Source organism: Prinia subflava, chromosome 11 (genome assembly GCF_021018805.1).
Source record: "Prinia subflava isolate CZ2003 ecotype Zambia chromosome 11, Cam_Psub_1.2, whole genome shotgun sequence".
Classification (NCBI taxonomy): domain Eukaryota; kingdom Metazoa; phylum Chordata; class Aves; order Passeriformes; family Cisticolidae; genus Prinia; species Prinia subflava.
Window position 1 is genome coordinate 17387966 of NC_086257.1, and position 72089 is coordinate 17460054.

Genomic DNA, 72089 nt, shown 5'->3' on the forward strand with positions numbered 1-72089 from the left:
TCACTCCCCAAAGTGACAGCAGTGAGCAGGAGCCTGGTGCAGTGGGGGAATAACGCTCACAGCCTGTCACACACACAGGAACCTCTCAACTCCTATGCCAGCCTCTTACTAATCAAAATATCATGCTAGGCTGGAGTGGATCTGGCTTCTTTGAACGTGAGTCACATCATTTGCTGATTGCCAGGAGAGTTCCCAGGAACTGGGGGCAGCAAGACAGAAATTGCAGCTGTCCTCAGAGCACTGTAATTTGTGCTGGAGCTGGATGGCTCTCCCAACCACCCTGAGACAGGGCAATTAAGGCTGGCTTCAAGCCAGATGCAGGTCGCTGGGATCAGGTCATGGAGCCCCAAATTAAAGCACTGTGAGAACAGAGCCAGGAGACTGTACAGGAGACTGTACAGAAGAAGTTAGTGAAGTAGTGAAGTCCCTGGAACAGCCATCGTGCCTTTCAAATGCAAATGCCATCTCAAGGAAAGTGTTTTGTTCTGCAGCCTCAGAGTGCTCACTTCTAATCACAGAGCAGAGAAAATTTACCCAGGAATGCCAGCATGGAGAAAAGGGTCTGGGGGTGGCTCAGAGCAGGTCAGTGGTACAGGGAAACACCTTCCCACAGCTGAGTCAATCCAAGGGCACACACGTTCAGTAAAGCCCTGCTCTGTGCCCCCCGAGGGTCAGAGTTAATTCATGCTGCATAAAATAACCCTCAGCTAATGCAGCCCTGACACTTTCCAAAATGCAGTCTAAACTTCCCAAAAGCAGTTGAGGTATCTGGTACCTGTTGTCCTTTCAGTATCATGTATAAAAATTGTACAACAGCAGGCAGCTCCTCCACTTCCCAAATGTCCGAAATGGACAAAGTTGGATGGATACCCACAATCCAATTATAAACTGAAGTTAATAGATGTGAAACACCAACAGGGCTCTAGGAAAAGGAACAGCTCTGTAATAACCTCCATCAGGGTGAGGGTGCTGCTAAATTCCCAAACAATTTTTAGTTTCCAAAGCTTCCTTTCAATCTTATGGGATCAGCATCAGCCAGGGGTCCTTCTGCCCTAGGATGGCACCTTTGTCCCATCCCCTGCAGATTTTCACATGGGAGCTGTGGCTGTGGTGGAGCTGGAGGTTGTATCTGGCTGCACCTACGTGAGCCTGTCCTCCTACATCAGCAGCAGGCAGGTGGATGCCACCAGACCCTGGAGCCTGAGCAGGTGAGACCCACCACAAGTTCAGGAGCACCTGGTGGGGACTGGAGCTGCCTTGGTGGAGCCCTGAGCAGGGAACAATGTTCCAGGGTGCCACATACTTAGCTCTGAAGGGCAGAGGACTCTTTTGGAGAAGCCCTGCTGTGCCCAAACCCTAATGATGGTCAGCAGACAAGCAAGTTCTCATTTAAGGCTCAGTGTGGTCTGAAGGTCTCCTTCACACAGGTATTGGTAGCTCTGGTGTGATGAGGGCCAGTGGCAGAGCAGTAGCTGAGCTTCTGTTCCCAAGCTCTGTAGCTGCAGCTACAGCCATCCATTGACATTTTTAACACTTTTCTCTAAAGATTTTTTTTTTTGCCTCTACACATAGGAATGCATCGAGCTTAGATGTGCCCGTATGGGACCTGAGTGGGATTTACTGGCCATAATACTTTGCAAACATGTATGTATTTTAAAATCCGTTATTTTATTTTGTTAATTGACTGGAAAAAAGTGATGCATTAAAGCAAAACTAAGATCTGAACAATGTGAGATGACCCTAGATACTCACAGTGCCAGCAGGGCTTGAAGCTGGACTTGGTGGAGGCTCAGCCCTCTGGCTGCTGAGCTGAAGGCTCTCCAGGTGGACTCATTCTCACACTGCCCACTGCAGCAGCTAAACAGGGAGGAACAGAAGCCTCCTCAGTGGGAAATAGCCCAAGAGGGTCCGTCCCATGTCCTTTGCTGTGTTCTTTATGAGCAGTGTCTCAGGCAGTGTGAGATTTTGCCATTGCTGGGGTTTCCTGAAGTCATGAGACCCTTGGCCAGTGATGGGCTCCAGCTCCCTCTATACCCACGAGTGCCCTGACTTTTTCAGGAGCAGGAAAGGTCTGAGAAGAGACCCTCTCCCCTTTCATCTCAGGATCACAGGCAGCAGTGCTCACTTTCTGAGGAACAGAGGTCCTTTTTAAAAGCACTCCTTAGGTTTAACTCCCACGACATTCGCAAACTCTTTAAAGGCAGGAATTAACCTGGGTTTCTAGAAAGAGCCTCTGATGCTTTTAAGCAGCTTTTCAGAGGCAGAAATGATATTCAAAATCTTCTGACTTCCAGTTTTCAGAGAAACACTTTTTTTCTTTGAAATTAGTCTAATTAGAAGATCACAAAATTAATTAAAATGCAAAACGAAATGCAACATTTTGCATCAGGTCAAATTAAACATTTTCACAAGTTATAAAATGAAATCAGAGCTGGTTTTCACTTTGATTAAAGAAACCTCCCTCTCCCTCCCCAAGTTCTGGAAATCATCGATCCAAAGAAAATCCTCCTGTCCCAAACCTGCCCATTCCAGCAGGCAGAGGGGTAAAGCTCTCCCTGCCCTGAAATATCAGCGACCACAGATTCCACTTCACACTCAACCCTCGGCTCTCACCACGGGCACTTTGGCTGGATGATATTTTAAGTGCTCCTGCTTGGTGGCAGCAGCTCGTTTAAAATTAGCAGCACCCCTAATTGGGAAGGGGGAGCTCTGCCTGGCAGAAATGGCACTGCTGGCCCCCGGCACAGCGGGGGCAGCCAGTGCCACCCTCAATAGCCATCACTGTCAGGGGTGGGTTCCTGGCCAGGGCTAAACTGTCTGCCCGTTTAAATATAGCAAATCCCCAAATGTCAGGAGTTTTGTAGGCGGCCGCAGAGCAGGGGCAGGGGGAGGAAGGGCTCAGTGCTGGGTGCTGGCTCAGAACCTGTCCCTGCCATGGGCTGGGTCACTCCCCTGTGCTGGTGAAACACCTGAGCTTCAATTGCCTCTGCTGTGGCCCTGTCCTGCTCCCGGTGGAGCTGCTGACACAGCCCACTGTAGCTCTTGGCACCAGGAAATACATTCTCCTCCGAGACCAAAAATATCAGTTCACTCTAAACATCAAGAGAGCGGCTTGTGATTAAGCAGTTGGGGTTTTACAGCATCCCGAGGATGTAAAGTGCTATTTAAGTGATAGCTATTTTTACTGTGGTTATTTATGATGTGGGGCTGGTCAGTGCTGGGGTCCAGCCCCCTCTGCACAGCAGGTGTTCCAGCACAAAATGCTGGTGTAAGGTGGGCCAGCCCCAGGCAAGCACCACAACAGCAGGTGGCCACGGTCCTTCTGCTCCTTCAGCAGGCTCCCAAAGGCAGGAATCACAAGGGAAAGACCCTTTTGGCCCTAAGGAGGGTGGTTAAGCCCAGACCCCTGGAAGCATTCATGTTGCTGAACCCATGGGAGAACCACGGCTGCTTCCCCAGAGCAAAGCACTGTAATGTGGCAGCAACGGGTGCATCCCTTGGGTTTGGTCAGGTTTGATGAACTTGGAGGTTTTCTCCAGCCTGAATTATATGAATTTATGGTTCTAACCCTACAGAGTGGGGTGAGGCACAAGCAGGCATTTCTTTTGAGGGAAATGCCCCATTTTTTCCCCCCTGCTCTGTGATCTGGCCAAGCGCAGCCAGTTCTGCTTGTCCCACTGGGATGACAGCAGGACCACAATCCCCAGCTCAGGCTCACAGCAGCTGCAGAAGGTTTGGGTTTTACAGCTCCCTGCTGGCTCCCCTGCTCAGCTACCAGACATGAGCTCCCAGGGCAGACTGATGGACACATCCAGAGGGGCTCTGCGTGGAGGGACTGAGGAGCCAGGGCATGCATCACTCTCCTGCAGCCATGGCACTTGTGGCACATCCTTATTTGTGCCCTGGCATTGCAGAGTATCACTCGTGTGTTGCTGCAGCCCTTGGGGTTGTCAGGCCTGGAGGAGCCGAGGCTCTCCTCCACCAGGCATGGTGCCACTGCAAATCCCACATGGACACTGCAGCATCATGGCACAGCCCTGCCCCTCACTGTGGCCATTCAACCTCCCCCCAAATCGGATGCTGTGCTGCAAAGGCCCAGGGATGAGCTAAGCCAAAGCAAACCCCCAGGCACCTTCCACGGGGTTAAGCACACCCACTCTCCCCTCTGCCTTTCCAACCTCCTCCTGCAAAAGGCAAACAAAGAGGCTCTCCTACGAGTACCTTGGCCTGCCATAATGGCATTAGGGGAAGGGCGGAAAGAGATCCGAACTCTCAGCTCACATTTAAGCATACAAAAACAAACAACCAAAAAAAGGGAAAAGTTAAAGCCATCTGAAAGTGCCTCCCTCTCTCCCAGAAGAGTGATAAAGGCTTTTTGGCAGAGTGAGGTGGTGTTTATTTTGGTTTGTGTTGTGTTGCTGCTCTGACCCCCTCAGCTGTTAGCCGGCAAACTTGACAGCCTGATTGTTTTTACTGGACCGCTCCGGAGTTTTTCGCTTTGCGAAAGTGATCTGGGAGCAGTTTGCACTGATTGCACAGAGGGCTCTGACCAGGGCCCGCTGCCATGTCCTGCTCCGTGCCCCCCATCCCAGCCGGGACTGAGCTGGGCCCGGCCCACAGCTGGTTTAAATCATCACTTTCTTCCCATTTCACTGCACAAGGCAGTGCTTGAAGATTTTCCTTTCTATTCTGCTGAAATGTGACTCTAATTAGATGATAACAAGGCTCTGACATTTTCTAATCGTAATCCTATCCGTGCGAGGGGACATTATTAAAACGATTAAAATTATTGATAAAGGGCAGGAGGGGTGCTCAGTCAGAGAATTTAGTATTTGGCCTATGGCACAGAGGGGTGCACAGGTCTGGGTGTGTCCCCTGGGATAAAGGCACCACTGTCCCCAAGGACATGGCACTCTCTGAACGCTTGCTTGAGTAACACAGCACTGCCCACGGAGCTGGAGCTTCCTGTCATGACCAGGACCTAAAGGAAAGCTGGCTCTGGAGACAAAAGGTGGCTTTCATGTAGAGCTGAGGAAGCACAGCTTCACCAGACCCTAAGTTACCAAGGATGTGTCTGGACCCAGTATTTTCCACACCCATATGTGCTCATGTGGAAGACACAGTGCAACATCAGCACTGTACATGTGGCTTTTAGTCCCTCTTTTTGGAAAGGTTTTTGCTCCATGGGATTGGCATGAGGGAGAAGCAATTGTACTCTCATCTGTTCAGGGGAAATCAGAGGGCACCATGTCCCTGTCCACAAGGTGAGCTGTTTTTTAAAGCTATGCACCTCTCTACAGGCAAGGGTCAGAATCAGAGATGGAAAAGTCCTGAGGGCTGAAGTTTCCACAAAGTGATGGTGAACAGAGCAAGATTTTACTTTCACTACCTGTGAACCCCTCAAGGCAATGCATCGAGCATCTTCTCTCTGACAGGGGACAGGCACGTGGTATCCCACACCCCCTGCCCCGTACCAGCCATGGGCCCTACACACAGTGCCATGGGAGGGCCATGCCAGCTGTCCCGAGGGAGCCTGCTGGGCCATACAAGGGATGTGGATCCCAGCTGGAGCCTCCTGAGCACGCCACAAGCACAGGGCCAGGCCCTCCAGCACCCTTCTTGCTGGTCCCTGAGCCTGCATCGCTCCTGCAGGATCCCATTGATTTGTCAATCAAACACCCTTTCCTGTGGGGCTCCGCGCCCAGCTCTACGTCATCCCCGCCTGGCATGGAGGCAGGCAGTTCTGAGCCAGTTTTCTGCTCTGGAAACCTCGGGAATCTCCCTCAGTGTTTCCCAGAATAGCCCCAAGGCTCCTCTAATTTCCCACAGCTGCTGCGTGGCAGCGAGCCGGCGGCTGCACCGGAGCATCCCCCTCGGTGTGGCAGGAATGTCGGTGGAACAGCCCCCGGAGCTGGGGATTCCTCATCCCTGGGGAAGTCCCCACACCTGCAGAGAACAAGGCTCGTTTTTTAACACCACAACAAACAACAGCACCCAAAGGGGACAGGGACACGCAGGCAGCTCAGTCCCTGCACCGGCACTGCGGATGCTCCCAAGCTCCAACATCAGCGCCCCTCACTCCCACGGCCCCATCCACCCCGATCAGCACACACGAGGATAAAACAGAGCACGAATCTTCCCAGCAGCATCCGCAGCCCTGCTCAACGTGGTGATCTCCAGCTGAGGGGGAAAGTGCCCAGAGAGCAGGAGCCAGAGGCAGAGCGGGATGGGTCAGTCCAGCCAGAACACGCCAAAGCTTGAGGTGTTTCAGAAGCCTCCCCCAGCTCTGGTTTGTATGCAGGGTCAAACCCCCAACCCACAGAGGACCAAAGACCCCAGCACTTCTCAAAGAGAAAAGCCCTCTGGAGCCAGCAAACCGTTTGCAAAGAACAATTTATTAATCCAATTTACATCTTATTTCTCTTCACAAGCAGATCATAGCCTTCATGAAATTGCCTGTTGCTAGAAATTATGCAGCAAATATTTTAGGATATGAATCTCCAGTGAACTGCCTGCTGCCAGGGCTGTTTCCCCATCCAGGGCTGGAAATCTGAGCTGTGTTGATGGGACATGCAGCTCCCACAGCACTGTGCATTCCCCACAACAGAGGCGTGGTGCTCTCCCAGCCAGGCACCAACAGGCAGCACTTCTTAGCTTATAAATAAAAAGCTACAACAGAATCAACCTTACAGTGAAAATATTCATGATTCTGAATTTGAAAATCACTTCCTATGAATAAGCCTGCATAGTTTGCATTAAAATATGCTGCTTCAGCACCATTCCTGACAGTGTACATGTTTGCTAGAACAGCCACATAGAGCAAACCTGAAAAGGTCAGGAAGGGAAAGGGAACAAATTTATTGAGGAATTGAAACATATGTTTGGTGCTGGTTTAAAAAAAAATCTGCTGCAAGTACATAGATGGTGTCTATGTCAGGCAAAGTGCACAATGCAGAGCTTGCTACACAGGGACAGAGGTCTCAGCTAATTGAAAGACTGATTAATTTTTACACCTATGAACTTTGGTATTTGGAAGATTTTAATTTCTCTTTAAAACGCTGAAGATTCCTTTGAAAAAGATTTAGAATTCATATTAGAAACCCACAAAGGAATTTTTAAGACTCTACCTTCTTATTTTAATAAAATGTAGTTTAGATTTTTTTTCTTGGAAATATCTTCATTAAAAAGAAGAAGAACTAAAGGGCATGGTAATGTAATTCACAGATGATACTAAATTAGGATATATTGTACACGGCAGTGCGGACTGAGAAATAATACAAAGGGCCCCAGAGAGATTGGAAACCTGGGTAGAAAATAAATGAGATTCAATTTGGAAAAATGCTGTCGATGCCTCTGGGGAAAATAATCTGAAACACGCGGAAACCTGGGAAGCAGGAAGGGCTAACATGGAGTTTAAAACAATAACAGAGAGAAAATTGTCTGCAAAGCATTACGGAGCCCCTCGAACGCCCGCTGGTGTCAGCAAAGAGGTTCCTGCCCTGCCGCGGTGCCCTGGGGGCGGCAGAGGGCAGGGAGGGGCTCAGCAGCGCTGCCCGGCGACAAAACCGCCCCGAGGGGACCAGGGACAGGATCAGGGCAGGGGAGTTCGGGTGTGGGGAATGACCAGGGCTGGGAGCTGGGACTAGCCCCTGACGGGCTGGCCTGGAGGCACAGGAGGGTGAGGATGCTCCACGGGACCCTGATAAAGGTGTGGGGGAGTGGGACAGGAGACACAAGCTAAATTTTGAACCACCACCTCAGAGGATCTCCCAGCAGTACAGACTAAAGGCACAAAGAGATTTTGAGAGCACAAAACTGTAGATATATGTGTTCCTGCATGCAACCCTCTCCAAGAAGATGGGCTGGGACACAGGTGGTCCCTTCCTACCTCAAGTGTTTCCTCTCCTTTTTCCTTCAGACTGGTGTTTATCAGAGCTGGATAAAAGGGAGAAATGAGGAGCACAGAGCAAGTGAGATCATGGATCACACGGATCCATCGTGGGAGGGATCACGACCTTGCTCAAATCCCCTTTGCCCCCTGCCCCCACAAACACGTGCTTGCCCATCTCTGGGGACCACAGTTCCAGGAAAATGAAGTGGGGAGGATGAGGCTCCTCAGCTGCTCTCGCCTCTGCTGCAAGGGCTGGGAGAAAGGGCTCTGGCCCTGCAGGACCTGGTCTGTGTCCAGGGCACGGGGGCAGCTCCACCACACACCCAGGTACACCCTGGCTGTGCCAGGGCACACAGAATGGCACCAGGTCAGTCTGCTGCAGGATAACAACTACTTATTTATTTTTTATTATTATTTTATTTTTAAAGAGTTGGGCACTATTTCTCCAGGGCATTTAGAGCTCTGCTCACCTGTCTTCTGTATTTCAAGAAACCATCTAAGCCTATATATTTCAGATGATAAACTCCACCTAGCAATTTTCTCCTTTTCATTAAAATTATTTACACCAGAAGAACTTAAAACAAAAATCGATTTCAGGAGAAACAAGGAGGGACAGACCAAGGACTCTGTCTTTACACTGCTATTTTTTAGCTTCTGAAAGGCACACACTTCGCTTATGAACTTGAGCATCACATATATATTTTAAAAGGCAACAGTAGAAACACTTGTTACTGTATCCATCATTTTTTCTTGACCTTACAAAAAATAGAGCTCATCAGGTAACAGCATTTCTGACATTTTGAAGTTGTTTTCTTTCACCTTTGGGATAGAAATAAAACCTTTAAGCATTCTGTTGAATGAGCTTTCAGAAGTGTGGCTTTGGAGACATCTAACCAAAAATCAATATTTTTGTTTAGATAAAGTTGAAAATATCCAAACCTTTCTATCAAGTCTAAAAAAATTCTGATTTTAACTCTAATTCTAAAAAAAGTTATCATTTCCTAAGAGCATTTCAAATTAAATGCAGTTGTTCATTTCCCCCAGATGAAAACTGGCATGGGAGTGGGGCTGAGTTTGGTTTAGATGATCCTCCCCAGAGACATCATCTCAAATCACAGGGAAGTTGTTTACTTTTTTCCAGGACTATTGATTTTTAAAGACATCTCTGAAGCAGTTAGTATCTGGCTCTCACGAGAGGGGTACTTAGGAATGAAAGGTGTGGATATACAACTGGCTCTTGGATTCCCTGGGAAACAGCTGAGAGGAGGCTTGAAAAGGCATTTTCCTCCACACCATGACTGACAACAGATCCTCTTTCCAGTCAACACTGAGCTTGAGTCAGCAAATATTTAAACCTATTGAGGGCAAGAGAGAAATGAGGAGGCCTTGGGACCCCAGCTCTCACATCACCCACAACCAGGTATGTTAGAAAGGCCAGCTTCAGGTGATGGATGTGAGATTTTCAGCAGGTTACAAATTCGGAAAGGAGCATCCCTGCCTTCAGAAGACAGGCAATCCTTTGGTTACTCTTTGGTTACTTAAGTGCATTGGGTCCCACACTAGAACACCATGTCAGTCCTTAGACTGGAACAAAGGATGGATTTATTTACTGTTACAATTTACTACAGTGTAAATATCTGCACATTTTGACACACAGAGAGCTCATCTCCTCATGCCACCAGTTTCCAGTCCAGGTACTAAGTGTAGGGCAAGGTGGTCTTCACTCAGCCCAGCTCCGATGGAACTGGGAAAACAGGGAATGGATCTTCCCATCCTTGCTCACCCAACAAATCTGAACCCACAATGGAAGGGTGAGAGCTAGAAATTCTAGAATTTCAGAGGAAAAAAGCCACACAAACCATTTCAAAGAGCTGTAGGTACTAAACCAGTAAATGTAAGCCCTTGCTCTCTCATAAATGGCTTCTGGAAATGCTTTCCATGGCTGCAGAGGCCCTGGACAATGAAAGGCATCGTCCTGTTATGACCAGAATCTGTCACATTCATTATCTTGTACTCAATCACTGCAAAATGCAAAACATGGTTTGACAAGTTTAATTTCTGTATATAACCAGTTTTGAAAGTATATTGTTTATTTTAATTGCATACCATTCTTCATTCAAGTGCAGTCCAACAAAATTCAAGCTAAAAACCATCTCAAGGTTATGTTCACTTTTAAAAAAGTGAAAAAGCTGAGGTTTTGAATACAAAAATTGAACTATGTAATTGTTTAAATGAGCATTCCTTTACCATATCATCCTCCCTAGTAAGAAGTAATGCCATTTTTAATGCAAGCAGCTATATTTGGTTACAAATCATGTTTTAGCAATTATACTACACAGCAAGAATGAACAACTCTGTAGTCTTTAATAAAATACATGAGAAACAGGATCTTCAATTTACATTTATTTTTATCTTGCTTATTCACTAAAAGTCTTGCTCAAAAACTACTTTGTCTTGTCCTTTCATGAGAGCAAAGCAAGGATGGTCTTGAGCCCAGTGCGGGACTCACCTGTCCTGACCAGCTCAGGACAGAGCTGTTTCTGCAGAACTTAACTCGGCTGTGGCACCTCCATGGTTTGCAGAGGGAAAGGGGCAGCAGTACTGCGGGCTGGGAAGCACTGCTGGAATTCAGGGCTGGGAAGTGGCAGGACCCTGCTCTGAGCTGCATCAGCCTCCAGGGGTTTGGTCACTCTCAGCCTCGCAGGTTCCTGTGATCTCATACACCCAGGAGCTGACACCTACGGAGGTGAGAGCTGCACCTCACCTTGCCACCTTGCCTTCCTGATGTGTCTCATGGACAAACCAATACTCCTGCTACTAAAAGGAGCATGTAAAAGCAAAATTCAGCTCATTTTAAAGCCTACAAAAGGCAGCAATTAATTCCCACTGGCAACAGACAGAATTCTTAAATGTAGTATCTTTCAGCCCTTAATTAAGACTTGGGGTAAGGGAAGGAGGAAGACAAAGAAGGGCATAAGAATGTAAAATAAAGTAATAGGGCTATATGGAAAACAGATGAACACATCTACCTCAAAACACCCAAGTGCCGAGTGGCAGCTCACTATCCTCCAGAGCAGCTTGTTCTCCTGCTGCCCCCACGGCTGGTCTGATGTCAGAAAGGATTCCCACATCAGCACACTTTACTCCCACTCGAGCACAGGCAAGGCTTCACCATCCCTGCCCCAGCAAGTACAATGACATTTTTTTATTAAAGGTGATAACCCAGGTCAGTAACTTGAGGAGAACAATTACTTTGGTGGACTTGGCACCACAGAGCTGGCTACCAAGTGCCGGGGCAGTACCCTCAGAGTGTTCCCAACAGGCTCGCTCAAGTTTTCCAAGCCAAAGCCTTCCCTGGACCCAGAACTTCAACAACTGGGATGAGGATGCTGCAGGTCACTCAACCCAAGAAATCCCATCAGCAAAGGAGAATAAAAGGACACAAGAGTGAAGCCATGGCAGTGCAGTTCACTTTCGGTCCACCACGGGGATTAGCATAATTAATGAAGTATTTAGAAGCTTTTAGACTGGGAAGCAATGCCACCTAGTGAACAGGATGGCGTGTGACAGACAGGGGACACCTCTCTGAAGGGTGGCCCCTGGGTGAGGTGTCGATGCAGCAGGTCCCACTGCTGCCGTGGGGTGAGCAGTGCTCTGGATGTGGCATCTGTGCAAGGACCATCCAAGAATCCCAACAGCTGCCCCCGACTCACCAGCTACACAAACACAAGTTCAAAGACATTTCACCAATGAATAATTTAAAGAAAAATGCATTTTCAGTAGGCCATGAATTTAAATTTTCCTTCAACAAGACCTTTCAAAGCTGGAAAATATACAGCTCAAAAATGACAGATGGCTTTAAAATTAGAGATCAGATTATATGGGAATTTATAAAGGTATTGCAGAGAAAAGTGAGCACTGAATGTTACTAAATTTAGGATAAAGCCTGGGCAGACACCGGCAATTAAATAAAAATTCAAGAAAATGCATGGCCCAGAGGCTGTCACAGTGTTTGGCAGTGGTTGACAGCCACAGCACAGACCCAGCTCACTAACAGAGGGCAACCAGTTCCCATTCCTGTGCTGAACCATTTTCCATTAAAAGATCCAAACTGTGAGCCATTCAGACTCTTCACACAAGATATTTGATGCAGCCGGGTTTTTTTTCATTTTTGGGTAGGGTTTTTTTTCTCCCCCTAAACGAATTCCTGGTTTTGTTTAGTTATTTGCAAAACCATGTCAAGTTATAAGCATATGACCACAAATCAGACAGAAGTTGCTACTGATGTGGTTTCTCCCCCCTCCCAACATTTGCCACGGTAATACAGAGTTATAAAAATAACAGCCATGATCTATGGTAGGGCAGCAGTTTGATCAGACTAAAGACCTCTGGTATGCAAGGCTTCTCTACCAAAAAATGTTTCGGCCAATTTGTAAAATTGATGGGACTCTGGAGTAATCGCCCTGGAGCCGAACACTTACAAGTTTGATACAGAGGGATTTTCAGTGGATTTGGTGGTGGGTGGAAGGTGGTGCTGGGAAGGTTGGTTTAACCCACACATTCTTTCTGCAAGTGCAGCACAGACGTTGCTGAGGAACGTGTGAGAAGACAACCACCGACGTGGCAGTGACACGCAACCAGGAGACACCATGGCTTGGTCAACCCATGAGCTGGGAGCTGGAGCAAGCAGCACACGCTGTTCTGGTGGTCCTTGCGTGACATCTGGTGGCCAAAGAGTACCCTGGGAAGATCCATGTGACTCAGGCTGCACCCAGGGAACCCTCATGGCCCCAGGAAAGGCCATGAACTACAGCCCTGCTAAGAACTGCACCAGGAGTTAAATGCTGTTCGATGCTCATTCAGGTAAAATGAGCAAAGGGTGAATTTTGGAGCTGGACCTTTATGCTCCCTGTTTTCCAAATAGCACTGATCCCCTCAAAATATTTCCCAGTCCCTTCTAAAGACTAGGACATCCCATCTGGGGACAATCAACTGCTTACAAGAATCTTAAATGGCCATTATTTCAAGGCATTACATTTCATTATTTAAGAATATTTTAGCTATATTCATGTTCTAAAGGAAAAAAACCATTCACCTGAAGAGCCATTCACCAGAGGACAAAACCCAAAACGCTGCCAAAAATTCTGCCCTGAAGACTTTTCTGCCCATTAATAGTGAAACAGAAGCATTTCAGTATGCAAAACTGAGAGCAGATCTCCTAAGCCAAGTTTCCTGAATGAAAAAGGAATACACTAATTGAAAAATTACCCTAAAACTCTCTGTACTTCAGACTTCTTTAAAAACAAAACAAAGAACACCAGTGCCCCCCAACCCTGAAACCCCAAAGCAGCCAGACCTGAAAGGTGAGCTGGAATCTGTTGGATTTGTGAGCGCCTTCCCTGGGAGCAGCCCATGTTTGCCTGGAGCAGCAACGCCTGCCAGCTCCTCAATGGGCTGGAGTTGTCAAGAGATGCTGAGGATAAATTGTCAAGCCCCAACTGCCCTAAACAAACGTGATGTTCAGCTGAACCTTCAGAGGGAATTTCTTCCTTTGCTGCAGTTGCTGCCTGCATTAAGCTGATGTAAAATGCACAGGCTTGAAGCAAGACAGAGTGTCCCTTTGAGCAGAGCAATGATCCCTGCAGAAGGCATCTCTTCCCTGCATTTCTCTCCCACTCATCTCAAAGGTTTCCATAAACAAGATGGTTCCTTGTCTGCATCAATTTCTGTACGTACCATAAACATGACCTGACCCACATTATCCAGTTAAATACATCGTTTTAAAGCTGTCTCCCCTGCCCTTCCTCCCACAAAACGTTCATCACAAGGTGGTGCAAACAGATTCCCCAATGGATTTTTGATCCCTCCTCCTCTCAGCCACTTCCCAAAGTTGCCTGTGAAGAGCCCCAGGTAACCTTAGTGTTTAGGTAAGGTCTGGAACCTCAAAGTGCCAGGTTAAGGGAGATGAGTTACCAGCAATGCTGAAATCAAACCCAAGAATTAAGAACTCATCAGAATTTCAGGCAGGAGCTGGAGCTGCTTCGCACATGTTCTGCTTACTTGTGTTGAGAGAAAACAAACCAGTTGATTTCTCAGGATATTTCACTCCGTTTACAACAGTTTTTAGCTCTATAGTTTGTAATATTACATACTCTGAAATGAAATTCAATCCCCAAATCCTTCTAGCTGGTTACTCATAAAACCCATTAAGTTCAGGCATAAGCAAACCAGACTCATCTTTTTCCCTCCCAGTGCCTATTACATATAAATAGTAATTATTGTTCCTGGCAAGGCTCTAGTGTCTCTTATGATTCTGTACTTTAATGATCTGATTTCTTAGTACTTTCCACTGAAGAATATATTTAACAAACATCCATGTTTCCTCCTCCATGATAGGATTTTTAAATTATGAATGTAATAAAGACAATGATGTTGCCAGTCTCATGATTAATAGCTTAAAGAGTCATTTGCTAAGCCTTCATTCTCACCATTATCACAAATTCACAAGCTGTATAGCTTTGTAACACGTGGCAAAGACAAGACTTAACTCTATAGTTACACAGCTAAATCCACAAGCAATACAAGAAGGGCATTAGTGTAGTTTGATCTAGAAAAGCAATTTAAGTCCTACATGTTCTGTTGACAGATTTGTGTTTTTTAAATGCCACCTTAGAAGAAAGTGTCTAATGCAAGATTTCCACCCTTATTTATGCAATGGGTGACATCTCCAATCTTGTATGTTGTCAGAACTTAAACCACAGCAAGTTGCATCACTGTGAGAGAGAGCATCATTAGTGTTCAGCTCAGAGTTATTGAAGTAATCAACTGGAGAGGCTTCTCCCAATAACACAGATCCCAAAACAAGCTGCTACAAACATTCCCTCAAACATCACATTGGTTGCTTTTAAAATTAAAATGAAACCAAACCACTGAAAGAAAATAGGGTTTATGGTAAAACTCAATTTTATTACTTCACAGGAACATGGGCTTCATTCAATGCAACAGCACAGTCACTGCTCAGTGGAGTTAACTCTGCAGCACTTTCCAAGGTTTAAATTTTCACGTTGAATTGAGTAAATGCTACAGTAGATAACGCCAATCAAAACTCTGAAAAAGTAAAGGTAGGTTAAGCATTACGCTGGAGATTCAACACAAGCCAGCAGCTCTGTGCAAGCCTATCAGGCTTGGTGATCAGTGCATGTGAAACATTCAAAATATCACCTTCACACTCAAGAGAGCCAGGTAAGAGCAGAACAACTGCATGTTAGACAGCACAAAGGTGCAGCCTCCATTCTGCAAGTACCAGCAGCTCAGCAATGGGCATCTCTCCGCTCACCTTGCAGAATCAAGGCCGCACTCTGCATTTATTGATTTGTATCAGGGACACAGTCATTTAAAACTATAGATTAAAGCAAACGAAATGGAAACTGATAATTCATTTTCAATTCTGTTTAAGGTTTATTACAGCTCAGGTAGCCTAAATTTGTCACGCACAAGGCAGAGGCTTCACCAGTTCTGGGACTATTTGTATAAATCAGCACAGCGAGACAATCTCTTTGGAACAAGTCGTGAAATTTAAGCATCCGCCAAACCAGTTCAGAGTGATTTATGAAAATCTGAAGATCACATTAATGGAATTGCTAACAGCCATAACTACATCCACATAAATGTGCCTCTCATAATAAAAACACTCTACATAGTTCTGAATGTTTTAAGAACTAGTAAAATGACTACAGATTATGAAGTCCATCTCCTTTAAGGCATCAAAGACATTCTCAAGGAGGAGTTAATTAGTCCAGTTTCACAGGATACACCATTACAGAGCCTGAGATTCCGACTGCCTGTGATTAATTTCAACACTGCACCAACATACTTTGCTTACATTAGATCTGTTTTCAATTTCCCCTCCTTTTTTTTTCAGAGGCCCCTCACTGGTGTGTTCACAGCTGGAGACTCAAGTGCAACTCCTCTGTGCTGCCCCATAACCAACTGGAACACTTGTCAGGAAACCTCTAGATGACAAGAAAGCACATAAGAAGTACTTTCCAACATGCATGTTTCCCCACCCTGCTCCCCAGTTCACAAGGCAGCAGATTCAAATGCAAACCCCCTCCCCTCAAATGATCTGGGACACACATGCACTTGCCTCAAACACACAGCTCACAGAAATCCTGTGCTTTGGCTGATGCTGCTGATAAGGGGATCGTGATTAAAGACTCCTCATGATCTCTCATATAGAGCAAGATGGATGCCTACCAATCTGCAGTAGGCACCAAGCCTTAGGAAACAACTGTCTGTAGTGCAGTGTTCCAGCACATTCCCATGCAATGAAAAATATCCATCAACAAGGCAACTTGCACAAAAAAATAAGGGTCTTTCTTTGAGGCATTGAGCCTCCCAGGCTGGTAGTCTCACAAGACACCTTTCAAACTTCCTTACCAAATTGCCCGTGTTCTGAAAAATAAAAGCAATTTACTCATGCAGTTCTGTTTTTGTTCCTCTCCCTTTCTGCCAGGAGTCTTACTTGAAAATAAAGCCTCACTTGCACGCACCCAAAGTGGCACCACCTCCCCATCTCTTCCTGGCCACCCAATTTTGTGTATTTATTCATACCAGGATATACATTTAGTAGCAAGTTATACTGAGGTAAGAACTGTCCTTGCGTTAGCTGTGGCCTGGATCAGTTGTCCCATCACCTCAGCATTGGAACCCTTCATGTGACACCAGTGCAGAGCAGATGAGAATGGCAGCACTGGCTTGTATGTGCTACCTCAGAGGAGAAACCACATTCCAAGTTTCAATTTTCATGGACGTCACCCTCCACTGCTCACCAACACTGACTTCAGGACTGACTCACCTGTCAGTCACACCTCAGGAAACACAAATAAACCATGGGCTGTGGGGTGCTCTGCACCATACAACGGGCAGATGTATCTTGCCTGTCTGGGTCTTAGGTTCTTTCTGATTCATTAAGTTCCTCGTTTCAATTATCTAACCAAGTGCTTAAGGCTTTCCTTATCTTGCTAAATTAAGCCAGTCCTTGCCAGCTGCCAACAAGGGGAAGTGGGAACATGCAAGGATACTGCAGGAACTCCTTCTCCAGCACAGCACAGAGCACACGTGCTTCCACTTCCTGGCCTGCCTGTGCTTGGCACTCCCTCCCCTCTCCCTCCCATCATCTAGGAGGGATTTGCACCTGGCTTAGCTCAAGTCTGGATTAATTTGCAAGACAGGGAAGTCAAAGTGGTTTTCCTCCATCAGAAGCCAGGGCTATGGACGGACACAAAGTGAAGCTGTGCAGCAGATGATGTTTAGCAATGAAAATACTTTTCCTCTGGGCTCATTCCTGTATCTGCCAGAAAAACACAGCAAAGACATTTGCTGGTGTAGCAGTGCCAGACAACAATCTCTTCGAACAGACGCAGCTCTCTTCAGCAAGGAGCACACCACAGTTCACAGAGCAAGGTGAAAGCCCAGCAGACCCACCACCCTCACTCATCCTTTGCCCAGCACAACAACCTTACAGGGTCCAGGGGGGGACCTCCCAGCCCTCTGCAGGGGATGACATCACCCGGCTGTGCTTGCACTGCACCCACCACAAGTGCTGGAACTCCCACCCCACCCATCGGCGCTACCGAACGCACTGAACCAGGGATGCTCGAGACAATCAAACAGCAGATGCAGCAGAAATGAATTAATTTACATTTGAACAAAAGCAAAAGCCAACGGCAGGTTAAAGACAACAAGCTTTGAAGACAGCTGAAGGAAGAAATGGTACATTTTCACTGCATATCATGTATCTGAGAAATGACTCAAAGCCATCTGAGATGTAAACAGTTACAGCCAAGGAGTTTATCTTACTATCTAAGCTGTGGCTCTTCAGGGCCAGCTTTATGATTCTCCTTAATACACACATCATGGAGACTTCTGCAGCATCTAGGAACTTACCATCCATCTGCCTGACTGAACACTTCTGTACTTTCTATTATACAGACAAGTGCTGAAGCTTTATTTGTGCAAAGGCTGCTTTTTATCTATAGGGACAGGCTGATAATGACAGCCAGAGAAATGCTAACAGAACAAACTTTATTAGCAACTTGAACTATTTGAAAAAGGGGTCTTTGCAAATTAAAATTGTGGATGAGTTTAGCCACCCTAAAATGTGGTATTCAGTATTACACAGCCACAACAGGGACAATGGAACTATCAAATAGGTTCTAGCTGTTCTTTTTATGGCATTGATTTTTTTTGATACATTCAAAGCATTATTGCATCAGAAAACATATCATGCATCTTTATTTTTCCAGACAAATTCACCTGTATTTGTCATTTCTAGCTACACCTCAAAGGTGCCCCAAATCTACTGTTTCATGGTTTTAGTTGCATGCTTTGCCTATATGCATGCTGAAATAATAAATATTAAATACAGGAAAGAACATAAGAGAACCAAACTGACATTAGGAATAGTCTATGGCAGCTCTGTTATGTTCTGCCAATTAAAGAACTTTGCAAAAGATTGAGGTAACAACAGTGGCCACACCACTCAGCTGAAAATCGCTCAAAATTCATGGAAGTTTTCAGAAATTCAAGTACACAAACACCAGCTGCAACTTGTCAGAAATGCCAGAGAAATTAGGTTGGCTGCATTTTATTAGTCTATTAGCTGGCGTTCACACAGCTCCTTGTAAATCCTTTTTCTCACTCGGGGCATATCTTCCTGGGAGAACTGAAAAGGCTGGTCTAAGGCGAGGCACTTGCAGTACTGGGGAAAAGGAAAAGGCTTGGTTGAAAAAAAGGACATTTACTACATGAACAATATAGGCCACTGATTTTAAAAAGGAATGCTCTTACCTGGAGCACAAAAACCCCACAGTCACTGTCATTTTTCTGTTGTGGAATGCACTGAAAGGAGAAGAAACAACCAGAGACGTGTCAGATCCTTATCCTTTCACTTATCCTTTTATTCTCTAACTCCTGCTTTAAGTCCAAACAGAGATTCAGCATAAGGATCAATTGTCTCATGCTCAGAGCTAGCTGTTCTGCAGCACCAGAAACTGGAGTTGTAATTACTTGTTCTCACACAAACTTTGCAAGGTGACACTCAACACCTTGTTAGAATAACACCTAATATTTAGAAAAATATATAGTGTAGGACAGAAAATAAATTACAAGTCTTTCTTTCAAGTTTATTTTCTTTTAGTGACCTACACAGAACAGCTTCTCAATTAGTTTAAATAAATGTTTGTACAGCATTATCTACTTTACACAGGACAAAACTATATCAGCAAAGTCACACAGGCCTAGAGGAAGATTACTCTCAGCATCCTTGCTACCAGCAGTGGCTTTCCTCCCCCAGCCACACCAAAGGGTTTCAGAGAACATGACAAATGGTTCATCACTAGGCAACAGGACTGAGCAAGGCAGTCTCAAATGATAACTTTCAACCTTCATTATTTCCTCAAACATGCTCAATTTTGATATGCAGACTGAAAAGTCCCAATCACTAGTGCTATTATGTCTCTGGCACTTGAAAAGGCAAAGTAATTGTTTTTTCTCAACTCCCAGATCTTCTGCCTCACAGAATGCAGGAGGATGAACTGACTGCACAGGTTGTGCATGAGTGTAGAGAGGAATCATTTCATCATTGTATCAGCAGCTAAAAATAAACCAGTGCAAGAAGGGAGCTGTTGGAGGTATGTCTAGTGTGCAATGACCTGTTTTATATCTTTGGAGCCATTATGGGATGGCTACACAAATTACATATTCCCTCATTTACACTACACACAAGTTATTGCCTTTTATTGTTGCCAGACTTTGTTTACTCGCGATCAAACGCAACGTGCCACAAACAGCCCTGGAGACCAAAGGCCTCTATCCATAGCTAACATAAAATAGCAGCAGCAGCAGCACCAGCCTGTTCCCTCCCTCACCAAGGCCCTTCCATTCAAACAGCCCTTTCAGGAGAACGGGGGGCAGCTGAGGTCCAGCTCATTCAGTCCTTGACCTTGTGTCAATGTGGACACCAGCTGCAGGTTTTGCTGTGCACACAGTTAATTGTCCAGAGAAAGGCTCAGATCACCAAGTCACCTGCAGGAAGTGCTAAAGCCCTGGTGGGAGCTGAATGAGTAACAAAGCTGGAATTCCCATCCCATCTCTCCCAGCAACCTCCATGTGGGCAGCATAAACCCATTTACTGCTTGTACAAATATATGAATTTAGAAGCAGCTTCATGAAATCTCCCACATTCAGACCCCAGGGCTCAAAGTGCTGTCATTTACCTTTGTCACAGCAGTCTGCCAACCCTGAAGGAACTCGGGGCGATTCTTCTCTTTTGCTTCAGTCAGCAAATACTTTCGAATGTTCTTTAAAAGAAAAGGAGAAAAAAAGCAACATTATTCACCCACTAAAGAACAGGAGAGACACTGTACTTAGTTGGTATCCTTTTGACAATGAGCTCAAATCTAGAGGTAAAGAAATGAACTCTGGTGGGTACTGTGCCTTCTACCATCAAGGCTCATTTTAGTCTGTCAAGGGGAGCTCTAACACCCCTCAGCCACACTGTACCCTGCTCTACTTCACACCAGACTAGCTGTGGCACCCAGGCACAAGGTCAGAGTGCTCCCAGACATCCAGAGGAAACACAGAGCATCCTGGCATGTGTTCTTTCCTGGCTTACTGGCTGACACCAAGGCCCTCATGTTAAATATGACCGAATTTTCCTGCTGGAGTCTCAATACAAAATGCTCGAGTTCTGCAGCTAATCAACAAAGCTCCAGGGAAAGTTTTAGTGACATAAAGGAAAAAAAATAGGCTGACACAAGCGAAGAGAAGGAAGCAAGATAAATGAGACTGTGGTCTTGGGTTAAGCAAATCCTACTTCTCTGTAAACAGGCTGGGCATTTACAGCACAATTTAAACACTGCAGCACACAAATATTCACCTTAGTGTGGATCAGTGAATTCTGGGGTATTGCTCCCCTCCTGCCCCTGGAACAGGCACAAATAAAAGTTCCTCATGTCTGTGAGACATTCAGGTGCAAATGTCTTGGCTGGAATGGGATGGGACAGACCATGAGGCAAGGCAGCAGGAGAGACCGTAGGGCTGCTGAGAGGGATGGTTCATGCTGCACATTCACAAGCTAGAGAGCATGAGATCTCTTGCTCCCAGGACAAACATTAGCTTCATCCTCAGCAAATGCCAGCAGGCATACTATCTTCATTCAGAAGTCCTACCTGGGAACTCTCCTGAGTACAATAATTACTACTCTTCTGTAAGCCAACAACTACACACAGTTAAAAGTAGAAGGCTGCTGCATCAAGCAAGCAATTAAGTTGACAAAATTAGCTTTTGTAAGAAGGTCATTACAATTTGCTAAGCCCAGCAAAAAATTTCCTGGCTGCTCTTTATCAGGAAGACTGATAATTTAACTCCAGTGTTCAGGTTGCAGGGTTATAACCAGAGGCAAACACCCTGTTTCAATGCAGGGCAAGGAAAAAGGCAACACGCTGTTAATAGCACAGTAACACATAAACCCCACTGGGCAACACTACGGCATCTTCAGTCCTGTGCTCTCACCCAGGCAACCCATCCCCTCAAGGACCACAATTTATCATTTATCCTAAACACAAGTCCCTTAACAGATAAAAGAAATGCCCTCACTCTCCTTGGGGTTCTTCTGCTTCCCCATGGCACTGGGCATTGAGCTCCTGCTTTTTCTGGGAGTGCCAAGGCAGAGTCACCAGAGCTGTGCTGATTACACGGTCAGGCTAATTGGGCAACAGGCAATCTGACCTCAGGCCCCAGCTCTGGTGTGACCCTCGAGCTCTGTGCTTCAGACTCCTCAGCAGGACAGGCTGATTCTCATTTCATACACAGCAAGACAACAACAGACATACCACAGTTAAAGTTTATGGCTGGACAGAAACAAAGGGGGAACAAAAATTGTTTTGTTTAAGAAAACAGTTCAGACTTTGCAAACACAGCTGTCACTCTTACCTCTACACAAAACTTAAAATGAATGCCTTGGGAATCGTAAAATGAAATAATTCGACTGGGGATGTTCACAGTAATGAGGGACCAGTGGACTTCCAGGTGAATAGGAATTAACAAGAGAGTCTTTTTAAACAAGTCCACCTGGCAAAAAGAACAACATATATTAGAGAGAGTTCCACAGGTAGAATACAGCAAAGCAAGAGATTCATTGTATCCAAATTTGCTCTCTGTCACTCCATAACTGAAATCTTCTTTTGTCCCCTCCACTCTTTCACCATATTCTGCATGTTTACCTAATGCACAACTTAGCAGCAGGCACAAAAATACAGTTACAGTCCAGAAAGTGGCTGAGGAACCTTGTACAGTATCAGAATTGATCACTACTGTGACAAAATCCTGTTCATGTTGCACTGCAACATCTGTGTTGAAAGTGGGATTTCTCAGGTAATGATGGCAATACAATCAAGCCTCAGTTTAGGTTAGTTCTATCTCCTCAGTAATGGCACTTGTCCAGTTGAGCACCACTCATTTCTATCAGAGCTGCTTTGTGAGTAGGTGACAGACCTTGGGGTTGTTGATGAGAAGCTCAACACAATGCAGCAACGTGCATTGACAGCCCAGAAAGCCAACTGCATGCTGGAATGCATCACAAGCAGTGAGGCCAGGAGTCAGGGAGGAGACTCTGCCCTTCTGCTGCTCTCACAGGAGACCAAACCTGCGGTTCTGTGCCCAGATCTGAGGGCACCAGGATAAGAAAGAGAAGGACCTGTTGGAGCAGGTCCAGAGCAAGCAAAAAAGATGTTCAGAGGCCTGGGGTACCTCTGCAATGAAGACAGACTGAGGGAGCTGGGGCTGTCCAGTCTGGAGAAGAGCAGGCTCTGTAGAGACTTCATAGCACCCTTCTAGTACCTAAAGGGCTACAACAAAGCTGGAGATAGACTTTGGACAAGGGCATGGAATGAAAGAACAGCAAGAGGGAATGGCTTTAAACTGACAGAGGACAGGTTTAGATGAGATGTAAGAAAGAAATTCTTCCCTGTGAGGATGGTGAGACATAGGCACAGGGTGCCCAGAGAAGATTTGGCTGCCTCACCCTTGGGAGTGTCCAAGGCCAGACTGGACAGGGCTTGGAGCAACCTGGGATGGTGGAAAGTGTCCCTGCCCATGGCAGGGGGCAGAACTGGATGATCTGTAAGGTCCCTTCCAAGCCAAACTATTCCATGATTCTATGAAGAAGCTGTAATTACTAACACCCCACAAAACTAGCAAGTTTGCAGTTTGACCCCTTCTGCTCTAACACAGGCTCTGGGACTTGCCAGAGGAAGGCAGAGGAGTGCAGGATGCTTTGGTGAGGAGAGGAAAGGAGGGGAAGAAGGTAGAGCAGATTCATCCCTTCTCAAAGCTAACTTTGTAGCAGATGCACAGTGGTCACAGGCAAGCAAACAAGGGAAAAGGTCCTGAAGAACAGTACAAGTAGATCAGATGCAACACCCCCGGTGTCTGTATGGCAGATGAGCCTTTATGCTTTTGGAAGCCAGCCAAGCTGAGGCCTTTCATGATCTTCCTTCTTCTAGCTCCTCTTGAAATGAGTGTCTAATTACTGGGGTTTTGGTGGCACAGTCCAGAAAATAAGCAAAAATAGAAAACTGAACTAAATGAACTCATCCTGTGGGAAGATTTCTAAGCTTTTTCCTGTTTTTTGAAGCACTGTGCAATTTGAACAGTACATAATTGCAACACTACTGGCAAGGGCAGGTCTTTTGTAGGAAAGAAAAGTCTATTTCTTGAGTAACAATGGGAAATTGAAGAGACGAAAAGGTCTGGGCATTCACAGCAGTTATCAGGAGAGCCTGGCTCAAGCAGTGCTTTGATTGTGACAAGCACCGACCCCGCTCCCACCTGCAGAAACTCCTCCTGACCGGATTCCAGCGCGCTGGCTGCACACCGATCCATCATCCTGAGAGAGCGGAGGGATGGCAGCCAGCGAGCTGAGACCACAAAGGAAAACTGGAGTAAGATAAATGAACTACATCTTCTGTGATGGCCAGAAACAGCAGAACCACAAGGGTCCTCATGTGGCCCTGGCTGTGGGATTGCAGGTGTGCAATCCTGCAGCAGAAGAATAGAAACAGGCAGCCAAAAGTGGGGGCTTTAGCTAAGAACTGATGTGCAGGAAGAGTGGTGGCAACACAGATTCACTCCACCAAGAGGGCAGAGTCAGCTCTGTGTTATGACAGTGATCAGGAGTGCCAGTGGGATGGGGGATCAGAAAGAACACACAAACAGGAGCTCTGAAACAACTGCAGCCAGAGCCAGCATAGGACATCCTGTATCCCAGGAGAGAATATTTATAAAACATGGTGCAACACTCTGGTGTGTTTAAAGAGCAGAAACAAATTCCCCTTAACTGCACATTGCAGGATGAAGGAGTCTACGGAATCCTTCCCATAGAAACTGCTTAGTTCTCATTCTTGCTTGAGAGATTCCTAAGGAATTCAAAGTGTCTAAAAATTGTCCTGTCTCATCAGACACCTCTCAGCAGCAACAACAATACAGATCCTGCTTCCAGAATCTACCTTAATTTTGGGAGTTTTACAAAACTTGGGTTTCTAGAGAAAAAGAATGTTTAAAAAATAATATGTGGGAATATTAAGCACCGATATTCCATCACCCTTTAAAGAGATTTTTAATAAATTATATGAATAGATTTTATATTTGGATAATGAGTTCATCTCTAGCATTTCACAGATGTGTGCTATTTAAGTACTTCTGCAGAAAGATCATACATTCAAACACGGCCTTTGATTAGTCTTGCCTCATCTCCCATATTAGAAAGGACAAATGTTCATAGAAAAAAAAAGAAAAAAAGAGAGTATTTCTTTTTGCATTAGCTACCCCTGAAAATATCACACATGATCTGGTGTGGGTTCTGGAAAGCAAAGTGAATTCTGTTCTTGTCATGAGAACAACAGTCTGGCTTATTAACCATGGGTCTCTTTTCTGCTTTCTAGTACCTGGTATGTGTTACTTGGAGTAACAATTTGATTTTGTCAAAGAATGCCAGTTTGAGATAAAAGGAAAAAGCAGAATTAAGTCTGCTCTCCTGCAGATTAGTGTACCTAGCACTGTCAGGAGCAGTAAGAGACATTTCTTGCAGTTAAATTAACAACTTGCATGAACATACACAAAGAGATAACCTCCCACTGAAGATTTAGCCATTCCAAGTACAACATACCTGCACTAACTTGAATAGTGCCACGCTCCACACTACTGTTTTCATCAAGCCTTTCCTGCTTTGTACAGCTCCTTTGCTAACCCATCCTTTGCAAATAACACACTGTAACCCAGCTTCAAGCCAGTGACTGAGCCCAGCCCAGCAGAACCCCAGCACTGATGACACAGTGTTAAAGGTACCTTTTTAGTCCATCGTTTTACCCCATTATATCCTTTGGTTACAAGCTGTCTATGAAAAAAGCTGTTAAAGAAATGAACCTAAAAAGAGAGAGAGAGAGAGAGGAGGAATGAGCACAGAAATTTTCATGCACAGTCATTCCCCTTCCCAGGATAATTTATACAAAACAACTTGTAATGAGGCAATATTTAATGCAGGTTTAGAAACAGAACCCCAGTAGGGACAAACAGAGGCTTTGCCAAGCCTCAACTATTACTGTTCTTCAGCAAGCTAATAAAATAAGCCTTATTTCCCTATAATATATCATGTGAGCCACTGCAGCATTTATATTTACATTTTTGTATCTCCAGGCATATCATGTTTAATTGTTTTGTTGGGGACGGACATGGGAGAAAAACACCAGGACAAGAAATTAGTTTTTGCTGTTCTTGACAGGGATCAAGGAAGAGAACCCTGGACTGGAAAAGCAGGGCTGATGGAGAAGGGAGTAACTTCTGGCTTTAGTTGCTGGAAGCTGAGACTCAGAAAATTGATTGAAACAGTTATGAGATTTAGTCCAATAACATTGTCTTTGGTATTCACCTCTTATGACCAGCTCCCAACAAGAACAATATTCTGCTGCTGAGAAGTATTTTTAAGGTATGACCGATCCATTTGGTAAGTGAAAACTGACATTTATGACAAAAAAAAAAGTAGGCTTATGCAAAAAAAAAATTAGCTCCAGGTTAACACTATTATTCCTTGTGTTTAGCTTCTTTCTATTATAGGAACCGATTAACACAAATAGAAATCTGCAACATCTGTTTTTAATAATTCTGCTAGTGTAGAGGTGGTAGAAGGCTTGAGTTGTTACTTGGAAAAAAAGTTATAAAAATCAGCATCTGAGAACAGTCTAACATCCATTAGCTATGCCAACAGACTTCAAAACCACATTCTGAGGTACCAGCACAAAATCTCCCATGAGGATTTCAATTATGCACTAGGAAGAAAAAGCAGACACAAGCAAACAGATACAATCTCCAATACCCCAAGCCTAGCATACTCAGGAAATACAGAGAATACTAATGAAGAATCACCATCACCTCCAATCAAAGCAACAACACCCTTTCCTCAGAGCTTGAAGATTTTAATAGTTACATTGTGCAGAGCTCATCTAAGAACGGCTTTGTTTGGTTCTTCCTTTGTGGTCTCACCTGAAAACTGTTCTGCCCTACTAGTAAACAGATGGGTTTTTATAATTGTCACTGCAGCAAATTTAGTCACAAAATGGGGTGGGGGGGGTGGTATTATCTTGATTACTTTTTGCTTTCTTTCTCTCAACTGCCACCAATAGTCAGGCACTGCAGCTGCAAAGCTGTAAGCATTCTGAGGAGGATGCACAAAACAAGAGTCCTGCAGAGTCAATACTGCCAAGGAACCGAGCAGCTCCTCACAAATTCACATTCACCAGGCAGGCAGCTGACACAGCTTGAGCTGTTACAGCCCCCACAGCTATGAGGTGGGTGGGAGGGTGAGTGCAAGCAGCACATGTGCATGGTTCAGATGCTAACACTCATGGTTTGTCATCTCAGCAGAAATCCATCTTCATCAGAAATTTCAGCTGAAACACCGGGCTGGTGAGCAAAAGCATGAATACAGCACTTTAGAAGCAGATAAGCTGGAAACAAAAACCTCTAGGGAAGTAAGGAGAGTGGGATGGGCCAAAACAGGGCACATCTTCTACAGGTACCTCAGTGACATTAGGCTACCTCAGAGACCACCTGCAGAGCTAATACAGTCAGTTCCTGAAACAAGAGCAACAGCACTGAAAAGGGAAAAGGAAAAGTAGAAAATCTGAGCAGCACACAGCAACAAATTATAATGGAACCATTTAGACCACCATTGAGTTGAATCCTGATTCTGTATTTGAAGTGTGCAAAGTTTTGCCCTCCCCTCTCCCTCTCTCATTAGGTACATTTGCATAACAACAAAACTCCCTCACCTTTTCAGGGACTGCATCCATTACGAGTTCACCATACATGTTAATTATCTGGAAGAGTTAGTAAATAGTTAATTACATCACAATTTTTTAAGACCCAAATTCACAAATGCCCATAAAACTTAGGAGCCTACCCACTTAAACCAGCAATATGGAGAGGAGCCTTTAGAGCCACTGTCTAAAGGACAAGCACTCTGCAACTAATAGTGGTCATCCTGGAGAGAGACTGTAACAGGCTGCTTCAAGTCTGCCTCAATCTTAAATGCAGTTTAATTCAATTTAAATCTACTGGTGCATGCCCTGGGCTCTGCAGCCTTCCTGGTTTTTTGGCTGTGGGCCACAGTTTGCTGTTTCACTCTGTCATTCTTGTAATCTGCTCAAGCTGCAGATGGGGAAAGTTACTAAAACTTATATGGGTAGCCACTATTTTATCAAAATAGTACAACATAATTTCTTCAAAAGGAAACAGTCTAACTGTGACACCTCTCAGCTTCCAGACTTACTACACCTGTCACTATAAAAGCTGCCCACCACTCCTTTTACTGGTGAAGTGTAAAGTAAGGATACTCCACCTGTAATGTCAGCAGAAGGTGTACAACTGGTATTCTAATATAAATGGGCTAAAAGGGGTTAGGGAAGAACAAACACCAAGCATCTCTGACCTGGTCATTCAGCCAGTTCTGGCCTTCCAGTGTAGCCAAATCATCCATATCTAGCATGTGCTTATTATAGAAGACCCGGAAATTGCAAGTGGAGGTTTTTGGATGTTTTTCCCGATACTTCATGATTTCCCTGGTGATAAAAGGTTTTCTAAAACAGGATTGAAAGGGTAGAGAAAAATCAAGTCAAGGTCATGTCAAATGAATTCTGTTCTGCTAGTTGTTAGAGGCAAAGCATGCAGTAGCAATGCAAGTGATTTGTTCTTTACCAGGTGTACAATGTGATACTGCTACACACCTATGGGAGAAATCTTCATTAAAGACTTCTTTTAATCTTCCCATGACATCTTTTTCACAGAGTGGTACTAAACTGCCATATTTCTTCATAACTTCATCTAGGAATCCTTTAAATATACCAGAAAAATGAAAGTGCAAACATATAAAAACCTTCTGAGTTCACCAATCCAGTAAAGCTCTCAGTTCTTACAGGTACAAGCAGCAGTTATTCTGCACCCAGCCAACACACAGCACCACACATGGCAAGGAGATATTTAAAAAAGCTAAGCTCAAATTGGCAACATTAAATAAAAGCGGGGGTAGGGGAAGAAGGACAAAAATAAAAATGCATTAATCTGATCACTCAGCTTCACAGGAAAAGATCAGACCCTGTTCCTGCCATACACATTCATATCTACAGCAAACTAATTATACCAGTGCTAGAGAAGAACCCATCCCCTTCCCTACTTCAATTAGCATTTTAAATCATTTTACTGCAACGTGAAAAGCCATCAGTTCCTGCAACAGGTTTCACTGAAAAGCCAGTATCCTGTCCTTATGGCAGGCAGAATGACTCTCCTCACACGCAGGCAGCTGGAGCTGGCAGCCTTTGCAGCCTGCTCAGTTCCGCTGCCGCACCGCAGCGAGCGGAAGACGCCAGACAGCTCCCAGCAAGTTTAACTCCTTTACCCTTGGATCCTAGGGGTGGCATTTCCAGTGACACAGACAGCCGTGCCAGCCTGTGACTGCCCAGCAAAACACTGAGCAACCACACCAGAGAAAGGTATTAACTTGGAAATGATGAAGAGATGAATGGTGGAGGAACTGAAAAACCTAGGAAATAGGCTTCTTTCTTTCTCAAACACAAGACTGGAACACTGGAGATATAAATTCCACACAAGCATCCAAAACCACTCTGAGAATGAAAGAGAATGGAGAATAAGATTTCAACACTTGCCAGTAAACAAGAGAAAAAAGACCAAGTTGTTCAGCTCCCTGAAAATGAATTTTCAGATGCAGCAGAAAACATGTGTTCTGTGTACAGAAAGCTGGATCTGAGATCAGAGCCCAGGAAAATTGCATAAATCCTAAGTCCAGGACTCTTCTGTGGCTGGGGTGTGATGGCAGAGCATCACTGGATAGGGCAGTGTGTGCTTTCTAAGGGTTTAAAAACATTTCCTGGAAACTTTCAAGATCAGGATAGGAAAAAGCAAGATAAGAGAAACATTGAACAGAAAAAGTGCCAGAACAGCAGTAAGAATAAAAACCAAAGGAGAGAAACTAAGAAAAAACTCAAAACACAAGGAGCTGAGAATAGCTGTGAAGATATAACAAGAAGTGTGACAGAAGGAAGGGAGGAAGGATTGAAGAGCAAGATCAAATGAAAACATTCTTCATGGGAAAAGAACCTTCCTTGCAACTCTGCCACACTTTTGCCTAACAACTTTTATCCCTTATCTCAGTAAACTGTGACAGAGAAGATGTTTCTCACTCTGGCTAGAAGTCTAGCTAGACAATGCATGGGGCTTATGAATGTACCTTATTCTGTTTTTACAGATTAAAATTTTAAAGGCTTTTTATTAATACACAGAAGAAAAACTGTTCTTGTCATTACAATTAAGAGCAGCAGAGCTCCAGACCTCCAGCAATACTGACCTCACTTGGGCTGGTGTAACTCAAGGAAGAGAATACAGAGTTCAGCCCTGGGGTAAAATCAGGTACCTATCATGAACTGGAATTACCATGGGGCTGTTTGATACCTAATAGCACTTGTGAATGCACTAAGCATTGCAGCCATTAACGTCCCAGTTCAGCTGCTGCAGAGAAATTCAAAACCCACAAGCAGCCCTAACACTTGCACCTACTTCATGTTCCTACCTCAGGAACTCTTGCCAGTTTAGCACTGTCTTTTAGGGTGCAGTTAATAATTAACAACACCCCTAAACATGCAAGAGCTCCTGCACGCAGCTATACCACTACTAAAATTCTTCTTTACAGCTTCTCAGCTGAGAAAACTATACCATCAGACCACAAAACTTTAACCTTTGCCACCCTGATACAACCTTGGCTCTTGCCTGTTATAGGACTACATCTCTTTTTCTGATGCACAAACTTTAAAACTCCATTGCAGAAGTGATCTCTTCACTGGGTTATCACAGTTTCTCTCAGTTTCTCACACAGCATCTGGTCCTTGCTGGATCACACAAAGCCAGTCAGAGAGATACACATCCCCACACTAACTTACAGATAAGGATGTGGAGAGCTAGCTCCTCTCTTGAGGTTCCCTGTCTCCTTCTTCACATTTTGCTTTAGAGAAATCAATTGCAAAATTGAAGGACAAATAGGTAGGCAGAAAAATCAGAGCATGTCAAACTTCAAACAATTCCTTTAACACTCACTGACACCAGCTTAAAGTTTGTGGGACTCTAAAAAGTCAATTTCTCCAAAGGAAGTTATCAGAATATCTCTGAAGTTACACTGATGGTACAAGATGGCACAACATGTTAGCTTACTGCTCCTTACCCTGTGTGTAGAAGCTGCTACACATAAATAAGACACCAATTACTATTTTTATCATGCTCCTCTTTAGACAGACTATCGTATACTGCATGCTCAGCATAGCACAAAAAACCACAAAGCCTTTTTGCTGAACCTTTGCTAAGATTAGTCTGTTTGAAAAATATTCTCATAATATTCATTAGGCTTACTCGATGAACAACTGGAGAGAAAACTAAGGGACAATGAAGAGTATTTGGCTATTAAAATCTGAGTTTAAGTGATTTAGTTTAAGAGCAAGAGAAGAGAGTATAAGGGTAGAAGGAACCATTAGAATACCTAGGATTTTCAAAAACCAAATTAAGAATAACAATTGTCAACCAGTTAAAAACCTGAACCTTTTGATTCCACGTGATAAGACATTTAAATTTCTATGAACAATTTTCTGCATATTCCAATTAAACAACATTGTAGTCTCTAAAATAAAATAATCCTAAAATAGCTTGTAAGTTAAACATTCATTTGTCCCTCCTTCATGCAGCTCTTCTCCATGCAGCTCTCTTTGCAGCCTCATTTAATCAAATGTTATGCTAAGTGACCTTTACAATCCAGAGTAAGAAACCATTTTTATACAGGAATTAACACAATATATAAACCCCACAATACACGCAGCAGCTTTCAGGAACTCCTGGATGCCCTAAGACATTTAAAAGGTATACCACAAAGCCACGTTGCCAACTGCTCATCAGCCACCCGGGAAGTTTTCTGACTGTTCCTTTTGCCTCCCTTCCGAGCTCCTGATTTCAGTCCTGTGCTTTCTGGTGAAGGCTCCTCAAGAGGACTTTTACAGTAAGGGTGATCTAGTAATTTTGAACTAAAAATGTCCAAGTTTAAGGAGCCTTCTACTTCCATTTGGCTAGAGCTGTCCTCATTCTGTGTCAGCTCCATGGATAAAGGTCCATTTGCAAAATTATCACTGACATCAGAATCCTGCAAGGAGGATTGCAACAGTGTCATTCCATCTACACCCACAACCTCCTTGGATTCTGCACCATCTTGATCTGAAGCAGCAATTTCTTTTCCTGTCACAGAGATGACAATGTCAGAGCAATGATCCTCTGCCAGAGCCCCGTTGGTCTCCACTTGGTGCAAGGTTTGTGCCTCTGGAGAAGCTCTAACATGCAGTTCTGGTGGGACAGCATCCACACTGCCACCCTGCCCTCCAGACTCTGGATCCTCAGAGCACGGCTCAGCAGACACATCCTGCGTGTGGCAGATCTCAGGTGCACATATTTCATTCTCCGCTCCTGAAGATTTGGGTGGATTATTGTTCATATCTGATAAGCTGTACCGCTTCCAAAGACGCTTACTTTTTGATTTCCAGGAGGAAAACAAATTACACAATCTGTTTTCAAAATCCCGCTGAAGCGTTCCTTGATGGTCCCTTGTAACTTTCTGCACCCACCTTTGCTTGATTTTTCTTAATTTGCAAGTCTTGTCTCTTGCTCGAAGTTTTGGGAATTTTATGATTCTATACCGAAACCTAACCATAGAAAGTTTCTTATGCATCATAAATAAAAATCTCTTTTTTACAGAATGATGGTTAAATTTGGACCTCTTTAGAGCTGTCAAGGGGCCACAAGTTCCATTCCACTCCCTTTGCAACAGCATTTCCTTTTAAAGTTGTTTAAAACTACCAGGACTGTGTTGCCCTCATCATTATTGCTCTCCCCGCTGCTATGTACAAAACCACCTTTCTTTACAAGCAAGGCAGCACCTTCCAGAGAGCCACTTGAGACATAATGGGTACGGCCAGAGATGCTATTGAGAACAGCAACAGTTTCAAATTCTTCATTCAAGGGATCTGCACTCTGAAAGGATACATTGTTGAGTTTCCTTACTGCTTCTCCAGACGAGCTTTCAGCTTCGCGATAGCGACAGGATCTTTTTGCTCTCAGTAGTTTTTTAGGGAAAGCTGTGTGACTCAACAGTAAGTTTTGGAGAAGTTTCTGCATTTAGAAGCACGTCACGAGCCCACCTGCTTTGGAGCTCAAGTGTCTTCCTTCTGTACCACAGTCTTCTGTGCAGTTTGTTGTGATTTAAGCTCACAAATAGCTGAGCACTCTGTCTTTTCTTCTAAGTTAGGAAAAATTGCTCTTGGAAGCAGTATTTCCCAAGCTTCCCAAAACCAGTGGTCCATCTTCCAGACTGGGCCAGCAGCTGATTTCTTTGCCAAAGCAAATGTCTTCTATGGCTTTTCATTTTTCTGCTGCATTATGATCTTCAAAAACAGCTGAAAGAATAAGGCAAAGGAATCCAGTTATCTGGACTGTAACATAATAGGAAAACACTAAGGCACACTTCTCAGGCCACATGCCTATCTAAAATTCCACACCTCCTCCAATCACAACCACACATTCCCTAAGACATTTTCACTTGCACCAAAAGGAAAAACAAGCAATCGTTGCAATGGTTGGGGTGTGTAAACAGGCTTTGCTCATTTACCTTCCCTAGAGGTAGAGCAATAAACAGGTAATTCCCACCCATCCCATGCTCCCCATATATAATTCATTACTCTCTAGCCTGAGGTTAAACCTCTCTCACTGCCAATGCCTTAGGGCAAGCACAGTTAACCAGCTTGACTCAAAAAACTTCTGAAAAACAAAACTTTGAAGTCCAAGTTATCAACAAGTGTGTGCAGGTACCGAACCCCATCAGCACTGTACAAAGGAGCCCTTACTCTTGTGCAATAAACGTAAGCAGCCTCTGAAAACACTTCACAAGCTGACACCAAGCTTTCCTTTAAAGGAACAGCAAAACACAAACACCCACAGACATTTTGATTCTCTCACTAGATAAAGAATGGCACAGTTTACTCCTGAAGTAATTGCTCTGTATTTACAGCAACACCTCACTCTGTATGACACCAGCACTATCAGCTTCTATAATCAGTATTTATCCTTTTGATAACAAAGCAGTACCAGTGCAGCTCAGCAGCTAATCATCTTAAAAATTCCTTTTCCCACTAAAGAACTTGCATCTCAAAGTGTTCAATAAGGATGTATTTGAGACGACACAAGTGTGTAAAGCCTGCATAGTAATACCTGTTTATCTTCACTACGTAGCTATAAATATTAATTAAAAGTTAGAAGAATCCAGAAACACAAGGGGAAGGCAAAAGCAGCACACACAACATGGGATGCCACATGCAAATTGCCCCAGCCTCACTATGTAGCCCATATTTTACAAGTTTGTATTTTTCTCAAGTTCAGACAAGGACTTTGTCCTGCCCTTCTATCAGACTTATTCTGACTTACAGACTATTATAGCAAGTTTTGCCTTAGCCATGTCTGTCCTAATCACTACACATAAGCACGTGTAGCTCAAAATAAAGGAGTCTAGAGTCTATAAATGAACATAAAACATTAGCAATTGGACTTTTAAGGCAAGTATGAGTGGTATCTGCAAAAGCAGGTACTCAAAGTCTGATTTAAGAAGCTCTTCTGCATTTTGTCTCTATTCATCTTAGACACAAACAGCAGTTGGGATTTTTTTTTTTTAATTGTGGAGGAGTGAGAGGCGAGTGGAAATGCAGAGAGGACAAATAACATAATTTATCACCTGGATAAAATATTTCCATCACACAGAAAATTGTCCAGAATTTACTGGACTTACAAGGTGGAAAGAAAACTGGCTGCCTCCACTGATAGAGAGCACAGCTTAACAGTATAAAAGCACTGCAACAGGGCCTGGCTCTCTTGTAACCTTTATTACTCACCACATAACTCGGTTATCAGAAAAATCAGGACATAACATCTCATCAATTTTCTTGTACTTGCTCATCTAGCACTTCCATATTTCTCTACCCTAGATGCAGTTTATGCCTGCTTCTCCACTACAGACTGTGTGTCTGTCTCTTGTGTGCAGCACCTACAAAACATTCCTTGAGTGGCCTCAGTAAACATCAGCCAAACCACAGGCTTGCTAGGACAGCTTATTCCAGACACATTTTATCCAGGTAAAACAAACAAACCCAGACAAATCTCAACATTCTCAACAGAGCCCCATACACAAGGGGCTTCTGCAACACAGCGAGTGCTGAGCACTCCAAGGAGAGCACAGCAGATGGAGGCAAGGGTTTCATCTTCTCAGGCTCTGCAAGAGGTGCCACAAACCTGCCAGTTTTTAAGGACACTCCTGAACAATTTGGAGTCATCACTTTTCTCGTTGCTCTCCCATAGCCAAACCAAACAGACACTGCCTCAGACATAGAAAAAGGTTTTCTCAATGGCCATGGATTGTGGAGGAGCTGAAATTCCTACAGCTGCCACTGCTCTACCCACAGGAGACTGAACTCACGAGCAGAGGGGGAAAAACACGGAATCAGATTCCAGCAAGGGTAAATCCTGGTAACAAACAGGACCCAAGGCAATCCTGAATGGAGAAAAGAGTGATGCCACAGTCTCAACACAATTACAGCAGCAATGAAAATAGATCATTTGCTCACTGGTGTCATGAAATCCAGCTTCTTAAAACTGCAACAAAGGAAGATGTTAGGAAAGCTAATCTACCTACCTGTTCTTCTGTTTCATTTTTGACTTAGATCATTAATAAAAGCTTTAATTATAACTTACAGGACTAAAAAAAATCATGTCTGTCTGTGTTTCTCTCACAAATTTCTCCACATCATACAATTTTTTTGCACAAAAAAGTTTCTCCTTGAAGTGTAAATAAAGTTTGAGTAAGCCATTTAATACAGGCAAAGTTTTCTTGCCCTCCCCTCTCCCTTTTCAAACATGATCAGCTTTGAGTCTGGATCCCCTTAAAGTAAAGGCCTTCAAGGAGCAGTTAATCCCAGTCCCTAGGAGCTGAAACAGTTCACTTTCCTAACAGCAGTGTTACTTAGAGTGACTAAAGATAATCCACATACAAATATTTAATTCAAGATGCTGCTTGAAGAACTTACTTTCCACCAGTGCTCCAGGAGTATCACTGGGTTTACCTGGCACCATAAACCAGCAAGACAAAAGGACAGCTTAGAAGGTCACTGCTAGGAAAGGAACTGAAGCGAGCAATGTAAAACCAAAAATAAAGCAAGCACTGCCCAAAGTTTAGGAAGCTGAAGAGAAAGTGAAGTGTTTACCCCACTCATTAATACAGATGAGAAACCTCTAAACTGAGGAACTTGCAGCACTAACAGTTGTTTGGCCAGTCAGTGGAGGTAGCCAGGTTTCTGTGCTGTGCTGTGTGACTGCACAGGGATGCTGCCAGTACTACACCAGCAAACCTCAAACTCAAAAAGTGCAAGATCTACACACCCTAAAGACCAAAAGTGAAAGAAATTTACCATAATTCACCCCTTTGGCTGTGTTTGACATACCAGCTGTAAATGGTTAAATATTAAAAGGCACAATCTCTTTTGCAATGGACGAAGACAACCACACAGACTGTTACACCTCTATATTAATGGCAGATTCTGATTATAGATTTGCTTTATACTTGGAAGTTTTTAAAAATACGTTTGGGAACCGCTCAATTTTCAGAACACTTATCCCAAGAGCTCTGGTAAGCTACAAGCAAACATGAGCATTGTAGCAACTTGACTACGTCAAGCACTGCACACCTGCATGGGAATGGAGGAACAAGAGGCCCTTGATCCTTTATGAGTAACAAATTCAATGCACACACACTGTATTTTCCTTAGATCAATCAGCAGATTGCTCCATTTGCAACTTACATCACCTTCAATGAAGTTGAGTACTGTAAAAGATACTTTGCATTCACATCTTTCACCCATTATAAGCCTCTTAGTTTAACCACTCATTAGTCCTTGGCAGTCCTATTTATTTTTGACAGTTTTAGAGACCCCAGGTTTTAACTGAAAAGCACATAAATGGGGAAAGCAGGATGACAAGACTCTACCAAAGGTTTCTAGCTGACACCTGAACTGTCCAACCACAGAAACCTTTTGTCCACACAAGTGCAGAACAAACCCACAGCACTGCAGAAGAGCTGCTCCTTCATGCTTAGATCACCACAAGCCATCTAGGGTTGTGTCAGGGTGCCCAGTAGATCAAGAGATACATGGAAATTCTTCTGTTAAAGAAGCTTGTTTTTAAGAGCATCAGTAATGTAAATAAAGCAAACAGCTTTGAGAGTGTGGCCTTGTGCAGGCAGGAGTAACTCATGCATCACCTGCTCCTGTGGGAGGCAGCTCTTACAACACCCAGAGTTCAGCCTTTGCCAGTGGAGGTCTGGGCAGCTCCAAGGACGGGAGGTAAGGAGGAAAGAGAAAGCCAGCCTGAGACTGTGGTGTGCAGCTGAGATATGCTGTGCAAGAGGATGCCCTCCCTCCCCCAAGCAGGATCCAAAATTGGAAAGAGAGAGAGGAAGCTGCAGAAGGGTGTCTCTCTTCAAACCACCTCGTGGCCAGAGCTGAGCCGATAAGGTCAGGAAGTCTGAAATGACGCAATTAGCACATGTAAAAGCAGACTCCCAGCACTGGCAACTATCCCCTCTTCTCTTTCTTTCCTGACCAGCCCAGCTCTGTGGACTGTTAAGCAAACATTTTGTCCCAGAGGTGAAGCAAGCTCTAGGGAAAGGCACTTTGACAAAACATAACTCATGAGCACAAGACCATACAGAAATAGCCAAAGTCCGAAGTTACTGACTCAGAGGAACACAGCAGGACACGTAGGTGGTGACCTCATGGTCACACTGCAAGGCTTCAGCTCCTACAGTAAACGTGGACTCTCCTCTCAACCAGCACTTCTGGGAACTCATAATCTCACCTAGCTGCCACACAACTACTAGATTTATTTCTTGCAAGATGATAGAATTTACTCAGAGAAACATCCTCCTTTAGCAACAAGATTAAAGGAGATATGTATATTAGATAACAGAACTTTTAAGAGAAATACTGTCCCAAATCAGAGATGGAAATTTTCTAGATTAAAGAACCCAAGGATCCTTTTGTATAAGCAAAGCATAAGGCTATAAACTTTTTTTAATCTTCAGGCTTTTGATTGATTTTAATGAAATGTGACTCAAGTTTTGTCCCTTCCCTCCTGAATAGCTCTGCAAGGCAGAAGCACAGAAGTAGCTGAAACAAAGTCCATCAAACTTTGCTGTCCAAGCTCTGTGAAGGGAACAGAAACTGGCATTTCATCTGAAGTCCTGGAATGTGTCTGAGGTCAAGGGTCTCCTTGATTGCTTTCTGTAGGCCTTCCTTAAGAGTGTATTTCTACCAGTATTAAACACATCTTCCTGCGGCTTTTAAAAATGACTTTTCTTCTTGTGTTAGCAACATGTAAAGATAAGATGATGGTATTACTCAAAGGCATTCCATCTCTCTTCTGAGTTTGGGCTAGAATAAGTGGAGTTTGTAAATGGTAGAGAATGTTAGTGAAATGTAGTCTTTAGCTGAGGAACACAACCCTGCTGTGCCTGTCCCGTCCGTGGCTCAGCACCCACAGCTGCTGCTGAGCTCCTGCCCCTCCCGGCCAGCACAGCTTGGAGGAGCTGAGGGAGGGCAGAGCAAATAGCACCGGAGCAGATAAGGGCTGCCCTTACACTGCGGACGAGACTGCGAGTCTCAGGGAGAAGCCAACCTGGGGGCAGAGGAGAGGGGTCAAGAGCCCAATAATAGAGAAACAAAGCTCTTGCAACACCTGAAAATTCCCTTCTACAGTTTCCCATCCCCATCAACGCCCCAACTCTCACAGCACGCAGTCAGGGAGAGCCTCCCCGTGCTGCCCAGGGCACGGCGTGCCTGGGTTCCCCCCGACTCCCGCTGGCGCGGCCACAGCCCCGCGGCAGCCCCGGCAGCGCGGGCCGGGCCGCAGGCCGGAGCGCAGCGAGGGCCGGAAGGCAGCGCAGCACACGCGGCGCCCCGCGGCCTCCGCCCGCCCGCCCGCGGCCCCGCAACAGCGCCCGGGCCCCGTCGCTCCGCGGCCGCGGGGCCGAGCTCCGGGCGGGCCGGGGCCGCCGCCGCCGCCCGCTGCCCCCCGCTCACCTCTGCCCGCGGCGCCGCCCGGCTCAGCCCGGCCGCCGCCTGGGCCGCGCTCCGCCCCCGCCGCTCTCGGGCCGGAGCTGCGCCGGCGCCGCCGCGTCAGCCCCTGCGACGGGCGGGGAGCGGCACCGCGGGCACGGCCCGCCCGGGCAGCGCAGCGCGGCGGGGCCGAGCCCGGCCCGGCCCCGGCCCTGCCCTGGCTCTGCCCCGCCCGGCCCGGCCGCTCCTGCCTGCGTTCCCCGGGAAGCGCTGGCGGCTGCCGTGGGGTGTGTGAGCTGCGATGCCGAGGGTGCCACGGGCCCTCCCTGGTGCCCTGGTCCTGCCGGACCTCGGGGCCGCCGCCGGGCCCGGGAACGGGCGCGGAAATGAGACCCTGAAACATGCCAACGTGACTTTTTAAAATAAACCGTTAATTAATATCTCGGTCTGTGGAAGTGCTTCTCAAAAACCCAATTTACAAAATAAGAAACTCAACAACCTGACCTTTTAAAACAAGCCATTAATTAATATCTCGATATATGGAAGTGCTGCTAAAAATCCCCAAATTAAAAAGTTTTGCTGTTAACTTCTGCCCCAGCAGTCTGGCAAAGCTGCTTCTCCTACGAGGCAGGGCTTGTTCCTCCCTGTGCTGCCATGTGTGGGTCACCCAGCATCTCCGTACACCCCAGTTCCCCTGCCTGCAGCCCGGGAGGAAGGTACAGACCGGTTTAACTTGTGTGCTGCGGTGTACAGAGGCAGCATGGAAATGGGAAGTGCTCCAAAACCATTGCATTTTTGTTGCTGGGTGGAGAAAGGTTACACTTCCTCTCACTCCGTAGCCCCTGTGAGGAGAAGCTGAAAGAATTTCTTGAAATAAAAGAAACCAGTGAAGCAGAGATGATTGGGAAACAGCCATGTTGCATCGTTTTCTGCTATGGCTTTGCACGATAAGAACTATTTCGTGATCATGCAGTATTCATTATGCTGTGCATTCCTTCAGGAATTACAGTATCCAGGCTGTGGGTTGTGAAATGCTGTAACAAAGAAATTTAAAAAAGAAGGGATAGAGAGGACAATGGGGTGATGCAACAAACAAAACGGTGAAGTCCATGCCAAGCTGAGAGTTGCTGGCTTTTATCTGTTTGTTTGAAAAAAATACAGCCTGGCTCTCTTGTTAAATACAGTGCTTTCCTAAGCAACCGTTTGTTCTTCCTGAACAGTAAATCCAGCCAAAGATGGGCTAAACAGTTTCAGAGCAACAGGATGAGTCCTCTGGCCTTTATGAAACACACAGTAAACAGGGTGCATAGGGCAAGGCTCAGGCCATGAAGTTAAAACAGGGATATAATAAATGGAAAGAGGATTCCTCCCCCAATCCATCTGAGCGCTGCAGAGCTCTCTGCATCTAACAGCACTTCTGCACTCACATCATGGCCTGACCTGGGCAATCATTAGTAGAGTCTACGCCAGGCACTTGAGACACATAAATGGGAGACCAAGTTCACTAGATCCTCTTAAAAAATCGTATTTGACTTTTTAAACGTGGGGTTTTATGAGCCTCCTGGTTTTGCCTGTGAGGATCAGCCTTATCACACATTCCTGCTTCCTCCCTGTCCGTGAGGGCTAATAGCAGATCTTTAAAAACTGGAAGCTGAGATTCTCAGATGAGTAAGATGCCTGTAAACACCGAGGCTTTATGGAATGCCTGAAAAACATGAGACTTGTGAAAATGAATAAATAAATAAAAGCCAGACTTGGCAACGCTGACAGAAAGGACTGAATACCAAGTGCATTACAGTAACATTTTTGTGGCCAAACTTGCAGCCTCAATGTTTTAATGATGGCAGCCTTTACTGCATTTAACAGAAGCCTGGATTTGATTCTTTCGGAATAAAAGGGCTTTTGAATGCTCTGTAAAGGCAGTTTCCTGACTTCATTGATCGCTGACACAAACACCAGAATTAAATCTCCTACATCTTGAGCTAAAGCAACAATCCCATTAATTTGGAGAGCAGTGGGCTTGTACAGGAAGCAGTTGCTGGAAGAGGAGATGTAGCATGAGCTGAACCAGTTGGCTGCTCTCTGTCTCATGTCGCCAAGCAAGAGCAGGGCCAAGGTAAAGCTCCATATAACCATGTTTTATTTGGAGGCTGCTAACAACCAGTCTGAATTCATGAAGGAATGTGAATAGCCACATCAGGAAACTCAGCAAGAGATTATTCGAATTGGCAGGGTTTAAGAAGGAAAATTAAATTTGCTCTTTGTTGTCCTTGCCTGTTTTTCCACTTCTGAATCAAAATAAAATGAAGGACCACTCCAGAGAACTTGCACATTCCTTCACATAACTTCAAGTTGTGATGTAAGGACTATATTGGCAGAAATATCTGTGGGTCTCCACACATACTTTCATTAAATACATGGAAAGGATTGTTGTTAAATTGCAACAAAGTAAAAAAGCTTGAAAAAAGGTACATTCACAGCAGGCGAACTCTAACCTGAACATAACTATGTACATAATGATGGAATGTGGCTACTCTTTGGCCCGAACATTGGAAGTCTGAAGTTTTTTCAGGCCCAAAGAATTTTCATGAGGTTAATCCTTCTATGGCACAGGGGTGCAAGAGGTGGGAAGGAAGCAATAATACAGCAGAGGTAGCCCAAGCTCCCTGAGAGGAAAAAGCCCCGCTGTATAATCTTGCCTCAGTACTTTCAGCCCCTGCCCAGTTAATGAAGAGAATCTTGGTCAGTTGGAGCAGCTCTGGCCCTGCTGACCCTCCCCATGGCCACCCCAGTGCTCACACCCTGCCCAGGATTCTGCTGCCTCTACCCATGCTTGTTCACTTATTCCTCCCAGGACAAGTGAACAGCAGCTTCTGAGAAGAGGATCACTTCAGCATGTGCCAGAAGTGAATCTTCTAGAATTTAAACATTGGCTTCTGTGTCACAATAAAGTAAAAGTGGCATTTTTTCTTCCCCCAAATTCAATGGATTTGATAAAGACTAAGTCTTATATCACTGCAGCCATGTGGATCTACACCAACCTCATTTAAGGGGTTGCCAGTTCTCCAGCTGCATGTCTTAGTACACAGAGGTTACCCCAAAGCAAGGACTGTCCATATAATGTATGCAGCAAACTCCAAATTGGATTTGCAAAGTGACCTGGCTAAAAACCCCCAAACCCACAACATTTTAAAGGCAGACTTCTGATAGGTTGTTTACAGTTACTCCATGGCCTGCACAATTCACCCACAGCAACTTCTGGCTGAGGTGGGGGTGAGGGCACCTCTGACATTTTTACCACTGCAGGGTGAGGCTTTCAGTTCCTCCTCTATGATTATAACCCTATTACATAAATACAGGCAGAGCTTTTAAAGCACAAAACTGCCACAACTTGCACATTTACTCAACTGCATTTAAAATATCTGTACTTTCATAATTACAACATTGACAAGAGTTTCAGAGGGAAGGCTGATTTTCATGAGGGAGAGAGGACGCTTAGCCATTGAGAATGATGTGCATTGACATCAATATTCTGCTCCACTACAAACTCCTAGAGTGAGCCCCCATACATCTGGCATTTCAGGACAGTGCTTCCCCCACAGCAGTCACCTCCTAGCCCAGCTGTAGGGCACAAAGTGCTCTTGCTCCCTATCTACTTTGTGTGCAAGTCAGAATAGCTTGAGCCACCCTCAAGCAGTGAAGTGCAGGTAGCCAGTGCTGTGCTGAGGAATGAGGAGCCACACAGCCCATCCTGTGCCACTGATGGCTGCCCTCACACGGGTGGAGTGGTAAAGTCCCAAGTGGTTCTTGCTGCTTTTGAGTGTGTTCTCAGATCTCACTCGACAGGACATAGGGCTGCTTGCCTGCCCTGCAGGTATGCTTTGAAAATAAACAGATTGAAGTCAACAGGCCCGAGATATATCTGTGAAAGTGACTGTGGAAGTGAGTGTAAGAAAGGCAGCCCTAACATAATGTTTAGCTTTGGACTTGGAAAATCCATAATTATATCTTGCTGTATGTCTGCACAGACCAAAGCTCACAGAGACCATCTACAGGCTATGTTTGAATGAGCTGTTCCAGGTACCGCAGGCAGGGTCGTCATGGTACCAGCACAGGCTGCAGAGTCCACTTCTGAAACCCAGAAAACACACAGGTAACCACTGCTGTGCTCTGCAGCTCACCAGCTGCTCAGCAGGTTATATAAAGTTTGTTCTAGGTACAATTCCACATGTTTATTTAAGCAGTGAAGCCAGTGCAGGAATTTCTTGCTTTCTGTTACTCTTTTTTGCTCCTGCATCTCTGCTGCCTTCCACTGTCTCTTGTTATGCCACTACAACTGTCCATGAGGCTCACTGGAAACTGAATGATTGAATTTATCCACATGGAGAAAATGAAACCAAACCAACCAAACAAACAAACAAAAAAAAAGAGAAGAGAGAAGCAATACCCAACAATTTTTCTCTAGAGCTGCATAAGGACCACCAGAGGCAGGGGCTGAAATGGTCAAGGCTGGAAGCATAGGTGGGAATCTCCCCTAAACATGTATAAATGGCACTAGCCCAAATGGTGTCACAGAAAGAATAAACACAGTTTTTTCTTTTCTAGTCAGCAGCCAATATTCTTCATTAAAACATGTTGGTTGTGTTCTCTCTAGCAGTGACACACCAGGGACAAGATCTGGAAGAAGGCTGCCTCCTGGAAGTACTGCTGCTGCACAGCATCCTACTGGTACATTTTGTCTTTTGCTTGGCAGTCAGACGTGGGACTTGCTTTTGACACTGTGCTGGCTTTCACTGATATCAGATTGTGAGGGGTTGTTTCATCAGAAACAAAAGAGTGAAACGGAATAAGGAATAAATTAGAAGAAGGACCAAGCTGTTGTTGCAATTCTTGCAACTTGAAAGAAAAAGAGGTAAAAACCAGCAGAGATTTGATTATCAGCTTCCCCAAATGATACTAATATTATAATTACCAAATTTCTTCTAAAGCAGGATATAGCTACAGTTATTGAAGCACCAGAACTGTACATGGAGAGGGATACGGAACGTCACTGTAGGAGAGAAATGAAGATGTGAAAATCTTTGTTCTCAGGAGAGGCTGGAGAAGCCAAGACCATCTTCAGAGAGAAATGAGAGTGCTGGAGGGGCCTTCCTACATGTTTTCAGACCACTGAAAGGCAACTGTGTTTATGGATTTTTCTTAGCCTGGGAGAATCTACTAGGAGGAAGTAAGGTTGAATGGGGCATTCAAAATGACATAGGCAAGGATGTCAGCCTGTCCCAGTGTCCTATGAAGACATTTATGCAATATTTTGTGGAGCTGGGCTGCCATACCTAAGGCTTTTGACACAGAATGAACATGGCTTTTCAAATTAGAACTGACAAATAAAGTATATTTGTAGCCCTGGCACTTAGAGGAAATGTTTGTGATGACAAGTTTGTTATTCAGACCTGTGCCTGTTTTCTGAGTTGAAGTTAGAATTGAAAGGAGAATGCCCTAACCCAAGCTAGGGGCCACTCCAACACAGGAATGATCATATAAACATAGGCATGGCTCGACTGAGGTATTTCAAGAGATGCAGCAGAAGATCAGCACCTACTGTCAGCCTCTGCCTCAGAGACATCAGTTCATCCTGTGTCCTTGGACTTTTTAAAAGCCAAGCAGATAATACTCTGACTACACAGGGAGATCTGAAATCTGTTTCCATGCAGTCCCTGGAAGAACTGTAGAAAAAGCCTCGGTGCCACTGCCACAAGAGCTGAATCTCTTTAATCTCTTCTGTATCTGTCTTTAAAACGAATGCAAACTCTCACATTAGAGTCCAATGAAAGATTCCTGTGCTGGGCTGAGCCCCAGGAGAATAAGGAGCCTTGGTGGTTTGAAGCATCAGTTGTTTGCATTTGAAAGGTATCCAGAGTGGCTGGCCTATGGCTAGTGACTAAGCACTTGAACTTCACACTGATGAATGCTGATGGTTTAAGATAATGGATTATTATTAGTGGCTGAAAACAGGTTTCATTAACGGATTCCTTGTGCTTTTTGAGTATACAAAAAATCCCCCAAACAAACCCAACAACCCAAAAAACCAAACCAAACCAAAAAATCCCAACATCACAAAAACAGACCCCAAGCAAAACCTGTACAGTGTTACTGGAGTTGTTCTAGTACAAGAATTATCAGGGATCTCCCTGTGCTGAAATACAGTTGTATTAACCAAAACTGACTGTGTGCAAGGAGACATCTAATCTGACCTTGCTGCCAGGACTTCTGAAATGAGCAGCAAAGCAAATCCTCCTCCAGTGGCAAGTCTTCAAATCTAGATTAGACGATGAATCTTCAGGTGAAGATTCCTTCCTTCTCATTCATTATGGACACACTCAGGCAGCTCCTACAAATTAAAGGTGAGGGAGATGAATCTACCTTTAATGAAAAATAGTTTCTTCCTTTCTTCTCTAAGTTATCACCAAAGACGATGAAGAGAGGTCCCAATGCAGGCTCCAGAGCTCCCAGAACAGGGATGTGATAGGACACTTCAGGTGGTAACTCTGGACCCAGAAGATGCCACCTAAGGCAGATGTTTACCCTCATGTACAGTGCAGTCCCTGGCAAAGTCCAGCCAAACCCTGTAATATCCAGCCAGATAATCCTCGTTTTAATAACAGAAGTCATCTCTCCTGTACAATGAATATTTTCTTGAATTATGAAAACATTATGCCTATTGTTTTGAGCAAAATCATGACTCATCCTTAATTGACCTAGTTGACATTTTCAGTGGTTTCTCACATTTCTGCATTGCAGTGCTGTTAGTATATACCTGCAATAATGTTGTAAAGATCAAGGGCTCAACTTGTTTCAAGAAGGATACCTGTAAATATTCCTACAGGCTTTTATGGATAGTGATACAAATTCTGCACTCACTTTTCTCTGGATAGGAGGGAAAGATGTTCATTTAAAGGCTGTTAGATAATTATTTGAACTTCCATTTCTTAAACACTTATTTGTGGTCCAGAAGATAATGTGATTTAGAATCTTATAAAATGTATTAAGCTGGCTTAAGAAGAGCCACAATGATCCCATCTATGTATTTTTAACATGTTAAATTGGAATAAAGTTGGATTAAATCACAAGAAGAAAAACCACAAAATACTCCAGATTCACCCCAGTGACCAGTGATTCACCCCAGGCTGAATTTCTGTTCAAGGAAGATTTTCAAAGTTGCTGAAATTCTGGCTGTTGAGCAATTATTCATCTGCAGTTCTGAAGGACATTCTTCACATTCCCCACTTCTACTAAGAGCTAGTAAGTATAAAAAATGAAAGAAATAAGCAAATGAAATATTTGAGCCTCTTACCTAAACACATTAACAGCTAATCATTATGCAGTCCAGGATGGTGTGCTGCCATAATGTGTTAAAGTTCCCATTCCAGTCAAACAAAATCTATTGTAAGAGATTTCTAGATAGACTCCCATTAATATCACTTACAGGAGGTCTTACTTGTCTCTGTGAGGCCAGAGCAGCTGGGGCAGCCTGTTGACTGACTGCAGGGATTTTCATCCAGCTGACACTCAAGGAGCAGCTGCTGCTTTTGGTTACTCTCTGAGCCTCACCCGTGGAATTTTCCTTGGATGGAAACCACCCAAAAGTGGCAGGCAGGTTCTTGGGCTTCTCTGCTGCTTTCTTGGCCACGTGATGGATTTAGAATAATGGGTCAAATGGTGCAGACAACAGTGGGAATTGGGACATGTTTTTCCACAGGAGAGTTGCAGAATAAAATAATGCCACTGCTACGAATTCTAACTCCAGTCTTGTCTAATTCAGATGGTCTTTAATAGTTGAAATGCTTTGTAGCATTCATACTATGAGCAAGCCACATTTGAATTTTTTTTTCACAATACAATGTTCCCTCTTAGAAAGAGGAAGTAATCTTAGAGTTCAGGACTGTGATTGCCTCATGTGGTAACATACTGTGATTTAGTTTCCAGTTGGTAACAGGAACATTAATTCCCTAGCCAAGGGGGGATCCTGTGAAGATTAACATGTTTTAGGAATTCAGTTAGCAGAGATACCATGTCTGAATGCACAGCTATCAGAAACGCTGAGAGGATCCAGTGTTATATTGTCTGCCCCCTTGTCTCAATATAGTGTCATGGTAGGTGACTTCTAGCCCTCTCCTAGAATATATTTACATGTGCCCTATTTACACAGCCTCGTGTCATCTCTAGATTTAATGTTTGATACCACTTCTCAGGACTCACCTGCACAAACAAAAATACTTTGTTTTCACACCTTCCCCGTAGTTGCTTGAGATTCTTAAAGAGCAGGTTCCCTTCCCTTTCATCTTTACCCAGAAGTGCTCAAACAATTTGCTCTCATCGATCTGTCAAGGCAAGCATACTCAGATGAGATACTTCAAACAGTATCTTCTTCCTTTTCCTCCTGCCTGTCCTCTCCAAGCAGTCTGTACATATAGACAAACTCTAACTAGCTGATGCCTTCAAAATGCATGTCCAAGTCTCTGTTAAAATCTGCCCCCCTCCTCTGAAGCTGAATGAGTTGCAGAGCCTCTGAAAGGATAAGACCTTGACTGCTGGAGTTTTTAAAACTATGCATCCCTTTGATCACTTTCCCAATATGCACAAAACACTGAAATTCTCTCCTGGATTTCATTACACATAAAAAGACATGAAAGTGCAATTTGCTCCTTACTCATCAACAACTACCCATCAGCCTGAGCTCCAAGCCAGACCGTTCTGGCCACTTCAAGAAATGGTTTTGAAATTTCCATTTCCAGATTGCCCTGGCAGGTATAACTGTGACTTGACTAACAGCTACAGCTGTGTGTTCTAATTGCTTTCCTCTAAATTATTTATGAGACGTTTTTGACTGATGAGATTTCTCACAACAGCATGTGCTAACCATTGGCAGTGGGTTGCTGAAGTGGTGGGAACTCCATCAGCTGCCGGGCTGGGGAAAAGGCAGCTGTCAGCAGGCACTGCATCCCCGTTTGCACTGAGCTGGGAGGGCCAGCTCTACCTGCTTTCAGCTCCTTTTCCAGTGACTGCTCAGTAGAAATGTGTGTGAAAGCATTATATCTGCACATAACACACACCCGCCACTTTTGGGATTAGATCAGAGAATACTGGAGACTGGCTAATTTAGATAAGGCAGAATATAGGGTGTCAGTGACCTGTGGAAGACAATCCATTTCACTAAACAGGACTTTTCAAGCTCTGGTCCCAGAGGCGGCAGGGGTTCTGTAAAATGCAATTAGGGCTGCTACAAATCAATAGGCTTAAATTCACCACATAGAAGGTAGCAGATTTACTGGAAAATTTTTACAAGATACATAAACTGAAAAAGAATGGAAAACACGACTACAGAGAGAACAAAATATTTATAATGACCCACCACTTTACCACTGCTTTTTCCTGGAGGGCTTATCTCCATCATCCAGCTAAAAACTACTTTAAAAGCTATGTCTGAAGGTAACCATAAGCCCTGTCAGTTAAATAAAAAAACTTGTATTACAGGGTCCAGCAATTTATGTCAATATTTTTCCTTTCCCTTTCAGATATGAACAACTGATAGGGAGAAGCAGTTGGACCCACACTGGGTAGAAGAAAATCTTCATGTCTGGAGTTGCAGGAGCTCAACAAGGAGTAGCCAGAGGAAAGAAGCAAAGCAGCCTGTTAGAATTACTGCTCACTATTGGTGCTGTGATTACCTTCCCAAGAGGCTCTCAAGGATGTTGGGTGAGCTACTGATGTGATATCTTCATGAGTTTCACAGCTATGTTTAAGAAATAAGTTTAAACAGGATTCTCAGCCAAACTCTAGATGAAATTCTGCACTGGGTATTTTGTTAAGCAGTAGTTTTATCCTGCCCATTCCACAAGTTTTAAAAAATTTGAATTTACCTTGTGCTCATTTATTCTATATATGCCAGAAGAGTCAATGTTTTCTGCACAAAAGTGTGCCGACCCCAGATACAGGAGTTCAGACAAGAAAGAGACAATGACAAAGGGGACTCTGTTGTTTCTCAGAGGTGAGTTGGTATTTCAGAGCCAGGTCACATATTCCTGAGCTACTCTGCTCAGTGCAGCAAAGGTATAAACTGAATTGTTGTGGAAGGTATACGGAGGACAGCACACCATAATCCAGCTGTGCGTAAAGTCAGGAGGAGGAAGGCAGGGCAGAATGTGCCATTGCTTTAAGAGCTCTCAGAAGTTTCATTTCCTTACTCCTGTCTCCCATGCAGTGGAACTGACTCTCTGGCTGTGTTCTGTTCAGTAGGTGGAACCTGGGAGTTGAAACAAATGTCCCAGTTCCAGGCCTGCTCCCTCAGAGAGGTGAGCCACGTGGACTCCTTGTACTTCCATGAAACAGCAGCCTGGGGATAAGGAGCTGGGTTCCCTACAGAAGAAGAGAAGGAAACAGGGAGGGGGGGAAACTGATGGTCTCAGCCACTCATAACAGATGCAAAAGGAGACAGGACAGAAGGTATCTGTCTGGATCTGACACAGACTAACAGCATGGCACAGGTAAGGCTAGGAAGTCATTCATGCCTCATTTCTCCCACCTGTAAATTATTCCTCCCCCTTCATCCCTATTGGCACATCATTATGACTGCTCAATTAACGATCAGTTTAAAAGAGCTTTGAGACATGCAGATGAAAGAAAAGAAATTTATTTTGTATTTCTGCTTCTCCAGAGTTGCATGTATAAACACTAACTTTTTAAGTACTTTACTGATGATGAAGATTGACTTCCTGCTTATGGATGGGAAAGTTAAATCATGGAAATGTTAAAGTGCACATTTTGAGAAACAGCCTCAGGTTCCAATGTCCTACTTTCTGCGTGTTCAGCTACATACAAACTTGCCTTTCACTCCCAGTCCTACCTGTGAGCAGCCACAAGTGAAGACATTCACCCACTGGAGATCTTGTGTTCAGGATCCCAAAACAAGAATCTCAAAACTAAACCTCTCTAGAAAAGCTAAGAGACAACCCAAGAAAACCTGTCTGGAAGCAGCACACTCTGCCCACCACATCACACACAGCACCCTTGTGTTCAGCCAGAGCTTTGGAACAGCTTTGTTGCCATGACGGGGTCAGAACCCAGGATCAGACTTTGGGAAGTGTCTGTCACATGGCTCTCCAGCACAGTGAGTGTAAATAAATGTAGTACAGGAGTGAGAGTTTCCCTGACCGAGACAATTAAAACTCTCACATAAAAATAGAATGCTGGAAGGAAAATCTGTCCATTCTACATTATTATTGTGTTTAACAGAAAACCCAAGTTCCTGTCAAAAACAAGAGAATAGAGAATCTCTAGCCAGCTTTAATAGCAAGATCTTTTGAAATACTCAGCCATCTGTCACAGCAGGAGTGTTTGTTGTTCAGCCCTTCTGAAAAATTTGGCCTTTCTTTCGGAACATGATGCTTTTGAAACTCGGCTCTCAGGCCCCTCCTAGGAATCACTTCTTCCATGAAGATCCTGCTCTTTTTGTGTCTACCACACAGAGCTAGACAGAGCTGTCCTCAGTGTGGTGCAACTTGCCAGTACAGCAGGTAGAGATGGGCTTGAAGTGCAAAACTGGAAGATTGCCCTGAGCTAGCCATAAATCCAAGGAAAAATGGGTAGGTTAAGTTCAGGACTAACTGTACTTTCATTTAATGTTTCTTATGAAAAACATTACAAACGTATTTTAGCAAATTTCCAAATGTATCTCATTACAAATGATCACAGAGTTCTCCTTTTCCCCCTCCTCTGATTCTTCCTCCTTTCTCTTCCTTCTCTCACTATTGCTGACACTTTGTCCCACATGAAGAAAAGGTAACAAAGGGCTCAGCAATGGAATTAACTGCTCCATGCTCATAAAAGATTCTTAATAGCAAGACCTCAGTTTGGGGTGGAAAAACACCTTCCATATAGACCTTTCTGGGGGTTAATAAAATCTGCTCTACAGAAAGGGAAATCCAGGAGCAGGTGAATCATCTCATGCACTGGGAGCAGGCAAACAGAGACAGAATCATGCACAGCACTGCACTGAAACAGAATCCCCTGCAAACACCTACATCTGGAACCTGCAGTGATTCTCCTCCACTGAACAAACATTTTAAAGCAATGCTGTGAAAACAGCCCAGCAAAGCAGAGCACTAACCTGGACATTTGCCCTTTCCTCTGCTACTGTTGTATTAGAACATGTCACTGGTCTCCATTTTAACAAATACAGATTGAGTTCCTTGTGGTTCTCTGGGACAGAGACAAAAATCATGTTACCTTCAGTAAAGCAAGACCTCCAACAAGTCAATGGGATATATAAGAATATTCTTTATTTCTGAAGTGGGCCAAGAAGCTTTGAAGTTACATTAATACCTCCAGATAGAGAGTCACACAATCCCTCCTGCTGCAAAGAAAACCTCAGTAAAATGGCTACATGAAAGTCAACAGCAAAATTCCCACCAGTTTGACTGTGAACAAGACTTCAGGCCATAAATCTGTTCTGTAAAGGGTTTCCTACCAAATGTTTGAAAATTATTTTTTTCCAAAGGAAAAGAAAAATTAATTGTCTCATTGTATTTTCTATAAAAAGCCATAACCAAACATTTCATTTTAAATTGGGGTCAATCCTAATTAAAAAATCTCCAGTTCCCACACACATCTTCATGAAGCAATGGAACTCTGTTGGCTGACATGTTCTGTTGCTAAACTGAACTGACACACGAGAGCTTGATAATGCCAGGCAAAGTGTTTTGAACTTGCCAGCCCCACAAAGGAAAAAAAGTCAGTATATCAAGGTTCTTCTCCAACCCTCCCTCCCAAGTTTGCACACTACAAATACATATGGTAATACTGCAATTTTTGAAAGACATGTTAAAACTACAATTCACATCACAAATGGCTACCACCTGGCACAATCCTACCAAAGTTGGGAAGGTTCTCTGGAAAACAGAGCATGATTTGGAACAGAATTCAGCCTGAAGAGCTCCATGTCCCAAAGAGCCCAACAAAACCTTCCCCTTGGCTCTGCTCATTCCTTTTCAGGAAGAGCCCAGCGGAAGGGAGGCAGTCAGTGTGACTGCCAGTTTTGCAGAGTCCGTGAAACTCTTTGGAGACATGACCCCTGTTCTGGCTCTTGGATTTCCAACAGAGGACTCTATTAAAACTTATCCTCCCCAGAGCCCCAACATCTTCACCCTTAACCTTTCTGAGTCATTAAAGAGTATTCAGCCCATCATACAACAAATACAAACTTCCATCTGCTACGTACAAAGCAAACTTCCATTTGCTCCGGCACAGCAACCTCAGAAGCTACTGAAACATAAAGTAACAGCCCAGACTTTGTTCTGCAAGGCTGAAGCCCCTGGAACTGAAAAGAACTTCAGCACTTGCTTGAGCTTAAGCACAAACTGAAATGCATGGCTGAATAGGGATGGCCTGAGGAATTATGCAAATGCTGAGCTGAATCCGGGTCCAAATATGAATTACTTTAAAAGATAGAGAAGCAAGCACTGCAATTTAATCATTTTTATCTCCTTACCAAGAATGCACAAGTTCTTACAGTTAATATTACAGCATCTTCTGCTGCTGCCAGAAGCCAAATGACCTATTCTTTAACAGTCAAGCTCTCCTCATTTTCAAACTGAAGATTAGTCCATTTATGCTGAACAGTGGCACAGAATGACAATTTCACAATACACAGATTGAGAGCTATTCCACTCACATGTTACATTACCTTGCCCTTTATCCACTGCACTACCACTTGCAATTGACTATCATGATAATAGGGTGGAGCTGCTTCTAATCTCCAATTTTGTATGTTCTGGGATGCTGACAATTCATTATACACTGCCAAGGAGTGACCAACTGGATCTGACCTTGAATCTGACCACAGAATCTGAAATCTAGAAAAAATGGAGACATAACTTATTCATATCAACAGACTGCAGTGAAGTTACAGTATGAGCTGGGCACTTCCTTAAAATGCTGAATAAAATTAACCTCCAGCAATGGCACTGCCAAGGGCAGCCAGCACTTCCCAGCAGACTCTCGGCACTGTCCACAAGTGATCTATCCCATAAACATGAAGGCTGTTTGTGAAAATTTTTGTACACATCACTAGTCCTTACTTTTGCAAATATTCTCCCAGACATGAGAATTTTCAGGGTCAGATCCCATAGCTGTACTGCTAACAGGCAGTGCAGTAAGTGTCCAACACAGTTTCCAGTTTGCTCTCCTTGCAGGAATATCAGTGAATCCGTAGTATAATCTCTGATTATGTCACCATAGAAAACTAATGTGTTACAGTAGGATATCACAACCCTTAAACACACTAAAGAAAGTCTTTCTTTCACTGTGATCTGAGCAGAAATGGATTGGAGAAAGTGGAAGGCAATTAATAAATTCTGCTACCAGAAAGAGGATTGTGGTAATTACAGCACAATTGCCACAGGAGATATACAAAAGAGCTCACTGAGAAAACATCCCAGTTTAGACTGCACAACTCCAGGGACTGCTTGCTAACAAAATACTGAGTATTTTACTTCTAGGTCACTGATTCCAATCTGGCCTCAAAGGAAAAAATGACTGGAAGTTAATGCCAGCTGACAGTGGTGTGAAAGCTGCAGGGTGGATCTCAGCCCACTTCCTAGCAGATTGGAGGACACAACCCAAGTATTTGTGATTTGTGTAAGTAATACGGCTAAAAATTCAGGCTGTCATTCAATGATACTGCAAATCCAGCTGTAGGACTCTTAGGACAAGGAGCTGATACGATACACACAATTCTGCTGATTCCAGCTTGTCTGAAACCTTTTGACAAGTTAACAGTGCACAAACAGGTGCTGGGGCAGATCAGATATCATTATGCTTTTTACAGCTGTAAGAAAAATCCAGGTTGTGTGTGCCAGCCAGTCCAACAGGAATGTAGGTAAAATGCCCTCAGCTCACTGAGATGCAGACTGCCTGGTATCAAGGGTCACCAGTCCATGGCCTCCATGCCTCATCTGTCAGTGACAGCAGGTGCAGGCTGTGTAGGAGCAGGCACAGCAGAGCTGGACTGTTTTACTGCTGCTGGTCACTCTCTGAACCAGAGACATGTGAAGGTGCTGTCTACATCTCCGTCTGTCCTGTGAAAGGCTTGGGGGTGCCAGATGGTTTGCAAGTCACCCAGGGCACATAAAGCCACACAGGCATTAAATAGCATAAATAGCGTGGCATTAAATGACACCATCCCCGCTGGCACCACATCCCTGCTCATCAGTGCTCCATTCATTTAAACACTTTAAAGAGAGCAGGGAAATAGGAGATTAGAGAGATGTGCTGCTGCCTTTGATAAGCCTGAAAATAGAAGCAATGTTTGTGTTAATCCTGTAGCAGTAATATAGAAAAGGCACGATTAACTGCAGTTGCAGGAACAGTCTAGTGCAATCTTTTTTCCCAGTGAATTTCTCCACGGAAAGATGGGTCACAGGGCACACCTGCAAAACGCATCCAGGCGTTTGTATCTGCATTGTGTCCATGGCCTCTGTTCCAACAGATGGTTGGCCAAAGGATTTCTTCTCCTTTTATTTTATTTTGGTTGTTTTTTTGAACACACAGGAGCAGAGCAAGCCCTCCTGCCAAGAGCACAGTCAATACAGAGCATTCAGCAATGAAAGGGTGACCTTGATTAGTGTCTAATGTGTAAAAACCGGTTACTTTTCAGCACATAATAAAGTAGAAGAGTTCTGCTATGATCTGCCAGAGTTCTGCAAGCTGCTCTGAGGAATACTGTTGGGGATGCTGTCTGTACAGTCTCTGCTTCAGGCTCCAGCTAATCCTTGGTCCATCCACCCAGGTGGTTTCTCCTGCTTCACTGCAAGATTGCTCCTGGAGAAGAGTATGTACTGCTTACATAACAGGCTGTTCCTTAGTCAGCAGCACAAATGTTAGGGCAGCTCTACCTGACTTGTACCTAAAGATAGAAAATGCAGACATCTTTTAGATTCCTTATTTTGTCTTATTTCCTTTTGTTATCTTCTGTAAGCAGTATCTATCCCTTATAGCTGCTCATAATGGAGAGGAGTGAGCAGCCCTGGAGGTCTAAGAAAAAAAATTCTGGATCCACTGATACTGAATGAAAATATCTTTGCTGAGTGTTCCCCTTAGAACTCTACACCTTTGGGAAAGAAGCCAAAAGAAGTTGGATTAGCTAGTGTGAAGGCTTGCAAGATCAACTGTGGCCTGGAAAGGCAATACCATCATAAAGGTGCTACTGAGAATAGAAAGGGATTTACACGGTGTTTGAGTGGATCCACCAAGTCTTGGGATGAGGAAACATGAACAGTGTCGGTATTATGTGATTGTAATAAAATCAGGCTGATGATGGAGAGGGGGAAAAAGTGATACCTCTTCTCTCTACTAAATAACAAGAAAAGAAGGCTGCAGTCCCTGTGCACACAGCCACATTTCACTGCAACTGCAGAGAAAACCCCCATTCGGGACAGGCTCTGCATTAGCAGAGGCCACAGAGGAGCAGGATTCTGGAACTGGAGGCAGCAGTACAGAAACAGAATAAACCAAGGAGTTTCTACATTCTTTAAAAGCCTAGGGCACTCACAGGACAAAAGCTTCCCTGGAGGCGTGGGACAGGGGTAAAATCTGTGCTTTGAAAAGGAAAAAATTCACAGCTTATAAAAAGGAGGGTGGGAATCACAGATCTGGAAACCAAATGCATACAGGGGCTGCACTCTGCCTGCAGAGGGAGGGGTGCTGCAAATGGGAGGAAATATTTTTGTGCTTTTCAGAGATTTCTAACCCCATAAACCTGTAGCCATCACATAAGGTATGCTGCTCTCTCTCTTCCATTTCAGAGCTTATCTGGAGAGGAAAATGTTAAGCTGTTAGCATTAAAAAAGAAGGAAAAAAAGTTAAGGTGTTTTTAATTTTAAAAAGAAGAAACTTCTTTATAGCTGCATAATCAGTTAAAAGTTGCCTGTGGTGTAATGTCCAAGTGCTAGGTTTCCTTAGGGATCCACTTACATCTGCATAATCATCTATTTTAATTATATGATGCCATAGGGTATATGATACTGTATGGACAAGTAAAGAGGCAAGGAGATGACAGAGGGACAGAAAATATAGCGACTACATTTCCATCAGCAAAAATGACTGTTGCATGCAGTCATGAGCATGGGACAGAGGAGGAAAAGTCATGTGAAATGAGTTACTTCAATCCTTGAAGTCCCTAAAATAAATTCCTTCAATCCTTTGTGAGGCAGATTTTCTCTCTCTTCTGTTCCACATCTCAAACCCAGTATGATTTCCTGCTCCAGACTGTGGAAATATACTTCAAGCCAAGGCATTCATCTTCTCCAGACTATGATCTCAAGTCTCTGTCATTTCAGAAGTCCCCAACTCACAGAAACCCCCCAATCCCAAAAATCCCACCATTTCTCCAACCTCCCTGTTATCACTTACTCATATATAAACATTGACATTATCTGTACAAAAAAGATCAGGAACTTCTGGTATCTGAAAAATCCCAGATCACTCCTTCCAGCCCTGAAATGTTCCCATTTCTAACCTCATATGCAATGGAGGTGATACAAAGAATGAGACTTGTTCACATCAACCACAGCAGAAGGATCTCCAAGTTGGAGGGAGATCAGGGAATATGGCCTGTGCACAGCCAGATCTCTGAACAGCACATGCTGTTTATCACACCAAGCCAGAGTCATGACTGCATCTCTTCCTGGCAGATGAATCCTTTCTCTGCTCTTGTTTTTCTCCACCAGTGGCTGTTGTGCTCTCCCAGCACCTCTCCAGAGACCAGCAAAGACAGGGGTAGGCACAGTGGCAGCACACATGCATTAGTCATTTCCCAGTGATCTTTATTAGTTGCTCTGGCCCCCGTAAACTTATGCAGATTTTGTAATGATGGATTCTTAGATCTCTTTTTGGAGGTAAATCCCAGCAGATTACAGCACCAATGAAGGCACCAGGACCAGTGATGAAACTGTCCCACCTGAGATCCTTAGGGACACCAGGAGGTGACGGGTCTACCTGAAAAACAGAGCAAGGCACAGGGAGGAGCTTTCAAAAATTAATATATTTCTAGCAGAAAGACAGATGGTGACATGAGCAGACTAAAACAGCTGCCAGAACTTGTCTTTCAAATGTTTGGTTCTATCAGCACAGCACACCTACCACTGAAAGTCAATTCAACAATATCTGGATTACTAACTTCAGGTGTTCTGTTACAGAATGAGAGAGGCTTGGCTGGAATGGAGTTTACAAACCTGGAACTACAATTGCTCAAACTTAGTTACAGATTGAGCTTCAACTCCCGAGCACACTTGAACTTTGTTCTAACTGTAAGACAAAAGATGCACAGGACAGTACTAAGCAGCTTTAACAAATGCTGTTGACATTCACAATTCCATAAATAATGATTTCACCTACCAAAGTGAAAGGATGATCATGCAAGTGGGTAAAATATATTAAACCAGGAAAACAGTGCTAGCATTCCCCATAAAGAAAACACTCTGCAATTACCAAGAGACAGGATATGGATAAGCAGTTTTCAAGAGGAAAGCCCCTCTATCTCATTAAACAGCTGCTTCACTCCTGCATTTTTTCCTTGTTCAACTCTTCACCTTTAATCTGCAATCCTCAGCTATGCTGCACACACCAAGAATGCAAAGCTGACAAGCACAGGAGGGCCTCCCTTATCAGCTTAGGATAAAAGCAAGAGATCGAAAGGATGGATTGTCTGTGATTTTTCACTGCGGACTGGTAGATATTTTATGCTGGTTTCAGACAGGCTAAAGATTTGGAGATCTGAAGATTCATTTATCTTGAAAGATTTGGAGGAATACTGGTAGAAAATAACAGGTGAACTTCCACACATGGGAGAAAGAAGTGCCATGGTGTGCACACCACCGAGCAGTGTGACTGCACAGGGCTGTGTGGCAGGAGCTTCCTCCCCCTCACAGAGGACTCAGCACTCCCAGAGCTGGCTGATGGCAAGAGGAAGATGCAAATCAATGAGTCAGTCCTCTCTCCCCACAGGGATGTGAAAAAAGGGTACATGCAGGTAAAAGTCTGCAGTAATAGGCCAGCAAAGGAAGTTTCTTCCCAATCCCAGTGACTGCCTTATGGCCTTTAGAAGGAGGGTTTCAATTTTTCGTGAGGACAGCAGGTAACCCCAGAGCACTGCTGAGCCACTGCGGCAGGCAAGAGGAGCACAGAGGCTCCCAGGCACTCTGCCTTGCAGTCTGAATAAGGCTCCTGAGGACAGAACAGACAGCTTGGTCAGGGCCTTCCTTATCCTCCCCTCCCTGCTGTGATCACAGCAAGCTCCCACTCCAGGCCTCTGATGTGTTGGCAGCCTCTATAATTTAGAGTAGCTGTGATTTATGGCTGGGACAGAGCCTGTACTTAGGGAGTACAAAGGTAGGGCTGGCCTGACCAGTATAACTGTGTCGTTGCCGGCCCTTTGTATTGATCCAATGAGTGATGGAAGTGAAGAATTCAATGGCATCTGCTGTCTGTGAGGAACAGCGAAGGGATGGGGAGCTGGGGTGGAGGCAGGGATTGAATTACCCCTCACACCCAGCAGCAGCAGCCAAAAGCGTGATGGTGACACTCTGCATTGATGGGAGATCACTCTGGCGACCTCCCTCTGCACCTCCGCTCGGTGAGGAAGGAAACAGGAACAAGAATGAGAAGATTTTTTGAATGCTTCATCCTGCATTAATCATGTACCATATCCTTCTCCTCATCTGGTCTCAGGGGGAATGTCACAGGCACTGGAACAAGAGAAATGAGAGGAAGTTTACAGTTGCTTAAACCTAAGAGAGAGAGGTGTTTGTGGCACACAGCATGTTGTAGCTCCCACTATAAATTCATGGGCAGATTTCCAACAAGTAATAGGGAGCCAAATCCAAACTATTCAGTGAAAGGCTTGAGCAACCTTTAATCAGACTCCTAATTGGTCTTTTCCTCTGTTTCAACATTTGTTGTTTGAGGAAACCAACAAAAGTTCCCAAATGAGCTTTTTAAAGTGCCATTCAGGATATAATCACGTCTCTTTGAAAAGGGACAGCTCTAAATTCAGTCATAAATATTTAATACTGTTGTCTGCCAAATTTAGCAAATGGTTTTAGTGGAGACCTGTATTTATCAAATTACCACCTTCAAGACAAATGCTTACGAGGAATGCTCAGTCTTCCTAGACCTTATTCGGCTAATGAGGGCATGCCCCATCTTTTCCAAAACACCACTTCTAAGACAATGGTCCAATTTTTACATTACAGCCACATCTGCCTTGTACTGGCTGAGTAGCTGTCATTTGGATTCCTCCTATCAGCTCTGAATTCCCTTTCATCTGGGGTCTGTGTTATGTGATGGCAGCCCAGAGCAGTGACCTATGACTATGCTTGACTTCTTATCTCATGACATGTGGACTAACTTACAAATGCAGGTAATTAGTTAAAGACGTTTCATGACAAATTAGACTAATGGAATTGTAATGGTTAAATTAAGTCTTGGGGTCAGTTTTGAGGTCCCTTGTTAGGGGTGATAGTTAAAATGCAAGCTGTCAGACTCTGGGAAGTATCTTGTTTCTTTTAACAAAGTGCTTTTTTTGCATGTGAAAAGCCAAGGACATAACTGCTTCGATAGGGTCTGGTCCAAGGGAAACAATCCAGTTGGCAGTTTTTGGATAAGTCCCCCAGTCCTGCCCCCAAACTCTGTCCTATAGGCAAGACACACAGTGGAGAAGAGCAGTAAGTGTGCAGAAGGATCAAAGCACACAACTTTGCACTGCTCTGAACACTAATCTCTCACTCTCCCCTTGCACCTTTCAACTGAAAATTTCATCTGACATCTTTCTTCAGGGAGGAAGTTAATTTTGCAAAATCAAACAGTCCAACATAAATTAAACAGATAAATCATGTCCTGTTATCCACATCCTTCCTCCAGAAGGAGTCTGCAAGGCTCTCCCTGTAGGCCCTTCTAACAACAGAGCGACTTGATAACTCACACACTGCTAAGGACAAATGGGAAAGGAAGAGGCAACAAAATGGAAAACATTATTCTGCAATTTTGTCATTCCCCAGTGTGCCCATGTCTTGAGCACAGCCTGCAAGTCTGTTTGTGCAATCTCAAAAAGGTACATTAGAGTGAGGAGAAGCAACAAGATCATCAGAGATACCAAATGTCTTCTGCAGTAGAAGAGACTTCATACACAAGGACTCGTTTGCTTGACAAACAATAGCTGAACTTGGATGTGATTGAAGTATTTAGCATGGAGTGGGATGGAGAAAGCAAATGGAGTAATTGCTCTTCTTATAATATAAAGGAAATGCTTTATACATAGTTGGTAGTTGAATGTGGATGTTCACTGATGTGGAGTCCAAAGGAATAAGTGCATTGAAAAAATTAGATAAATGCATGGGAATCTAACAGCCACTACATACTGCACTTCAGATACAGCCTCAGCTCAGGAAGCACTAGAAGCTGGAAAGCCATCAGAAAAAGGAGTCCTCTCCAGTACCATTTTATGCTCTTTTCTTACACTTCCAGCACTGCAGTCTGAGACAGGACACCAGGCTGGGCAGGGCCTTGTTCTGACTCCACAGGGCCACCCTCTCATCACCTAGTCTTGGTCTCTCCTCGCTGCAGACAACATATTAGTCACAGATAAGGTCAAGGCACTTCCCTTCAAAGGCAGCCCTGACCTCTGATGGCCATGGCAAGGAACAGCTCGATCCAGAGCTGTCTCCTGCCCCAGGATGCGGCGCTGACGAGGGCAGGAGTCTCTCGTGTGTAAGTACGTGTACATGCACATGTGACTTGGAACAAGTGGAGGTCTCTAATTACACAGTCTCCACTTTTAACTGCAAGCACACGCTTTGATCTTTCCATTTCCAGCATAAACACAGAGCAGAGCACAGATTTAGACAGACATCCCCCGCTGAAACACTGCTCCCTGCCCAGGCAGAGACTGAGACAGCGAGTGACACAAGGCAGCTGTTTGTTACGTCCCTGCATCCACACTCTTTGGATATAATGGCAAAAAGCACAGTGCAAGGACCCCTAAGGAAGAGAGTAACACAGGTATCTGTGTTCAGGTATCATTCCAGAGCCAGCCCAGGCAGCTCTGGCAGGCACAGTACCCTTCACTGCTGTTTACTTCTTGAAACTAGGATCAGTCTATTGAATTCACCTTAAAAAAACAAACAACCCAAGGCAGAAGAACAGAGCCTACTCTGATTTGGTCCTTCTGCTTTGTCTTCTGCCATTTAGGCAAATGTCGTCCCCAGTCCCACAATGACAGCTGGCTGTAGGGGATGCAGACCCCACAGTCCAGTCACAGTGTGTTCTCCTCCTGGCTTGTGGCACTCCCTGCCCACGTGTGCCCCTGCCCCTCAGGGGAGCCCTGTCACAGACCTTTCTCATGGGTGAGTCCCCCTCCCAGGGCATCTATGTGCTCAGAAAAGCACTTCCCTTCAGGAGAGCAGAGCGTGCACCTTTCCCTTTCATGTGTTCTGCTGGTGGAGTGGTGAGGTCCCAAGGACAGTGCATTCCAGCCCAAAGTATGGATGACATGGATCAGCTCCAGCTCACCTTGGGAGCCCTGAGGCTGCAGCTCCTGCTGGGGCAGCTTGCACAGCTCATCACTGGAGCTCCCAAAGTCCCACCAAAACAGTGCTGTCATTGCTTCTCTTCCCTTTTCTCCCAGCATACACACACACAGAGTAACAAGCCAGACCTTTGTGCTTAAAAGGAACACTAAAAATATTAATGTGCATCGAAGGAAAATAATTATTCTTTAGTACACTTACTACACTTTTTCTCGGGACAAAAACTGCAGGGGTGAAGAATTTAGGTATTCAATATGAATGTGAGATACCAGTAAGATGACAGGAAGAAATCAAGGCCAACATCCACTCAGTGCCTTGACTTTCTGCATCTTTCATTTCCCTAATTCCTGGCACATGTCATTCATGCTTTTTTCATATATGCATAGGGACCAAGTGACACTCAAATGCAACAATTCTCCTCCACCAAAAAACAAGAAGTCAGTAGCCCATTAATAGAACTATGCCGAATTCATTGCATTGTGCATCCTTGTAAATATGTATGCACACTCTTTTTATATCAGTTCATATATGTGAAATCGTTATAAGCAGTAAACACAAAAATATAAAATGAGAACCTCATGTTGTTACTACACTACAGTTCTTCTTCTTTATGTGAGAGCTTTTAGCATTAATAGCTAGAGAAGAGTACACACAAGTCACTCTGAGTTTTGAGAGAACTCATTAAGTTCTACTGGTTTCTATTACAGAGATGGGACTATTTGGACCTTTAACATAAGACAGAAAGACGTGAATAATGATTTATTTGGAATATAAGAGAGAGAAAATACTTCCCATTAGTGGAATAGCAGCAGCTGTTAACTCTGGAGAACATACATGTATTAGTTTGAAAAGTCCGTAGGTAGGGAAGATATTTCAGCCTCAAGTATCCTCATAAGACACTGACATACTTAAACTGCAGTTTGCAATATGTTTGTGGAGTTAATGCCTGACAATTTTTTGGTTTAGTGTTATTATACAGAAATGATACCAGGATGGTGTTGTCAAATAAATGATTATGTAAGACGCATAACCAATAGATATAATAGAGAAATTAATTTGAAAAATGGATAACATACCCAATCTAATCTAATATCTGTCTTTAGTTTTGCTTTGAGAAAGCCAGAAAGCAGGGCTATTCAAGAGTTTGCCTTTGGTAGAATACTTACTCAATCCTAATAATAAGGGATAATAAACACTTATCTTCTTTGCTTCCACTGCACAAAGATACAGATATTTCCTAAAATAACTTTGATATTTCCATGTAGGATGAAGCTAATTAGATTCACAGAGTCACAGAAATGCTGGTTGGAGGAGACCTCTGGAAATCTGCAGTCCAGCCTCCCACTCAAAGCAGGAGTGCTGCCAGCGCCAGGTCAGGTCAACCACGGCTTGGCCCCACAGCCTCTTAAAAATATGTAAAGACAGAAATTTCACAACCACTTTTGGTGACCTCTTCCAGTGCTACACCACCCTCTTGATGAAGAAATCAAGCATGAGAAAGTCTGCTGAGAGTTGTAGTATTTTGTAAAAGACTAATGAAGGTCAACTAAATTTTGTTCTTAAGAAAGATTTTTTTTTTAAGTTTTGTCCCTAAAAGTCTTGTCTCACTGTTAATTCTCACAGAAAGAGTAAAACCCAGTTAAAGAATGATATTTACTGGCCTATGTCTATTTTAATCGCTCACCTTCTGATGGTATGGAAATGTTCTCAGTTTTAGCTGATGGAGGGAGAACTGAGGTGAACAGACACTGTGTATTCAATTACACAGCACATCCAAAACAAAGCTGGGAGCTGAATCCAGATTTCCTACGCACTGCATAACTGAGTTAACCACAAAATCACTTTAGTGTTACTTAGCTTTCTTTTCCCACCAGCTACTGCAAAGTTAAGATGCAAAAAGTTGAAAATAAGTGTCTAAGGACAGCAGGAGTGATGACAGCCTTTGTCAGGATCTGAAATTTAGAATTGCTTTTTTTTACTACATAAGAAAAAGTCATTCTTCCTTATCCCTGTAAGTATGGAGCTCACTTGGATCTCAGTCTGCCATTCTTTCACTTCATCTCCTCTGAGATGAATCCTGCAGTTCCTCCTGGAGTATGTAAATCGAAGTCATTGACTGGCACACACATTGACTTCAGATTTCTATCAGATTTCAAAGATGCCACTGCAACCTTTGAGAAGGGTTCAGTCTTTAAAGGAACACTTAAAAATGACAAGTGGTGATCGGAATGCAGCAGTAGGGGTGGCAAAAGCAGGGTTCAGTGTGTGTATGTACACTTCTAAAATGGATCAGTTGGAATGTCATTGAGAGTCTTCCCTGAAGAGCAAAAGAACAGCCAGCTCTGTGCTCACTACCTATCATTTTATTCCCCATCATTGTTGTGCCACAGAGTCAGCTTATCTAACAGTAGGAACTGACTTCGTGGAAGGAGGATTTACTCCTGAGAATGGGCCCACTCAAGCCCCTGCAGAGGTGCTATTTTGTACCTGCAAACCTTCTGTGCACTCATCTCGTGATAGCAGAGATGCAGGCTCCCATTACTATCTCTAAACACACAGCCCCTGTTAGCCCAGATCATGCAGTGCCCCTTTTACTGCAGCAATGTAAACATTTACCAAGAGAAGACAAGGAAATATGATCTGACACAAGAAGATTAAGCTGTATGGGTTTTTCAGAGGAAGCCAAGTCCTTTAGCTGTCAGGTAGAAGCCACAGAGTGATGCCTATTGTTTCTTAAAGAGTAATTACTTCTGATTGCTTCCGAGTACACTAATTTGTCTTGATACAGAATGACAGCATAACCCAGAGCAGTGGATAACTGCATTACTTTACCTGTGTACAGATTTTCTGGGGCTGGCAAGTACACCCATGCTGGTCTGAGCAGCACTAGAGCATTGCACTCACACTTTGCAGGGCTGTACCCAGGCAGGAGCAAAACCTGCTGCCTCTGCTCATGAAGGGAATCCCTCTTGGTGCTGAGATGGGATCTCAGAAAATCCTGTCTGGTCAGGGATGGGGCTGGCTCAACTCAGCATTATGGAAAGGCAAGGCAGAGGGGGCTGGGAACAGCTGGTTTTTAGAAAGGACCAACTAACCTGACTGCAATTGGTAATTTTCTGATCTGCTCCTCTTCTCTCATATTCTCATATACATTATATATGCTACATATGCTGCTGTCTGAATCCATTAATGCACCTATGAAAAGCCTTTTGCTAATTTCATCCAAATAAATTGTTTTCAGTTGTACTCCTTCCAAAAGGCAGGACTAGAGAGAATAGAGGGAAAACTTGCTACTTCACAAAATTGTTGGAAATGTCAGAATACACTGTGGGTACCACCAAAAGTCCTATTGCTCAGGGATGATTTTGCTATGTCACAATTTTATGTGGTTGTAGCAGGGCAGGAGGAACCCCTGCACCAGTCAAAGAATCCTGGTTTGTCAATGCTTTGCTCCTGTGGTGCAGTCAGATCAGGAAAATCTAGAATTTTTGCAAACTGAAAGCTTAACAAAATGTTTAGGTTACGTCACTCAGAGTGTTTTGTTGTAATTTTTAAATATTTTGTTTCTATTTTTTTTCATTTAAATCTTCTGTTCTCAATTACCTTAAAACTTCAAAGTAAAAACTTACCTCAATTGAAATAAAATTAATATTTCAGGTAAAAAATGTCAAAAAATACTGTCATAAACATTCTGAAAAAGCAGTTCCATTGGAACTGCTCGGCTTTGGCTGAGTTAGGGAAGATCCTGGTTCATGAATCATTTCAATTTTGAAAAACTAGGCTTTCTAAGAGGGGACAAATAATGAAAGGAAAAACAAAAATCATAAAAGGATCCCTGATTGGTCCTAAACAAAAGTTCACCAAGGCTGTTGTCCAGTGATACTGCCTATTTGCAGAAAAGAACTGTTTTATCATTACTGACTGTAGTTTATCATAACTGACTTCAGTCAATCAGAAACTGCCCAGGACTTGAAAGTCAAACCCACAGAGCTGCAGTGAGGGGTTACAAAAATGACCATCATGCTCCCAACTTCAGCTGTCATCCAGAAATTCAAAAGCCAGAGAAGAAGCATTGCACTGTTTTTTCCACCCACCTGGCATCCCTCAGATTCTCCTTATGCCACTTTACAAGCCATAGCAGCTCCCTGCTGCTCTTCACATTTTCTGACACTTCTAATAATTCTGGTCTTAAAATTTCTTCTTTGCGGGGAGAACAGTGAAGGCATTTCAACACTTATTGCAGATTCATTGCAACCTGAAAAAAATGACAATACTCACCTCACATTACCTCTGTGGTGGTAAAATTATTATTTTTAAGATCTGAGAGGGCTGGCTAAGAAGTTTGTCCTAACTAGAAGAATGCTCCCTTTGGCTTAACAGCCTGTGATTGTTCCCAGCTCCCCACTTCTGAGGCAAGATAATACTGAGTGTGCCACTCCTGTGGGCTCCCCCAAGAGCCACCTCTCCATAAGATCTCATTATCTACTTGGATTCATTCTTAGTATTGTGGCAGTTGAGAAGCTTTTTAAGGAGTCCCTCCCTCCCAGGGATGGCTCCCTGCGTTTGTTTGCCTAAATGGTTGTTTTCTTCACCTGTTTTGTTTTTTTCTGAACCAGTATATAGGCTGGGAGATGCTGTCCAAGTGTTCTCTCACTGATCATAGTTAAAAAGGCTTCTGCCTGACCCATTCCAGACTGCACTTGTGTCAGGATGCTCTTGGAGTCCCCAGGGTCTGCAGCCTCTTCCATGGGGGCACATCCCACCGTGCCACAGACACTGCAAAGGGAGACCAGAGCTTGTTGGAAACGCAAGGCCCCAGCAGCAGATAAATCCCTGGGGTCCTCATGGGAAACACCAGAGCCCCAAGAGCTGCACAGGGCCTGGGTGCCAGAGTGTGGTGCAGGCAGAGCAAGAGCTGCCCTGGAGGTGAGTTCAGGCTGGTAAATAATGAGGACTCAAATAAGAGGAGCTGCAGAGGATTTACAGAGCTGATGACAAAATGAGTGGCCAGAGACCAAGCAGAGATCACAGCCACTTCCTCATCCTCAGAGCTGAGCAGCCCGTGCTGCCTGCAGCAGCCAGGAGCCCACCTCTGCAGCCAGAGCTGGAACAGGACCGGGTCTGATGGCTCAGCACCCCCTGCTCACCCATCACCCATCGCCCGTGGTGTCACGGGTGTGCACCCAGCCAGGACAGCCCCACGCAGTGAAATGTCAGCTGCCTGCTCTCCCAGAGTGCACAGAAGCACAGGAAAGATCCCCACGATCCATGAAGGCAGAGACTTTTGGGGAGTTCTCTCCATGTGTATGGATGCTTCAGGTGTGATCAAGCCAAATTCTAATTACAGTCAATACAAGCCCAGTGTCCAGCATCCATGGGATAGCACTCTGAAAGCAAACAGTATTTCAGAGAGACTTCAGTTATTTATTCTGCAAATTTTGCTGGAGTAGCAAAGAAATTTGGCTCATGAAAGCATTAAGGGAACCTCATGTATAATTTTTAGTTAGAATTTATTGATTTAATTCTGTCTACAACCAGAACATGAGAACTAATTTTCCACTGGACATTAATTTAGAGAGTTTTCTGAATTTAAAAACAATAAAAATGAAGACCAAAATGTGACCAGTTCTTAAAATAACCTATAGAAAATTAAATCACATTAAAGCGTTAAAAATAAATGTGTATTTATGCCAGAAAATGGTTTTTCCAGATTTGAATTATGCATTGTGAAATAAAAAGAACATAATAAATGCCTGTGGGCTTCATGATAAAAAGAACTGATAAATAGGTCAAGATAAAAAAAACCCAAACAAATGGATGCTGTGGTTTGGAAGTCTTGTTTTGTGTTATAGAAGTAATAAAGTAATAAATCAGCATTAACATAAACACATTTACTCCTCCTCTCCAAAGCAGTTAATTGTTTCACATTATCAATAAATATGTAACATTATTGATGATGTTTTCTTTTCTTAAATCAACCCTGAAGTAATTCTATTGATTTCCACTGACTTACCAAAGACCAGTTTAGACCCACTATGACCATTTAAATATATAACTCTGGAAAGCACCTTTCCATAAGATCTGTGACATTAGTTGCTATTATTCAGTGTTTCCAAATGCAGTTCTTCCATAAAAGTTATTTACCGGCTTCTTACACTGCAGTTTATCACAACCTTCATTATTTCCTCTAGGAGTTGCACTAAATCACCCAGCTGACAGCTCAAGTGATCCAGTTCCCTGACTGCTGGTGCTTCTAAAATAATCAAGGTCCAAACCGCCTTCTATAAAGCTTCCATTTAATCAGTGCTGACATGCACCTTAGATTGCACTTCAGGAGGTGCCAGGAGTGCCTCCAGGGCTTTGTGGCTTTATCACCGGGCACACAGAACGTTGTTCTGCTGGCAGCTCAGGCCACGAGCCCAGCCCTTCACGTGAAAGTCACTGCCTAGGAGGGAGACTTGCTTTACTACCAAATCTCCCTGCACCTTTACAGTTCTGGCCCAAGGCAGGGAGGTGGGGAGTGGTGTTATTGGGTTTCACTCCAGGGAAGTAACAAGAGCAGAAAACCCCTTGCAGGATGAGCCAGGTGACAGTCAGGACCAGGTACAGCCCCTGAGTCCCGCCTGCACATCATGGGTCCAGTCAAACGACTGTCTTGATGAGAAACTGGATATTTTTCTTCTTCTGACAAAAGCAGTGTCAGCAGAAACAATTTTTCTTCCAGGCACAGCTCATGCAGTATGGGAAAGTAGCTTGAAGCAGATTGGCAGAAGATTACTATTATTCTGCCAATACAAGCCATGTCTGCACTGGGGAGCTTCTGCCCCCAGTGCCCAACCAGTCAAGCAGCCCTGTGGATAGACTGACAGATATACAAGGAAACTTCCTTTCTTCCAGTGGTGCTAGCATGGATTTGTCCTGATGAAACTGTGAAATAGATACTGGCCCTCTGTTCATTCTTTGGCACTTGAATGTTTTCTGAGGAGCCACAAGAGTCAGTGCTGTAACAGCGAGCCATAAAAAGAGACAGAAAATATAAACACATCTGTCCCCATCTCCCATAAAAATTAACAACATTGCACTGAAGAAGTACTTTGTAAAAGTTCCAGGCAAAAAAATATATTCTTTGAATGATTTTTAATAAAAAAGTGAAAATTTCCCACCAAAGACTAAACTTTCAAGCAAAACGATCTTGTCAAGGATCCAATTTTCCACTGAAAAGCATGATAGGCTCTCCCTTAATAACAATAATAACAATCACCACTGCCAGTGTGCTACAGATGGAGCAATGAAGCAAGAAAATAGCGTGTTCTTTAACAGAATGAGAAGAATAGGCAGCATTGCCCTGGACACCGTGCTAATAGCAGTTTTTGATCTTGGTACAGCAGCGTTTCCTGCTCGAGCTACAGCTGACATGGAGCACTGCAGGCTGCTTTTCAACACCTTCACACTTGCTGCTCTCACTCGGAAAACTGTCGAGCGGGAAACCACCACATACTGCAGCGGGATGAATTTTAATTCCAGTTTTACAAATTTGCATCAGAAAACATTGAAGACTGATGGAAGGAAGCTTATCTGGAGGAATAAGATAAGATCAAGCAGGAAAAGTCACTTCTTCCAGCCCTTGTGCAGAAGGATGCTCTTTGCAGCAGAGAAATGCATCAAAAACAAATACATAAATCATGATATATCAGTCTTTGGGATATAGAAAGATAATTCCAGCAAAATACACAAGATTTGGAGTTGAAGATGAGACAGAAGAAGGAAATGTTTTTTTCAGCAGGCCCATCCTGGTTTAGATGAGGTACCAGACAAAAGGCAGAGCTGGGAACAGATTTCAGATCTCAAAAGTCATAAGATGAAATGCAAAGAAAAACTGATCAACTTACAATTATTTGAATAATGCTCGTGGTGGTAAATAGAGATATTTTGGCACTGGCGTTTGTTTGTTTGTTTGTTTGTTTTATATTCCTCTGCTTTTTGTGCTGCTAAAGCAATGGTGCTTTAAAATTCTGTGCAAATCAGGTGCATTCTGTGCAAGAACATATCCTTGCATGCATAAATTGAAAAGTTCTGAGTATCCCTGTGTCTGAGTCTGGGAAAATCTATGCTCCACTGTGAACAGAGACCTCACACCAGGGCTGAGCACAGACTCTTCAGAGCAAGCACTTACACCCACAGTGGCTAAAAGGTCAAGCCTCTCCCAGAGCTGCCTAGGAGAGTTTGAGGAAGGGGAGCTCTGCCAGAGCTTTGCTGCTGTCACAGAAGCCTTTGCATATTTTCAGTGCATGAACATTTAAGTAGGCCTGACATACAACAAAACCTTACAGATTATGCCCTGGGAAGACTGCACGAGGATCCAGCAGGTCCCATAGACCTGTGAGTGAAGGCACCAAAGCTGCTGTGGTGGCTTAACTCATCACATGGACACGAAAGACTCAGAGCATGAGGTGATTTTTTCTCTCTGATTTGAGGACTGTAGTATGGGAAATGCTTGGCACAGCTACCAGTTCATTTTCAGGCTTTGCCCATTTAGTATGATATAGCTGCTTACCTTGTTGCTTCCTACAAAATTTAGGTTTACACTGTCTTGTAACTCATTTCACCTGTTGACAACATCAATAAATTGATGGCTGTCTCCTTAGATATCCTGAAGTTCAATCCAGCTCTATCTGAAAACAGTAGATACTTGTCCAGTGATACCGAGAGGATCTGGGATGTGCTGAAAGGGGACGAAAGAGGTAGATCACTTGGTGGATCTACTTTTAAAAACACCCTGTAATCAAGGGAGAGGCAAAACTGTTATCTCAGATTTACAGATGGAAACAACAGTATAATTTGGGAAGGGTCCTGCACTGTAGTGTCTAAAAGTAGGCCTCTGCTGCAAATAGGCTTCTACAGAAAATCTACATACAGTTAAAGAGCTCAGTGCTCAGAGGCAGATAGTCTGAAGTGGCAAGCAGCCATAATTCCTCCTGAAACCACTGGAGTTTTATGGATGGAACTGAGGAAGCACTCTCTCCACAAGAGAAGTTGCTGACAATAAATCAGCAGCAAGTGTTGCAATTACTGCCCCATGCAGTGTGATGCCTTGCTTGATGCTGCCTCCACAGAAAAGAAATTCTATTGATGGTACTTCTCACAGTGGCACTGGAACAAAAACAACAACAAACAAAACCAACTTCACAGCAGTTTTGGCACGAGGAAAGATCCAGACAACTGTCAGTCTGCACTTCAATACACAATCCTGACCAGGAGGAAAATGATTCATGCAAAGTCTGGAGCAAGACATGGTATAATGCTTTCATATGGCCCCAGACACAATTATAATTCCTCCCATCAGCTCTTCCTGCTGACATCAGCTTTCTCATTGGTTTGGCCTAATAATTAGAAAAGTTCTTAGAACTTAACCAGAACATCATTGTTCCCATGGAAAACACCCCACTGCTCCTGTGATGGGAAATAGCTTTTTTCCTCTTTCCTTTTGAAAATTTTACTGCTGATCTGGCTAGGCCAGGCTCCAAGTCTAAGCTAGGTTTCAGTGTGCTTTTACAACACTGGCTTCACATCGGCATCTCCCACTGCTTCTGAAATCAGCCAGGGAAAATGAGCCTTTGTAGGGAGCAAGCAGAAATGTCTCAGAAAAACAGATGGGCAGCCTGAACTATACCCTGGAATCAGGGCAGGAGGGGAAAGGCTTCTCCCACTGCCCTCCCTGCCCCGGGTCCTGTCCCCTGGCTCCAGGCTGCTGGGGAAGGAGGAACCCTGGTGCCATCACAAACCCACCCAAAGGCAGCAGTGGCCACGGAGAGGGGAAGAAGAGCAGTTAGTGAATGTCACTGGGGAGAGTGTGAGCTGCTCCTGGGCTCAGTGTGTGGTAAGCAGAGCATGATCAGAGGCAGCAGCAGCTGACAGATGTGTGGGAACACTGCTCCAAGGGAGCCCTGGCGTGGTGGAGACAAGGGGGGGAGGGAGGAAGGGAGGAAAGGAGAGACGCCCTCCAAAGGACCAGGGTGGATGGTCCCTATTTGCAGGAGGCTGACAGGAGATACTCCTACAATCCCAACCTGCCCTTGGGGGCATTGGGTCAAGCTTCTCTGGTAAACCCAATCTTCCAATTTTCCTGGTCTATGTTTCCTCTTAAAGATTTCAGTCATGGCAGGCGCTGTCACAGTGTGGCTGCTCTGGCAGACACAAGAGGAAGAGATATCCTCGGAATACAGAGAAGGTAAGGGCTGGCCCTTAGCTGTGTCTGGTGATGTGGACAAAGCTCCACCCAAAGCTGCCATGGTCACACTGTCTTAGCCTCAGGTGATGATGGGATTTGGTTCTGTGCCTTCACAGGCAGGATTTTAGTGAGCTTCCAGCGACTAAGTTATGACAGTGTCTGTCAGTTCACTGTCCCATTTACTTTTGCATGATGTTATAAGGATTTGGAGACTGGAGCTCCTAGCTTTAAGATGGTAATAACCCTTTTGCAGCTTAAAATAAAAAAAATAGTAAACCCAGTAGAGGATACAGTTAAGCAGTAAACCAGCTTAAACTCAGTAAACCAGCTTAAACTCAGTCTGTTTCATTTGCTTTTCTCACCATCCATCATATCATCTTGGGAGAGCTGAAATCATCTTATAATAATTTGAAGAGTGAGAATTTTCTGGAAGGATACTTGCTAGAAAATAGCTTTTTGACTTCTGGGCAATAGCAGTTCTACAAAATCACTCACTTTACGCACGGACCCTTTGCCATCACCAAGGAACATTT

General features: G+C 44.1%; 1 protein-coding gene across 1 annotated transcript; it reads right to left on the reverse strand.

Annotated features, from left to right (window-relative positions):
- Window positions 1-15325: 15325 nt before the first annotated feature.
- Window positions 15326-32525, reverse strand: SENP5 (SUMO specific peptidase 5). The gene is made up of 9 exons (XM_063407954.1): window positions 31424-32525; window positions 28231-28336; window positions 27936-28083; window positions 27277-27324; window positions 25298-25375; window positions 21887-22024; window positions 20170-20253; window positions 18743-18793; window positions 15326-18653 (listed from the first exon to the last, which is right to left on the reverse strand). Exons 1-9 carry the CDS (start codon window positions 32373-32375, stop codon window positions 18543-18545), a joined length of 1716 nt encoding a protein of 571 aa, XP_063264024.1. The 5' UTR covers window positions 32376-32525; the 3' UTR covers window positions 15326-18542.
- Window positions 32526-72089: the final 39564 nt, after the last annotated feature.

Bases quoted from the DNA above. Each gene is read 5' to 3' on its own strand.
- SENP5 (XM_063407954.1), bottom strand. From the start codon at position 32,375: ATGCTGTTGCAAAGGGAGTGGAATGGAACTTGTGGCCCCTTGACAGCT. The intron at 20,254-21,886 runs GTAAGAGTGACA...TTTCTTTTAAAG, and splicing joins ATTTTAAGTTTTGTGTAGAG to AACATTCGAAAGTATTTGCT. The intron at 18,654-18,742 runs GTAAGAGCATTC...CCTTTTCCCCAG, and splicing joins GTGGGGTTTTTGTGCTCCAG to TACTGCAAGTGCCTCGCCTT.